The sequence below is a fragment of the Carcharhinus amblyrhynchos genome, chromosome 11 (genome assembly GCF_965287045.1).
Source record: "Carcharhinus amblyrhynchos chromosome 11, sCarAmb.v2.hapA, whole genome shotgun sequence".
NCBI lineage: Eukaryota > Metazoa > Chordata > Chondrichthyes > Carcharhiniformes > Carcharhinidae > Carcharhinus > Carcharhinus amblyrhynchos.
Genome location: NC_137334.1, coordinates 79272939 through 79330887, shown reverse-complemented (window position 1 = coordinate 79330887; position 57949 = coordinate 79272939). Strand labels below are relative to the sequence as shown.

Genomic DNA, 57949 nt, shown 5'->3' with positions numbered 1-57949 from the left:
CCCTTACATCAGAGGGCCTGATTATCTGATTATTTTATCTCATGTGCTATACTTTTCCATTGTTACTGGTGTAGTTAGGTTGCTGAATTTCATCATTGTATTGGGGATTGGTATCAAAATAAGAACAATTCTGTTTCCAAAATGGAGAATGTGGACTTGAGAATCTGGTCCAGTCCAATTGAACATGCACAAAATGAGCTTGTAAGGGTACACTTGGTTCATTTTCTGCTGAGCAGTGGTTTATGGGGGTGAGCAGGCTCTGGACAGCAAGTGGACACGCAATATAAATACAGGGCTCAATAAATTCACTGCATTGGGGATTACTTCCAACAAAAACAAGACAGCATATTATTAATGCGAACATCAGCTTCAAAAAACAAAACCCACAGGCTGAACTTCCTTCATCAACTTCAACTGTAAGGACTGAAGAACACCAAGGAAGTGAAGGTGTGAATAAAAAATGTGAAGCCACCATTAATCCTGAAACATGAAAAACTGGCATTCCAGTTTTATTTGTATGCATAAGCGTACATCTCCACTTACAGTGGAGGAATACCTCGACTTGACCTCAGTGTGCAACTTGTGCGTAAGTATTGTCCAAGGAATCTTGAAAGTCTTGCAAATTGCTGAGACGTTGGGCAGGATTTTCCTGTCCCACCCACCACAGGAATCACGTGTGTGGGACGTGGACCTCAGCCGAGATTTTCCGACCTTGGGGCGAGTGTGGCCGGAAAATCTCACCCGTCGTTTGCAAGGCATGAAATATATCTATAGGACAAGCAATATTGGTTTGTGGAGCAAAATGTGGAACTGTTTAGCAGTGAGGTAGTGACAACATCTATACCTACCACTAATAAATAGCTTTTTGTTTCATCTTTATCATGATGCAGTAAATTGCTAAAGCAAAAAAAAATGACATTGTATTGCTGAGGCATTAATCATGCATGTGTCGTAAATGCTTAGAGAACAGGAAACCAAGGAGCTGGGAAAAGAATAACGTGTCAAATGACAGTGTCAAACCACGATTGATTTAATGTCAGAAGACTTAGTTTTGCAGTATGTTGATCAACTGCTTGGAAGTTACAGCAAGACAACTTGACAAATCCAAAGATATTTCCAAAATGTCTTACTTAATTGCCTATGTACAGTATGTGTGGAAAAGGGAAACAAAAAGCCATTTTGCTTTGCAAATAACTCAAGACAATGACAGTTATGTGATATTTTTAACGTGGAGTATGATTTCCTGACCCTCAGTAGAAAACAGTCAATCAAGCTGCATTGAGGTCTCCTCCACCCAAGCTGCAACCTGCTGTTGTACAATTATAAAAACCACAGTTTCTCTTTCTGAGGCATTGTTACAGGAGGTATTGAACCAGATATTCATGATGTTTTCAACATAGCAACAACACTTGTTAATTTTACTACGTCGAGAGCAAGAAACTCCAGATCTTCCTCTCAGAGTTGTGAACTGCAAGTTGGGCCATTTTCCAACTTTGCGATCCAGACTCCATCATGTCCTCCCACTCCCACAGTGTTCTTATCACCATGTGATGTGGATTGGCCTGCTGCCTCCTTCGGCAGACGTGAGACAGTAATGCAGGTGGACAGCTAGCAAGGCAAAGAATAAAGAACAAGAGAATTACAGCACAGGAACAGGCCCTTCGGCCCTCCAAGCCTGCACTAACCATGCTGCCCATCTGAACTAAAACCTCCAATCCTTCCAGGGACCATATCCCTCCATTCCCATCCTATTCATGTATTTCTCCAGATGCCCCTTAAAACTCACTATCGTATCTGCTTCCACTACCTCCCACGGCAGCGAGTTCCAGGCACCCACCATCCTTTGTGTAAAAAAGCTTGCCTCGTACATCTCCTTTAAATGTTGCCCTCGCACCTTAAACCTGTGCCCCCTAGTAATTGACTCTTCCACCCTGGGAAAAACTTCTGGCTATCCACTCTGTCCATGCCCCTCATCATCTTGTAGACTTCTATCAGGTTGCCCCCCAACCTCCGTCGTTCCTGTAAGAACAAACCATGCTTCTCCAACCTCTCCTAATAGCTAATGCCCTCTATACCCGGCAACGTTCTGGTAAATTTTTTCTGTATCCTCTCCAAAGCTTCCACATCTTTCTGGTAGCATGAATTCTGGTAGAATTCAACACTATATTCCAAGTGCGGCCTAACTGAAGTTCCATAAAGCTGCAACTTGACTTGACAATTTTAAACCCAATGAAGGCAAGCATGCCAAATACCTTCTTGACTACCTTCTATTTGCTTGGCCACTTTCAGTGACCTGTGTACCTGTACATGCAGATCTCTTTGCCTATCAATACTCTTATGGGTTTTGCCATTTACTCTATATTCCCTATCTGTATCAGACCTTCCAAAATGCTTTAGCTCATATTTGTCCGGATTAAACTCCATCTGCCACCTCTCCGTCCAAGCCTCCAACTGATCTATATCCTGCTGTACCCTCTGATGGTCCTATCGTCATCCATAAATCCACCAACCTTTGTGTTGTTCGCAAACTTATTAATCAATCCAGTTACATTTTCCTCCAAATCATTTACATGTATTACAAACAACAAGGGTCATACACTGATTCCTGAGGAATGCCACTTGTCACTGGCTTCCATTCAGAATCGCACACAGCCACTGCTACTCTCTGGCTTCTATGACTGAGCCAGTTGTGAGTCCACCTTGCCAGCTCACTGCTGATCCCTTGCAACTTCACCTTCTGCACCAGTCTGCCATGAGGGACCTTGTCAAAGGCCTTACTGAAGTCCATGTAAACAACATCCACTGCCCTACTCTCATTGGTCATCTTCGTCACTTCCTCAAAAAACCCGATCATGTTAGTGAGATGGGACCTCCCCATCACAAAACCGTTTTGCTTCTCACTAATACATCCACTTATTTCCAAGAGGGAGTAAATCCTGTCTTGAAGAATCCTCTCCAATAATTTCCTTACTACTGATGTAAGGTTCACCGGCCTGTAATTACCTGGATTCTTTTTGTTATCCTGCTTAAACAAAGGAACAACATTGGCTATTCTCCAATCCTCTGGGACCTCCTCTGTAGCCAGTGAGGATACTAAGATTTCTCTCAAGGCCCCAGCAATTTTCTCCCTTGCCTTTCTCAGTATTTTGGGGTATAGCCCATCAGGCCCAGGGGACTTGTCTACCTTAATGTTTCTTAAGAACCCCAATACCTCCTCTTTTTTGATTTCAACATGGCTCAAACTATCTACAGGCTGGGTGGAAAGCCTACCTCCATTTCCTGGCTTTGGCCCAGTTCAGTTCAGGGTTGTTTGCTCTTCTAGTCATCACATCTCATCCCCTTACTCATCCATCCACCTTCCCATCCTATGCATACTCATGGTCCCTCAGAACCCCATGCCCCTTCAAATCTTCCATATTCCCTCCACATCCCTTCATAACCTCTCCACGCCCCCATACCGCTGCACCTTGGATTCCCTCTGTATTTTTTTGATTACGCCTGTGCACCCCACGCAGGCTCCATCCTACTCAGTTTCCACGATGTACAGAACCAATGATGCATTGGCATATCTTTGAAATGTTCCTGAAACTTACACAATAAGCAACAAAGCTTTGAAAATCCCCTATGAAAAAGAAACTGTTCATCTTACAACCTCGTAAATGTATCAACCAAGCACAGCCATTCATTGTTTCAATGGCAAAAGCTTCACACTTGACACCTAGTCCTTTAGTCGATTAACCATTCTTGAAGTTCAGTCAAGCATTCATAATAAAGCCAGCTGGAAATAGAGATGTCTGGCCATCTCTTCAATTTGCTTCAGTGGATACAGTTTTCACAATGGTTATTTCATCTTCCATAGTTTTCTCAGCTGCTTGCTAAAAAATTATGACCAGTGTTTACGATCTGAAATTGTTGTGTTCATTCTGGAAAGCTGCACAATGTCTAATTGAAAAATTGTACTTGATAAGACACAGTGAACTATACCAACAGCTCGCCTTTGTAAACCACTTGCATGTTCATGTCCTTTTCTTCCACTATGACATGTTGCCATTTCATAGTGTCACCTATTTTGATCATTAAACATATCAAGCTCCAATTATTAAATTGACATTGCATTGATGATACCTCCATCCTCAGTTCCTCTGGCTGTATTCTTTATGACTGGGAAGCCTATCTTCCAAATGGAGTTAACTTTCCCTGTAGCCATTTGCCCTATCAGGACAGAGCTTCTTCTTGGCTTGTCAACTGGATGGCGGAACAGCAAATTAGATATGCAGCTCAGAAAGATAATATTGAACTGTTCAAGGTCATGTGACATTCGTTCCTCACAACAACTTCAAAAGAAGATATTTACCTGATGTCTGGAATTGCGTTTGTTTTCAGGACTGATAATGTCTCAGCCATTATGTATGTAAAGGGTGCCATTTATGTTGAGAGTCTGGGAAATCATTGTCTCAACATACCTACGGACTCTGCTAGCAAGATCGGTTTATCAAAAGCAAAAGACCTTCCTGTGCAGCAGACAGTAAAAAAGGCAGATGGTATGTTAGCCTTCATAGCAAGAGGATTTGAGTATAGGAATAGGGATGTTACTGCAATTGTATAGGGCATTGGTGAGGCTACATCTAGAGTATTGTGTGCAGTTTTGGTCTCCTTAACTGAAGAAGGATGTCCTTGCTATAGAGGGAGTATAGCAGAGGGTTACCAGGCTGATTCCTGGGATAGCAGGTCAGTCATATGAGCAGAGATTAAGTCAGTTAGGATTATATTCATTGGAGTTTAGAAGGGTGAGAGGGGATCTCATGGAAACTTATAAAATTCTAATAGGATTAGAAAGGGTAGATTCAGGAATAATGTTTCCGATGGTGGGGGAGTCCAGAACTTGGGGTTGTAGTTTGTGGACAAGGGGTAACCTTTTAGGAGGTGAGGAGAAATTTCCTCACTCAGAGGGTGGTGAATCTTTGGAATTCACTATCACAGAAAAAACCTTGTGAGATTTTATGAAAAAATTAATTATAGCTTTTGGAACTAAAGGGATCAAGGGATATGGGGGGGAGGCGGGATCAAGATATTGAATTTGATGCACAATCATGATCATAATGAATGCTGGAGCAGGCTCAGAGGGCCGAATGGCCTACTCCTGCCATTATTTTTGAAGTTTCTGTAGCTCTCTTTGAAACTGGTCTGATCAGTTTCAGGTTGTCAGTTAACAAATCTCTTAGGCATAATGAATCTTTCTGAATCTGCACTTTCTAATCATGTTAGAATTTTATAAGTTTCCACGAGATCCCCTCTTATTCTTCTAAAGTCCGATGAATATAATCCTAACTGACTTAGTCCTTCCTCATGTGACAGTCTGCAGGTTCTCCCCATGGCTGCATGGATTTCCCCTGAGTGCTCCGGTTTCCTTCCACAGTCCGAAGGACATGCTGGCCAGGTGCATTGTCCATGCTAAATTCTCCCTCAGTGTACCCGAACAGGCGGTGGAATGTGGCGACTAGGGGATTTTCACAGTAACCTCATTGCAGTGTTAATATAAGCCTACTTGTGACAAATAAATAATCTTTAATGAGGTGTGATATTCCCGAAACTGAGAAGAGAATTATTTTGTTTTTGGAGACCATTGGTGGATAATTTCTAGACAGAGGGTCAATCATCTTATTTGTCTTTGTTCAACAGAAAAATACAGTTTAAAATAAGAAATAGTGATAAGGATAACATTTTAAAATATACACAGTGTTAGGGTTTCTGTTCTGTGTCAGCAGATCCCAGTAGGTGTCAATGTGCCCTGGGGAATTAAATCACTGCATTTGCTCAGATTGTGCTGAAGAATTGATTTAAGAATTGTGAACTCTGGACAAATATTCAAAAAGCTCCAAAAGACACAAAAGGAGAGTCAGTCAATAAATTATGTTATTGTAAAATAAGTATCAGTCTAAATCCTGGCGTCGGATATTTTTAAAAACTGTCAAAGGAAATACGGTGCTAAAAATTTATCAGAAAGTATTCTGAATGATTTGTAGAGGATAAATAAAATAGTGTCGCTGAGTGGCTGAAATTATAAACTGCCAGCTGTCAGGAGGCAGTTAGCATTTGATAAATCAAATAAAAAAATGTAGATCTGAGAATTTACTGTGACAGAAGTTGACATAAAAGTCTGAAGAAAAATGTGACAACTGGGAATAAGGTTTGTAAAGAAGAAATGTGCTCAGATGTCACATATTTACTAAGATATATATGTGTATTGTTAAAATCTCCAAAGAGGCTATTAATAGTTCAAACAGAAATTCAAACTTCCAGTTATTAACTGACAGGATGACACATAAAGATTACACACTTTAAAAGAAATCTTACTGTGTCAATGACTGAACACAAAACACTATTAACTAAACACTATTTTCTTTTGGGAGGGAATAACTTAAAACAGCTCTGATGTCTCCCTTCACCACCCATCCATGAGCAGAAGGCTGTTTTTGACTTTTGATTTCCCCATTTACAAGTCTTTTCCCCAACCCTTGATGGTTTGGAGCAATCCAGTCTGCTATTCATAACCCTACAGCAAACTCGAGATAGGGTAAAATCAGAGGATTAGTTTATTTTACACATACCCAAGTTGTGGGAAGGAGGTTCTTCCCCTTCACCCTTTTATGCATTCATATGATAAAAGAGAGATAAGGGAAAGAAAGGGGTTTAGGGCAAACAACACAGACAAAATAAGACTCATTGTTTCACACAAGTCCAGAATCAAAAGTCTAATCATGTATTGTTTCATGTTAGGAATGGGTTAACAGACCTTCTAATTAAGTCTTAATTTGATGTTAATTGTTCAATAGAAGTCACTGATATATAAAGGGGCCACAGGTGGCACTGTTGGAGAATTGTGTGGAGCTGGATGAAGGAAATAAAGGTATTTTATGAAGAAACAGAACCAGTGTCTCCTTTATGACAACTGAGAGGTTCAAAGACTTCAGAGAGGTAGCAGGCTGAAGCTGATGTGGGGTAACCCACTTTTCCAGTTGTGCTGATCTCCACAATAGGAGAAATACATAGAGATAAATTAGTCTTGTAGTAGGCACCGGTACAGAAGTTTAGACCTCCCAGTAGGAACAGTGTAGATGAGGACCAAGCAGTTTAAACCTGGACAGAGCTTGAGTTTGGCTGCTGTACTTTGATTTGAAATGGCAGACCACCATCTTTAGTTTTGTAAGACCTAGGAACAAAGTTCACTTTCAAGCAGTTGAAGTGCTGTGACGGAATGTTTTCTCTGATTAGTTTGCAACGGAAGAGGCAGCAGAAAGTTGCCAGTTCAAGGTGGCTACAGTACTGTGCTTAACTCTCCAGAGCTGGGGTTCAGATGTGCAGGAACAGTAATTATTTGCTGCAGTTGGAGAGACTGGGGCTCAGAGAAGTCTTGAGTGGTGTTGGTTCAGTGAAGCTGGCAGTTGGGGTCATGGAAAACCCATGAATAGTGATATTCTATTCCGAACAGCTCGGGAGCTGGGATTGTACCATTGATTAGATGCTTGATGTAGCCTTGTGACTCCATTGGGCAATCTGAGAAGAGATTGAGCAGTTGGGTGGTGAGCAGCACAACCCATCCTGACTTAGAATGGTATTGCCATTCCTTCACCCACAGTGTCAAAACACAAACTCCCTCCCTAATAGCCTGTACAGGGTGTATCGATAGCACATGAATTGCGGTAACATCTCTAGGGTATTTAGGGAAGGGCAACAAATCTTGCCCTTGCCAGTGACTCCCACTTGCCTAAAGTGGGATAAAGCTGAACTTTCAACCATTCCCCTTAAACATAAAAAAGATACACTTCGATATCAATTGCACTGTCATCGTCACGTTAGGATCAATGCAATGTGGGGGTGTGATGGATTGGGGTTCATGGGTGGTGTTGGAGCTGGGAGGTCACAGCATAGGCAAGGAATGTTATGCCTTGTTGAATTTCCTGGAGATGAATTTAATCAGACTGGGGAACTAGTCACCTTCCTACCTTTACCCTTATTGAGTGTGTGGCAGGAAGGCCCCATCATCAATTGAGGGCCTTAAGCAGCCCATTAAATCCCCACATAAGGGCCTCCTGCCACCATTAACCCATCTTCTGAATGCTGGACCTCTCCCACCTCACCATCACCTGCAAGTTCCCCTCACAAACCATTCTGACTTGGAACTATAGCGCTATTCATTCATTGTTGCTGGGTCAAAATCCTGCAATTCTGACAATGCTGTGGGTGTAACAATGCAATACAGGCTGCAGTGATTCAAGTGGCTCGCCATTATCTTCTCAAGGGCAATCAGGTATGAGCAACAAAGTTTGGTCTTGCCATTGATGCTCATTTCGCATGAGAATTTTTTTTGTGCATGAGATGAACTGCGAAAGCAATTCATTTGTTACTGAGAGTGGTCAATGGATCCAACTTGTGTAGCAAGTGGGTAATGAACTAAGTGATCAGTGATGAGCACTTTATTAGGGCAGACTTAATAGCCCAATTGAACCAAATCATATCTTAATTTACCAAGAGCACAATATGGCCTGGACGTATCAAGTCTGCTGTAGCTAGACCTACAGAGTATTTGATGGTACAAATGTAGCAAAAGGATATGTGATCTTCCATGTTGCTATGGAAACTAAATGCCAATTGCTGGTTGCAAAGAAGCAAACAAAGGTGTTGCCAGAGGCAATAGTTCCTGAGGCACAAATTTTATCTTTCTCGATATTAATTCTTGTGCCAGTTAAAGGGGATCCCTGGCATTCAGCAACTGTGATGTAATCAAGCAGGCTCTGCAGCCAATCACATTGACAAATTCTTATCAACAGTAAACCAGGAAGTATCAAAAAGTTTTATTTTGCAGTTCTTACAATTTTACAGAAAGCAGAATAAAGACTGAAAATATTTCATTTTCTACCTCAATCCCATGTATTAAAAAAACTTAATAAAATAGTATTTATCATTTTAAAAAGCTATATATATTTTTAATGTGTGATGGAGAAACCTGACAATTCACAAGTTTTTCAAGGCCAGAGAAGCTGTTCAGCAATAGTTATGACTTAGAACTGATTAAAAGCACCATTGCACCTCACTCAACAAGGTGTATCTGTATCAACAGTTTTTTACTTAAAAGTGGGAAGTTCACATCAAATCAATGATTTCTAATTGATTTCTATCTGTCAGGACTTCAACAGTTCAAGCTGTGGAGGAATGAGAAATCAGCGATAACAACTTCTGAATTTTCACATTTAAGTGTGCATAGGTGGGTGCCAAAAGTTTCATGAGACTAATGACAGTGAATATCTAAGTTTTGTTATCTTTGCTACCAAGAATTTTTTCTAAATTTACACATGCAATACTATGCAAACATGAAGAATTATGTATCACTGATTTAAATGGATTTGAAGTAAATGACAAGTGCTGAGTCCCAGCAATTAATTGGTCACAGTTTAGAAAATGTGTTATTTAATTTTTAATATGCAAGAAGTTAATTTATCAATAAGGCAGCTGAATCTTCCTCCAAAAAAGTTTCAACCATCATTATTAAAAGATATATTAAAATGCTTTATACTCTATATGACAACTGTTTTTGAAACTTAACACTAAAATATTGGGACGAGATTCTCTGGCCTCCTGGCCATGTGTTTCTTGCTGGTGTTATGTGATGCGTTGTTTGGTAGTGGTGGGATTCTCTGGCCTCCCAGTGTGAATTCCCATTGATGTCACCCCACGCCAGTGGGAAACCTGTGGATGGGGGGTGTGCTGCCAGTGGGACTGGGGAATCCCCTTGGCGTGAATGGCCGGAGAATTCTGGCCTTGTTCTTTATGATGTCTTGGGCTGCAATTCCCTATTTAGATTGATTGTGTAATTCTGGCAACACAACTGATTTTGGCAGGAGGTCTGCTGTGCATTAGGTCTCACGCCGATACCCAGAGATGTCAAAATATGTTAAGCAAGCTTATAAATCAATTTCTGATATAAGCATTTAGAATTCTGAATATTGCTGAAAAAAGAGACATGTTGCCAAAGCTTTTCATCCTGGACTCAACAGGGCAAATGCAAGAATTTCAAATTTCAAGCAATCAACTATTTTTACTACAGGAGGAAAGGTGCTGCTTGGTTGGCAAGTAGACTCAGATTGGTTGAGGCACTCTCACGGAGGAAGCAACAGGGAACTAAAACTTCTCCAAGCTCTTGGATAATTTTTTAAACGGCACAATTTTTGAATATAATCTTTTCGTTTTCATCAAAAGGGCTCCGGTTATATATATGACTTCTAGCAAGCATAAAAGAGCCACATTATAAATTTGACTAATTATCTTAAATTGGTTGTTAGTGGAGCTATTAGCATACTCAGGACTCTTCAGCAAGTGCTGTCTAATATTAAAATCACATCTAGACATTTTGGTTTTGGTGTTGCAAGTGTAGACTGAGTATCACGAGAATTTTTTTCTTTGTTGAAGCTTTTTGTCTTGAAACAATTCATCTTTCAAATAATAATTGGCAGTGAAGTATCTATCAACTTCTCCAAGGCAATGCCTCTACCAATCGGAGTCCAACTGCCCATCAATCAGTACTGTCTTCTCATACAGAATAAATTTGTTGATTTCCAATACATTGTATTTTTGAGAATGGTGATGAGTGTAAGGTGAAAAGCTTTGACAAAAAAGTCTCTCTTACAGCACTACCAAATGACTATAGGTGTAGACTGATTGATAGAATATGGCCTGTACTCAGCTTCTTACAATCAAAGGAAAATGCTGTTTGATTTGATCAACCAATTATTCAGATGTGTGGGCTGGAATTTTCCAGCCATTCACGCCCCCTGTCGCTCTCCCTTAAGGACTGCTAACCAAATGGATGGTCGGGAGTGCTGTAATCCCAGCGGTGCCAGGGATAGGAGCTGAGGCCACCATTGGAACTGCAAGCTGTACTGACAAAATTTGGCGCTCAGCCAAATCTCCATTCACCGCAGAAGGATCAGAGAATCCTGCTGATATGAACGGCCAGAAAATTTCGGCCATAGCCTTTATATCTTGTATTACACTGGCTTTGAAATTTATACACAATGTCGTTCGGGACGTCCATAGTTCCCTTTTGCTTTTTCTTTGGCAACATCTTAGCCAATCAGGATCAACTTGCCAACTAATCAGCACCCTTTTCTCCTGTAGTAAAAACTGTTGAGATTATTTGAAAAAAATGGTTTCCATGCAAATGGGAGCAGGGACGGAGGGTGGCAAGGAGGTCATTGATACAGTTTACTCTGGAATACATTTTCACCATTCAACTCCCCATTTTATATCCTAGATGACAATGTCTCATAGTTAAGAAGCAAGAAGAAAGCTTTTCTGTCCTCTAAGGCGATGCTGTTTTAACTCAGATTGGAATCAGTGTCCGCTGGCAGCCTATCGCTTGAAAACATTCCTGAGCAGATCATCAAAGATTGCAACGTGTAAGAATGCTAGAGTTATGCTAGAATATGAATGAAATTTGAACAGGTTGCAATTGGGATAAAGCTGTTTCTGACTCAAGCAATCCTGGTTTTAAAGGTTATTAAATATTCTGGATACGCTCCATCATCACAAAAAATAACAAAAATAAAAGGGTTTGTTACATCATCCACTGCACAGTCACAAAGGTCAGTTGGATCTATCTGTGCATTTACTGGTGCTGGTTCCAGCATATCCTGTTGTCCCCTGCACTTCTTTGCAGTAATCACTCGTGCCTGATAGATGTATCTGCATCCATCAGCGTCAGGGTTGGAATATTTGTTGTCACATGAATATGAGGCATTCAAAGCAAAGTAAGTTCCTTTTCCAAAGTAAGTAGCTGAAACATATGAAAAATATACCAAAATATATTATCAACTGAAATCATTGCTTCAACAGATAATCTGTTAACCTGCATCTCTATGAAAAAGATGTGAAACTTCTCAGAGACCACAATGAATAGAAAATGGATAAAAGTAAATTACTGCAGATGCTGGAATCTGAAACCAGAAGAGAAAGTACTAGAAAATCTCAGCAGGTCTGGCAGCATCTGTAAGAAGAGAGAAAAAGAACAGATATAGCCAGATCTGCTGAGATTTTCCAGCATTTCCTCTATGAATAGAAAATAACCTGGAAATTCCAACACAACTTTAGCTGTTTTTAACATGGTGGGTTCAGTTTGAGTTTTGATTGGAGGATATCAACACTGGTGGGCCAGTTCTCAGTGACTTTCCTCAGCTTCTATAGTTATTGAATTTTTCATGAGCACTGGAGCCTTGCTGTGGCATTGGGAAGTTGGGTTTCGCAGTGTGAACAAGGGGAAGATGAAAAATCGAGGATCTAAATTAAAATGGGGTCAGCAATAAAAAAAACGTCTAACACGTAAGGCACATACTTGGGATGGAGAGTGGGAACGCTGATACAGCTGAGAACGGAGTGTGTCCAGACATTCAGTTTCCTGGTGTTTTTGATCCTGATCTGAGGCCTGTGACTAATATGAGTAAATATCTGTCAAGGCCAAGTCTACAATGGGAGGGTCCACGTTGAAAATTAATTCATTCATAGTATTTGGGCATTAATGGCTGGGCCAGCATTTATTGCAGTTCCCTAATTGCTCTTGAACCCAGTGGCTTGGTAGGCCATTTCAGAGGGCATTCATGAATCAACAACATTGCTGTGGATCTGGAGTCATCACATGTAGGCCAGATCAGATAAAGAACATTAGTGTTTCATGGTCAGCAGTTGACTTCTAATTCAAGATTTATTTCTATTGAATTGAAATTTCACCATCTGCTATGCTGAAATTTGAACCTGGGTCCCCAGAGCATTACTGTGCATCTCTAAATTACCAGTCCAGTGACAATACCACTACACCGTTGCCTCCTCTAATCCCAAGCAGCATATCTCTGCCCATTGGAAGATGGAACCTCCTGGGTACATTCTGTGCATTTGTGAGTGCCAGTTCTTTCTTTGAGTGCTGACGCACAATGGAGATGTTTGCTGCACTTTCCATTGGTAGATCCAGGTCAATTTGCCTATTCTGTGGAGGTTCCATATTTAAAAAAAAGTGGGTGGGATTCTCTACCCCCTCACGGTGTGTTTCTCGGCAGTGAGAGTTGGTCCACCATTGGCTAGCGATGGGATCTTCCGGTCCTGCCACTGTCAATAGGATTTCCCATTGAATCCATCAGCACGCCCCCATTGCTGGGAAACTCATGATGGGAGTGTGAATGGCTCGGTGAATGGCTAGGTGATGTTGCCCTGTGTTTCACCACATTCTATCACTTTATATCACAGATAACAATACAATGGGCCTGAATTTTCTGCTGCAATGCCACCAGAAATGTAAAGGTAACCTTGTTTAGGAGTTTAAATTAGATTTCCTGCTGCCCTACCATTAAGTAGGCTTCAATCCATCTTCAATTCTGTTTCATTTTCGAAACAACTTCTTTAGTTTTCACACAGGATTAACCACCCTTGCACATTCATTTGGGTGAATATTTCAGACCTCTATTGTCCCCTCCATTCCGATGAATAGGTTGGTGATGGGCCTGCACTCTATCCCACCAGCTACCCACCAGTTATTTAATGCTGGGGACAGTGTTAGGTACTTCAAGCTGAGACCTCTGCTTCTATCTCAGGCAGATGTCCTGCCTTAAGGGCTGTTGGCAAAATGAATGGTGGGGAACGCTGTAAGGAGCGGTAGCCACCATTGGAACTGCAGGCTGGGGACTGACTAAGGAACACAGAGCCCAGAACTTTGGTCTAATTACTCTTGTACTTTCTCAGATTCTTACCATTTCTCCCATAAAAGCTTCGGTTGAAGCCAATTTTGATCACTTTGTCGGATATTTCCTTTGTCGTCCCGTGATAAAGGATCTGCTCCACATTTAGCCCAGGATTCTTTCTTTCTGTAGCTTCTTTCCTGACAGAATAACTTTGCCAAAGTTTACGATTCTGAATCCTATCGATCTAGATGAGAAATTTATAAGTTGTCAGCTTTTAAAGTTAAAATAAAGAGATTGGCAGTCGTGACTTAAATTATTTCCACAAAATCCGGTTGAAGTATTACAGCATCGTACTGGATCTGGGAGGCAATGGTGGAAAGGGCAGGGGTAACAGCTATGACTGGGCTAAGGGTGAGGTTGGTAGTCCTCTGGGAGGTGGGGGAGAGAGGGGCACCATCAGTTTGCCCGATAACAGTCTAATATCAGATCAGTGAATGTAAAACCAGGGAACAAGTGGAAAAAATCACTGTTCATTAAAATCCTTTCACTGGGTGTGGTCATCGCTGGCTGGGTCTTTTCCCCGATAACAGCTTAACAAACAGATCAGTGAATGTAAAACCAGGGGACAAGTGGAAAAAAGGGCTGTTAAAATTCTTTCATTGGGTGTGGCCATCGTTGGCTAGGTCTTTTTCCATTGCCCATCCCTATTTACCCATGGGAAGATGATGGTTAGCTGATTTCTTGAACTGCTGAAGTCTGTGGGGTGTAGGTACACCAGCTGTGTTGGTTGAAAGAGAATTTGACCCAGAAACAGTGAAGGAAAGGCGACATAGTTCCATATCAGGATGACATATGGCTTGGAGGGACAGTTGCAGGTAGTGGTCTTCCCATATATCTGCTGCTCTTGTCCATCTAGTTGGTAGAGGCTGCAGGTTTGCAAGGTGCTGCAGTGTATCGTGTAGTTGGTTCATGCCACTGTGCGTCAATGATGGAGAAAGTGAAAATTTGTGAATCCAGTGGGCTACTTTGTCCTGGATATTTCTTTGTTTTTTCAATGGGATGTGGATGTCAATGGCCAGCATTTAGCCCATCCTTAATTGCCCTTGAGCCGAAAAGCCTGGTACGCCATTTCAGAGGGCACATAAGAATCAATCAGTTTAATGCAGATCTGGATTCACAGGTAGGCCAGACCAGGTAAGGGGCAGTTAAGGGATGAGGGTAGATGGTGATTGGAATGAGATGGCTAGGGATGTGGGGGTGTTCAGAGGCCTTATGGGGTGGGGAATTAGAGGTAGAATGAAAGGGTTGGGTGAGGGGATGCTTCCAATCATAGGGGAGTTGTCCATGTGGACATGGTGAATCCAGGAGGTAAGTGGAAAGGCACTAAACTCCTGGTCCAGACATCCCTCTCCTCAATTTAACCAGCAAGTTTCTCGAGACTCAAAGCTGAGGAATTGAACATATAAAACTTGAGATGCTTTTGTGTTACCATTGGTAGGAGGGTTTAAATACAGGAAATGCTTGCTGAGGTAAGATTTCTAAAATATACTACAAATAGGGAAACAAAGGGGTATCAGATAAGTATTGTATCTGTTCCACAAACCTTATCAATCACCTTTAGTTTCATCTTCACATACATCATTAATTGAGATTGTAACAATTTACTACACGGGATAATGTTAAATAAAAAGCAAAAACATACACAATCACATTTTATTGACCATGCGTACCTTGACTATGTCAACAATTATCGTGCCACAAGAGATCCTGAACTTCTGTGCTACATCTTTGTATTCTGTGGTACTTGACTGAAGGGGAATTATTAAAACCTCCTGATTATTCATGTTCGTCCAATTTGTTGGAAGTTCAAACACAGCTGGAATGTGAAATAGATGCAAACCCAGTAAGAAGGCACATTTCAACTAATGATCTATCTTTGCAAATCAGTTTAATTTAGATGCCTGCTTCACTCTCATTTTCAAACATTAACTAAAGTGAAACTCAAGAAATGATTCAGTCTGAACTCCGCTTGCTGCAATGAAAACATTTGGGACATTACTTATAAAGGAACATAGGAGTAAGAGCAAAAGTAAGCAATTCAGCCCTTTGAGCCTGCTCCACCATTCAATCAGATCATGGCTGATCTCTTCCTGGTCTCAAATTCACTTCCTTACCTGTTCCCCATATTACTTTAACTCATTTTTTTATCAGTAATATATCTACTTCAATAGACATGTATGTATCTAAGCAAGCTGAAATTTCCTTTTGGCTACTGAAAATAATTGAACGAAAACCCCCAGATATCAGTCTGATATCGCAGTCTATTATTGAAGCCTGACTGCTTGCATTCCACTGAGTTCAAAGCTCCTAACATGGCAGCACCACAGGGCTTTCTACCATTTCCCCATCAGTACACAATCTCAGGCTTCTGTGCTGATCTTAAGTACATGGTTATGAAGTTAGTTTGGGATTCCAAGTAGTATAGTGAAAAAGAAGAAAACACTGCTGTGTGGTTGAAGGGAAATACTTACAAGTGACACAGTGGTTAGCACTGCTGCCTCACAGTGCCAGGAACCTGGGTTCCATTCCTGGCTTGGGTCACTGTCTGTGCGGAGTCTGCACATTCCCCCCACGTCTGCATGGGTTTCCTCCAGGTGCTCTGGTTTCCTCCCACAGTCCGAAAGACGTACATGTTAGATGCATTGGCCATGCTAAATTTTCCCTCACAGGCACTGGAATGTGACGACTAGAGGATTTTCATAGTAACTTCATTGCAGGGTTGCTATAAGCCTACTTATGATACTAAGAGGTGGTGGAGTGGGGTGGGGGGTTGGCGGTGGTAGGAAGGGTGCAACTTAGTCGGAAGCGAGGATATTAATCTGGGAGAAGAAACTGAGAGTCAAATAACGAAATTCTAAGTGAGCTCAATGGCCGACATTGCTTTATCTTTTGTGTGAATCACAGCTTCTGAATATTGGTTTGACTATTTTGAGCTTATGCCCATTACGCTGACTTTCGTAACTAATCTTCAAATATTTTGTGGTGGATTTCTGTTTGCTATTCAGGTTCAGTATTTTATATCCCTCTTCAGGATATCAAAGTTTATTTATTAGTTTCACAAGTGGACTTACATGAAGTTACTGTGAAAATCCCCTAGCCGCCACACTCCGGTGCCTATTTGGGTACATTGAGGGAGAATTTAGCACGGCCAATGCTTCTAATTGGCACCATCTTTTGGACTATGGAAGGAAATTGGAGCACCTGGAGAAAACCCACTCAGACATGAGAAAAACGTACAGATTCTGCACAAACAGTGACCCAAGTAGGGAATCGAACCCGGATTCATGGTGCTGTGAGGCAGTGCTAACCACTGTGCCACCATGCCACCCTCTTGGATTTCCGGTTTCAAGCGACTAGATTTGTTCAAATCTATCCCATTTAGCAAGGTAAAAACGTCACACAATGCGATAGTGGGTATCCTCAATGTGATATGCACTGATCACTCCTGCCGATGCATCTGCCATGGGTAGATGAGTGAGGGCAAGGTCAGTAGGATTTTCCCTCATGTTGGTTCCCTCACCATCGGTTGCGGATGCAGTCTAGCAGCTATGTCCTTCAGGATTTGGCCAGTTTGGTCAGTAGTGGTGCTATCGAGCCATACTTGGTGATAAGACATCACCAAGTACCTTTCCCCCCATCTCCCCCCCAAAGTAAATTTTCTGCCCCTGCTACCCTCAGCGCTTTCTCCATGTGGTCCGCAATATGGAGGGGTACTATTTCACCAGGTGAATCTTGAAAAATCAGCACAATCAGTTACCTGCACCCCCACCCCCCTCCTTGGTACCAATCCTCATCATACTTCTCTTAATTCGTTCCTTCTCTTACTAAGATGTTGACTGAAGCAAGGATACAATTCCACAAGGTCAAGCAGATCTCCATTACCTTCTCCTAATCTTCTTCAGTAAACTCAAATTACAGTGTATCTGCAAATCATTCAATACTATAGCCAAACCTAATCCAGTCCACACCCAAAATTCAATGTGTCATCACTTTCCATCGAGGATCACTTGACAGAGATCAGGGAAGACTCGCCAAATTAACCTCTGTTCTTTTATGCAACTAACCCTGTCCTCAGAATTTGGATGGGTCTTTGTTGGGGAAGACTGTTGGCCCTACCACACTTCCAGCAGTGCTGTTATTAATAAAATGATTTCTAGACTTCTAACCTTACTCTTGTTCAAAGAGAGCTAGGAAATTTCTATTAGTCACAAAGCAATCCAGATGAAAATTAATGAAGAAGCTAAAACGATTGAAGAACCTTCAAAATGATATATGCACGGGTTCCTATAATATCTTCTTAAAATGTAACTATTTGTTTTAACGTACATGCTTCAAGACGTCTTCTCTTGATTTCCACTATGTTTCCTGTTGTATCCATTTCTTGCAACTTGTCAAAGTCAAAAGTGCACAACTCCCCATTTTTTATGTAAGCTAAGGTTTTCTTTTTATCTTGGTAAGCTTTCTCAAGGGCGAAGTTTAAGGACTGGTCGTAAGACTGAGCTGTTTCATCGTTCACAAACTCCCACTGGACAGATTTCATCAACTGAGTTTCTTCCTCTCTTCCTCTGGCGGCCTGGAGCATAGAATTCACTGCTACAATGGATTCCAGAATATCAGCATTATGCCCATCTATTGTTATTTTCGTTTCCTCAATTTCAACTTTCAATTGATGTTTGTCGCAGAGATCTTCGATTTGTTGTCTTTCATCGTCTGAGAGGTAGGCTGCATATTCACTGCTTATTACCGTGCTTCCACAGTTCTCTTTAATTAATTCTTCAATATCCTTCTGCGTCTCACCAATGGCATTCTTTGAAATGCCATATATCTCAACTACTCCAATCAAATGCTTTGCTGCTCTCAGAATGATTGGATAAACAGGCAGGATTGCATAAACAGGTTTCAGCGGAAGAACTGTTTGCGCTGAAAAAGAAACAAAATTTATGCTACATTCACAAAGGTATATCTAAAATAGCTTTAGGTGCACACTTCCTGGCAAATTCTTCCATTATGGAATAAGGAATCCATACTGGAAATTTAAGAATAAGGATAGAACGTATAATTTTATACTAAGGGCACCCTGCTCCCTAATCCCTCATATCAAGTCTTGCTACTTTAGCCTCCTGGGAATGCTGAATTTCCACATTGGCTCTCCCTGTCAAATACCAAAATCTTGGCACAAGGATTACAGAAACTCTGGCAGAAATAACCCAAATCTCACTTGCAACATCTTTCTGCAATTTCGGTGGTTCTTCAGTTGAAGCTTCGGCCAATGAGTGGGAGAGGCAGTGTTGAAATTCAGCAGCTAAGAGCTCCTGTTAAGCAATGATTCTAAAACTCTCAACCTTGTTTTCAAATCTCTCCCTGGCCTCTCTCTTTCCTACCTCTGTAATCTCCTTCAGCCCTACAACCATACAATTCTGACCTCTTGGGCATCCCAGATTTTAATTGCTCTATCATTGGCTGCCATTCCAAGGTCTCTTCTGCTTCCCCACCTCTTTCCTTAACTCCACAAAATCTACTTCCCTGAGTAAGCCTTTCATCATTTGCCCTAATATCTCTCTCTGTGGCTCATGTCAAATTTTGCTTGATAATGCTCCAGTGAAGTACCTTAGAATGTTTTACAATGTTCAAAGTGCTATATAAATAGAAGTTATTCTTGTGGTAACAAGACTGGTCAATTGAGCAAATCAGCATTTCACACAGGTCCCATCACTGCTCCTCTGAGATTATGGCCCCCGATGGGAGTTGGAGTGGATGAAGCTGACTTGTAACAGCTTGATTCTAACAGTGCAAAGTAAGGGTAATTACTGAACTGGGTTGCACGATTATAGACGACACTTGCAGGAGTATCGTGCTGAAATAGTTCCTTACCCGCAGGTTGTGAAGTTCTGAAGCGCTGCTCCATACATTGATGAAATGGATTCATCAACATCGGATTGAACAAAATAATCCGAATCACAGAAAGCGAGGGTTGTAGAAAGTCAACCACGTAATCACTTATTGCATCCAGTAGCGCATTCGCAACATCAATAGGATTCCGTTTTCCTTTTCCTAAACAGAAAAATTTGTGCAGTTAGAGGGTAATGAGAAAGTTCAATGAAAGAAAGGCTGTAAGATAAGAAAACTAGCACTATCATCAACTGCTTTGCTATTAATTATTTATGTTACATTTTTATTTTCAATTCTTCCTTTAATTATTCCTCTCAGTTTAAAATATTGCCTCTTTACTGGGGTATAATTCCACTGACAGTAGTTAACCTGAGGCTGTTTTGCTCAAGTGACCATTCATTGCAGGAAAGAGAGTGAGCAATTTGACCACGACTGGATGGGATTTGGGAGACTGCTATCACATTGGGCCGTGGCTCAGTTAGTCACGTACTTGCCTCTAATTCAGAAGGTTTTAGGTTCAAATCTTACTCGAGGACTTGAACACAAAAATTAAGACTAGCATTCGAATACTAGATCAAAGGTGTGCTACCCTGATTGAGGTGCCATTTCTCAAATGGGATGTTACAGCAACGTGATACTATTGTGATGAAGAGTAGGGGAAGTATCCCTGGAGTTTTGGCTTATATATTTCCTTTGACTAACATCCTAAAACAAGTTATCTGATCCTTGTCACATAGGACGAGATTGCTGTATAAAAACTGGCTACACCTTACAAGTTATTCATTGGTGGTAAAACACTCTGGGACATAATTTGGTTATGGAGTGAACTACACAAATACAAATTGTTCTTAACATGCCAGACATCAAACTTAAAGACACTTTACACAGGTCTTGTTATGTCTATTTACAGTTATTGGACCATGTGACCAAAGGGGGGAGGTGATGGGGGGAGAAGGATCTGCTGGGAGGCATGAGTGTCAGCGATCAAGCTGGCCAGCAAACTGGAGGCTGACAGTTTGGGGCCACTGCGCAAGCACAGACGCATATTGCTTTCAGCCTGCCAGGTGGGAATAAATCCTGTCCCCTGACATCAAATGATATTCACACTGGTGGCCTCTGCATTGCACAGAGCGTTAGAATTCTAGTGTGAACTCCTAGTGAACAAACGAGTGTGAATTACTTCAGTTTTCCTGTGAATTCAACACATAGAATTTTTTGGGGAGAATTCCATCCAATACTTTCCATATTTCCAGATATTTTTGTTATCTTTTTTAAAAAGTAGAAGGGTAAATCTTTGAGTCTCGTCTGCTACAGGAATCATTGCTGGTGGAGAGGGGGAGGGAAATTTGATGGACCATTTGGGTGGACGTGATTGCAGTGGGAAGGGTTATGTTATAAATGACTTCTGGAATGAGAGAAACAAACTGACAATCAATAGGAATCTTGAATGTATTTATCAGCAAATTGTCATTCAAACTTGTGTTTTGCCGGGGTATGTGACAATCTCACCCTATAGTTATTGAACCTTCTTATACAATGGCCATAACTTTCTGGCTGTTCACGCCAGCAGGGTCTTCTGGTCCCGCCAACAGTACACCCCCACCACAAGTTTTCCAGCACCGAGGAACACGCCACGGGAAGGCCAGAGAATCTCCTCTATATGTTTCCTCTAATACATAAGGTACTCAATATGCCACATACATATTGTACTAAAACTTACCTGTTCCTAGTGCCGGGAAAGAAACTGAACTTATTTTTAGCTTTTCACATTCCTTCAGAACTTTGCCGATAGATCCTTTTGTATTTTTCATTTTCATCCAGCCAGCCAAATGTAGAATGTATTTTACTTGAAGATTTCCTGCTTTTGTGCTTGTAACACTATCACTGCTTTGGACTCCTGTGGTAAAAGAAAGGGAAGTCTGTGAAATGATCAGTTTATTCATACTCACTGCTTTTTAACCTGTCAATCAATTCTCAATCAATACTGGCATATTTTCCCCAATCCCATGTACTCTAATTGTATATACTAACCTCCTGCTGAAAATCCAAGTATGCTACATCCACTGATTCTGCTTTATCAATGCTGCAAGTAATAACCTCAAAAGAAACTCCATCAAGTTTGTCAAACATGATTTCCCTTTCATGAACCCATGTTGATTCTGCCCAATTTTACCACTCTTTTCCAATTGCCCAGTTATTACATGCTTTGTAATAGATTCCAACAATTCCCTACTACTTACATTAAAATATCAGGTTTGTAATTCTACATTCTCCCTCTTTCCGCCTTCCTAATTAGTGGGGTCACATTTGCTACATTCTAGCCCATGTGACCCCTTCCAGAATCTATGGATTTTTAACAGAAGGCACCAATGCACCCATTATATCTCTATCCACCTCCTTTAATTCTTTGGGATGAAGCTCATTTGTTCCAGGGGATTTATTAATCTTCAATCCAGTTAACTTTTTAAGTACTGTCCCTTAGCTATGCTACATTCTTTTAATTCCTCTGTTTCACAAGTTCTTTGGTTGTCTTGCATTTCTGGGAGATTTTCTGTATCTCCCACTGTGAAGATAGGTGCAAAGTAACTGTTTCTCTACCATTTCCCTGTTCTCCACTATAAATGGTCTTATTCCCTTCTGTAATGAGCCCTTATTTGTCCCAGCTAACCTTTTCCTTTTCATATACCTAAAGAAGCTTTTACAATCTGCCTTTATGTTCTTCCTTAGTCTCCATCATGTCTTTTCCCTTCATCTGTTTCTTGTTCATCATTTGCTGGGTTCTAAATTGCTCCAAATCCTCAGATTTACTACTTTTTTTGCATCTTTATAAACCACCTCCTTTGATCTTTGACTTGTTCAGATCTAGAACTCGAGAAATATCCTTGCCTGTACTCTATGTGTTTAGCTCCAAGTAATTAAAAAGGGCTTGCTAACCAACACAGGCTGCATTCTCCTGACAGAACAGTGAATGAGATATGGAAGGGTTATAAGACCTCCACCTCTAAATTCAGGGTCTTGGCATGGTGGTGATAATGATATTAATGCTGATACTGTAATAACAATAATGTTGGAATAGCATTAAGACAGTAAAATTAGGTAAATGCGTAAGACTAATACCAATGTTTAGCTTGAAGTCAACTAATGGAACTCTATCATCATGGGATTGAGACTTGGTAAGGGTTGGAGGCTGTGTCGACTAAGAGTCTGGTATAAACAGGATTAATGTGGGACTGCATACAGTCACTAATATAAGTCAGCACATTGACCTAGGGTCGATGTGATGTTGAATAGAGATGTGTTAAGATGTAGAAAGAGAAAGGTCCTTGCTTGCATACTGTACACGTAATTACAAAGATTTGCTATTAACATACAGAAGACGGTGGAGACTTATTTAACAGACACATTCCGTCACCAACATCATAAAACAATGGATGAGAGAGGCCATTCAACCCTCTAAATTCACCTATCCTGAATAACACCAATGACTCCTGAGTTCAGCATCCAACTCTTTCTGAAATAATTTGACTGTTTTCACCTTCACCTTCATCTGGCAATCTATTCCATGCATTGAGGACAATGGAGGCCTCACTTACTGCTGGGAAGCTGGCAAGAGCTCCACTGTGCCACATTTTAAGCACCACTCAGACACTTAACTGGATAGTGGCATTTCTTCCCTGAGACAGTAGGTTTCACCAACTGAATGCAACACCACCAGGACAGAATTGCAACAAGGACAGTGGTCGGCTTTCAGCAATCCCCCTGCCCTCACACTTTCTGATTCTCTGATGCCAGGTCCCTTGATCAGGACTACATATCATTTGAATGATTGACCCTGACCCTTTGAGAAGCTGAAACCGACTCCCTACTGGTTTGCTTGTCATGTTCTCCCCCTGGAGACTCCCTCATCTGATGTCACATTAATACCAGCAGCGGTGAGATGAAGCATGTAAATGGCCATTAACTGTCCACTTAAATGCCTCAATCGACAGTGAGGTGGGAAGTCCCTGTCATGGACTTAATTGGATGGAATTGGGAAAGCGATGGGATCTCCACCTGCAAATTTTGATTAAATCTCCTCCCCACCACCAAACACAACATGAAATTCCACCTTCTTTATGTGAAGGAGCATTTTCTGATCTAAGTCCTTAATGACCTCTTCTCATGTCTTATTCTTGTAAGTTTACTTTAAGTTATATTCCAGAACTGCTATTTCCATTTAACTTCATTATTCCTACTGTACTGATATCACTCAAATGCCTTATTTGAGGTGCTACAGCTCAGTGCAAAACCACTGAAATTAGCCTTGTGCCTCCTCTCTGAACTATCTCCAACTCTTGAACGCAACCCTGTGCATTAGCCAGGGCTGCCATCAGGGTGCTGTCTGATCAGAGTAGTGTATGGTTTGATCAGAGCTTCCTCTGCCTTACACACTGCTGATTTGTCTAATTGTGCATTGGTCACGTGTGTTCAGCAGAGAAACCCCAAGATTCTGAGATCTATTTCACATGCATCCTTAGATATTTCACCATAATTAATGGAGCACATGCCTTGTCGTTTTTCCCTCCCACGTGTGATAATGTTCATCAAATGTCATCCATCATTGTTTGGTCCATATAAAAATTTCAAACGGAAAATGCTTCATTAAGCAAACAAAAAAATTACACTGGAAAGACGTCAGTCACTGTTTCTGCTTCAGAATTGCTTTAGCTGCTGTTATGAAATGTATTAACTTTCATTTCAATTAATGTTTGAAGTATCAACCTATATTACATCAAAACTTTTAATTTTACCCAAGTTTTCTGTGTTTGAAGGAACAATTATTATGTTGATTATAGCTCATCTTAAAATAATTTAAGAATATCTTCTGAATTTTGAGCTGGTTATAATTTAACTTTGGATCCATTATCTTTTGACAAGTGATAGCCACAGCTATTATTGTTCCACAAAATGTTATTCTGAGTTTGTATTTGTCCACATGTAGGGTTACTCACCCAGTTGATTGCACTCATCCACAACTGACTGACCGGCAGCTTTCAAAATAGTGCCAGAAACCCCTGCAAAGTAGATAAATTAGTTACTGATATGGAAAGGCAACTCCCAATTTAACAAAGAACTGAATGTTTGTACTGAAGATCTGCAAATTTCAGCAGATCCTTAGGACCGAATAACGTACCTGAATACTGCCAAGCTGTTTAACCGCGTCAGTTATGCTATGTTGATATAATGGGCAGAATTTTCCCATCCCGCCTGCCATAGAATGGTAGCGGGCGGGACATGGACCATGCAAAAGGTCTGTAGACCTGAGGCAGGATTTTCTGGTCTTGGGTCAGAAAGTCCCACCTACCACTTTTTTAAATCTCATTGCACATCAGTTTCCAATGAGGGCATGCATCCAGTTGTTTTGCTGGAATACCTGCTGGAAGTGTGCTTGTGAGGACATTGGGTGAAGAGAGCTGCAAAGCCATCATGGTATAATAGCTTGTCAATACTCGTTGTCACAGATCACGAGCAATAAAGCTCACTTTGAACTAAACAGGAGGCTCCCTTGTGGCGTTGGGTGGGGGGGGGGGTGTCTTTCAGGTGGAGGTTCCCTTGGAACTGCAACCCAGCAAAGACACATGCCGGAAGGGAACACTTGAGGAGGGGAGAAAATTCATAAAGAAAAATACAGTTGACCATCTATGAAATCAATTAGCTCCATCATTCAATGTCTTCACAGTTCAACACAGTTGAAAACACCTTTCAAGATTCTGTCTTGCTGGTGAATTTTAAATGGGTTTCTGGAAACAAATCCTTTCGGACATTATTGCACATGATCAGGTTGAATCAGTTGGCAGCAATCTCATCGGACTTAGAGGGTTCTATACTCTCTGCAATGAATGAGGGATGTTTTGGGTAGGTTGAGAGAGTAAAAATTCAAGAAGGATAAAAAGTGATCTCATCCTGTTGTGTACATAGCTTTTCCAATTTCTCCATGGCTTCACTCCTCCCAACCCTATGAGAAATTTAGAGGAGATGTGCAAGGCATGCTTTATACACAGAGGGCGATGAAAGTCTAGAACATGCTGCCTGGGGAAGTGATGGGAGTACGTACGATAATGGCATTTAAGGGACAACTAGACAAAACCATGAAAAGGATGGGAATGGAAGGAAATGGGCTCCGTAAATGCTAAGGGTTTTAATTTAGGCAGGCATCATGATCAGCGCAGGCTTGGAGGGCCAAAAGGCCTTTTCATGTGCTGTACTATTCTTTGTTCTTTATTCTATCTCCTCCAGCACCACCACTCTCCCTGTCTCTTTTAAAATATGCGTGTGATTCACCCACACTGGGACTTCATTCCTTCTGAGCTTCTTTGTGTATTCAATATGTACCCTTGCTTCTTTTAAATATACATATTGTAGTGGGAATTGATTACAAAAGTAAGGAGGTTATGTTTCAGTGTACAAGACTTTGGTGAGATCACATCTGGAGTATTGTGTACAGTATTGGCCTCGTTATTTAAGGAAAGATGTAATTGCAGTAGAAGCAGTTCAGAGACGACTTATTAGATGAATACCAGGAACGAGCAAGTTGTCTTATGAGGAAAGGTTAGAGAACTAGGTTTGTATCCTTTGAGTTGAGCAAAGTAAGATACAGCTTGATTAAAATCTTTACGATCCTGAAGCGTGTTGACAGGATGGATCTAGAGAGGATGTTTCCTCTTTTCAGAGAATCTTGAACTAGGGGTCACTGTTTAAAATTAAGAGATCGCTCATTTAAGATAGAGAAGAATTTTTGTTCTCAGAGGATGGCGAGTCTCTGGGACTTCCTTCCTCAAAAGGCAGTGGAAGCAGAATCTTTGAATATTTTAAAGGCAGACCTTGATGGATTCCTGATTAACAAGGGGGTGAAAGGTTAGCGAGGGTAGACAGGAATATAGGGTTGAGGTTATAACCAGATCAACAGTGATCTTATTAAATAAGAACATAAGAACATAAGAAATAGGAGCAGGAGTAGGCCATCTAGCCCTTTGAGCCTGCCCCGCCATTCAATAAGATCATGGCTGATCTGTCGTGGCTCAGTTCCACATTCCCGCCCTCTCCTCATAACCCTTAATCCCCTCTCTTATCAAAATCCCATCAACCCGCGTCTTAAAAATATTTAGCGAGGTAGCCTCCACCACTTCAACGGGCAGAGAATTCCAGAGATTCACCACCCTTTGAGTAAAGAAGTTCCTCCTCAACTCCGTTCTAAACCAACCCCCCTTTATCTTGAGGCTGTGCCCCCTAGTCCTACTGTCCTTTCTGAGCGGGAAGAGTCTCTCCACCTCTATCCTATCCATCCCATTCATCATCTTATACATCTCAATGAGATCTCCCCTCATTCTTCTAAACTCTAATGAGTACAAGCCTAATTTATTCAGCCTCTCCTCATAGCTCAACCCCCTCAACTCCGGCATCAGCCTAGTAAACCTCCTCTGCACCCCCTCCAAGGCCAAAATATCCTTGCGTAAGTACGGCGACCAAAACTGCACACAGTACTCCAGCTGCGGCCTCACCAATGCCCTGTATAGCCGCAGCAAGACCTCCCTACTTTTATATTCAATCCCCCTCGCTATGAAGGCCAGCATCCCATTCGCCTTCCTGACCACCTGCTGCACCTGCAAGCTGGGTTTTTGCGACTCATGCACAAGGACCCCGAGGTCCCTCTGCACCGTCGCCTGCTGCAGTTTTTCGCCACGTAAGTAATAATCCTTCCTACCATTATTCCTACCAAAGTGGACCACCTCGCACTTGCCAACATTAAATTCCATTTGCCATTTCCTGGCCCATTCGCCCAGCCTATCTAGATCCTTCTGCAGACTCTCCACACCCTCTGCATAATTTGCCGTTCCACCAATCTTGGTGTCATCAGCAAATTTCAACACCCTACACTCGGTTCCCTCCTCCAGATCATATGGCGGAACAGAGTTGAGGGGCTGAGTGGTCTACTTCTAATTTGTAAATTCACATGCACATATGTTCATATCACATCATTCAATATCATATATAACTTCCTCTCTGGTAAATACCAAAGCACATAATGATTTAATATTGCTATCTACCCTTACCATTTGTGTTACTATAATGTCTATCCCTTAATCATGCCATTGCTATCCCAGCCTTCCTTTTTTTGATGTGCTTGTAAAGTATTTTATATAGTGTTTTGGTTTTTTGACAATTTAACATCATAATTTCTCTTTGCCTTCCTCATGTTCTTTTTACTTCTTTCCTAATCTCTTTTTTTCCTCACTGCTCTCCATATACTCAATAAATGCCTCTGTCCTAATCTTCAGTTATCCACTTCTTTAATTTAGCTTTGCTAGCTTTGGCACTTTTTCAGCCGAGCTTTTATTCCTCAAACAAAACCATATACTTTTGGAATTTTGATCTAATTATTTAAACGTTTCCTATTGTATTTCTGTGGTCATCAATTATCTATCTCAGCTTATTCATTCCCCACACTTCTACCATTGACTTTCGCTGGAAGTTTACCACCCGTCTGCCATGGAATTGGAGTGGGTGAGGGGCAGACAATGGAAATATCCACTGATCTCGGGTGGAATTTTCCGGTCTTGCTCAAGCAAATCCTGCATTATGTTTAAGTTTAAAACCCTAGTAGCAGATATAACTACATCATCCTTAAACTAATCATAGTATCACCAATCTTCTCCAGATGATCCTTTATTACCAGATGACAGTGTCATTTAAAAAAAAAAGCCTGTTTTCCTGTTGGCTCCTAGATATTTTATTCTAGAAAATTGTCTTGAATGTATTTTCTAAATACACCCTCTAAGCTACTCTTGTCAATTTTGTTTCTCCACATTTTATGAGGATTAAATTCCCCACTGGTTATTGCATTACTCTTACACGCTCCTTTACAGCAATATGCTTTCAATAGCGTCCTGTGGTTTCATTCCTCCCAGACCTGCAAAAGGTCTATGCTGTACCGTGCAGCTGAAGTGAAATTTCAGCCATGATCTTACTGAATGTGGAGAAAGCCAGAGGGGCCCCAGACCCACTGTTATTCCTAGTTGTCATGTTGTTATAATACTCCTGTGAAGTACCTTAGGATGTTTTAAGGATCATTAATAATGCAAGTAGTAGTTGAGAACTAATGAGTAGACAAACATTAGCACTCACCCTTGCCTCGGTTAAGGTTGGTGTTTGTGAGGTTTACAATCGCGTCCGTCTGTTCTTCTGTGATGTCACCTTGCACAGCTATCACCTTTACTTTGCCAATCTTTATTTCTATGGAGTTCGCTAGCTGAAAATAAAGATGTTGAGCATTAAGAATTTTAGGATTCTTTTCTCTCTTTCCATATGCACTTTGTTCTGGCCAAGGGACTAAGCATTCAGTCTGTTCCTGGGTTTCCACTCATAGAAGCACACAACTCAATTTTAACTCACTGATAACAAAGTGAACAACTGCTCCATCAGGAGGTGGTGGATCTAAATGGCTAGGCCTCATTAACTTCCTGACCAATATCACATGGCATGATGTTGTCACTGAGGGTCCCAAGGGAACTATTGCTGTCACAAGGAATAACCACTATGAAAGGAAATAAGGATGGGGAGAGTCAAAGTTTACTTTAAGACTTAGAGAAACACTTATCTTCTTCACCTACGATATAATTGGAAAATCTGTTAAAAATATAAGTTGCTAGCGCTCTTTCTGGCCCGGGCTCCTGTTCCCAGATGCTTTGGCTGATGTTGCTGAAGAAGCCATCAGTTCTTTTCCATTCAAGCCCAAGCTTGAAATAGGAGGTTGTGACTAAATGACCCATCTGGGCTGGGGCAGGTAGTCTTGCCAATTAAGTCTTTCCTGCCTGGGGCAGGAAAGGAATGTGTAAGTTTCCCAAATTTCATTTTAAAATGGCTCTCTGCCCGGTTCCATTATAGTGCTGTAAAATGGTGTGGCCCCTCCTACCTGTTGTGATTTTCGTTGGAAGACATCAAGAAAAACATCGTACACTTTACGTTCAAAGGCAACAATGTAAATGTGTCCAATAATTGATGGTTTGTTTTGTGATAAATGATTTCCAAATCCAGTCAACATGCTTTCAATGGTGTCCTGTGGTTTCATTCCACCCACACCTGCAAAAGGAGATTAAAATGAAACCAGGTGAGGATCTAGTTCACTGTTAGAAATTTCTTTGCTCAAATTACTGAGCAGGATTTTACGGCCTCACTCGGCCTGAAAACGTAAAATCCCACCTGAGGTCAACAGACCTTCCAATTGCCCACCCCTTGCCCGCTCCGATTCTCATATTGGGTGGGGTGGTAAAATTCCAGCCATTAACTTGTATTGCCAGTATCACATTCAACCAGATACTAAATTGGAAGCTTATTTGTTCATTTATTATTGTGATTTGCAAACTGTTGCATTTGAGTTTTTAACTAACTGTACTGTAACATAACTAACTGTAGTCATAATTTACTGATTTAATCTATATATGAACCTAGGGTCACTTGTCAAACTGTGTCCTCAATGATACTTATATTTATGACTTTGTGTGGGATGTGTCGCCCTGCTAACAAGTTGTAATGACTTCAGTCAGGCCATTGAGGTTGGCCTATTGGAGTATGAACTCCCTGAATAAGGAGTCCAACAAAAGATGTCCCTGGTTAAGGAGTCAATTGATGGGCCAATCAGGGAGTCTATTCCTTGTATTTAACCAGGAGCGTCAGTTCCTCTGGCTCTTGTGAAGGCAGGCTGCTGATGGATAGCACTCTGTGTACTACTGTTGGAATTGTGAATAAAGGGATTTTGGTGAAGGGACTTCAGCCTCTGCAGACTGATTACACAAGTCAAGATAGAGTCTACTAGCGGGATTACAAATGCTCAAGGGGTCAGGAGCTCAAGAGGGTGCAATTTCAAAATTGCAGTCTTCTCTGGATTCTGAATCCTCTGATACAGTTAGAAATTGCTGGCAGGAATGGGGATGGGTTCAGGGAACCAGCCTGCCACCAATTAATGGTTCATTAAGTTCCTTTTGAAGCTTGTTAAAGGGCTGGAGCATTCTGGAGTGTGATTTTGGCAAACTCGAACAATCTGATTTGTGTCAGTTAACAGGTGTCAGCTTCACCCCAAGCCCAAAGACAAGTGCCTCTAGTGTCAGTGAAAATTATTGAGCCTTTGGGTAATCTGTGCTAAAATGGGACTTATCTGTCCCTGTTGCCCTCATTACCAATCATTTATCTGCTGCGGTCTTCTGATATGATGCTTATTCTCTTCTGTAAGTTAGTCGCAGGATCTAATATGACTGATGTCTGCCTTTGCAACTGGGAGCAAACAGGCATCTCCCTTTTCCTGGAATCCTCAGTGCTGAGCTTGCTTCCTGCCAAGCTCAGGAAGCAACTTACATTGCATTTACATTGACAAATAGTTTTGCATGAGTGACGCAGGGGCAGGGAGAATCTGGTCTCAAACAGGCTAGGCATATTTAGATACTAATAGAAAAATGCTAATACGGTCTCTGCCCTCACTGGGCAGGAACCAGATGATGCCTGGGTGCAGTGGTTAGGAGGATTCCAATGGGGTTTCATGCCAGTGTTGAACACAGTAAACCTCTCATCTATGATTCACCGACCCCACACTATCCTAACGCGATTTGCACCGTGCGTGACACAGCCTACGACTCTATGAGATGAAAATCCTGCTACTCCAACAGCAGTTACCTGTTCCTAAGGCAGGGAATGATACTGAGGTAATGTGATTTTTTTCACATTCCTGCAATACTTTTTGTACTGAGGCTGTTATCAGAGCAGGATTAGTCTGACCGACCATATGAATGATGTAATCACAGGAGAGGTTCCCACTTCCGGTAACTACAACACCATCACTAGGCTGAGAACCTAAAGAGATGAGAGACGTATGGTTAAATAAAAGTTACATTTATTTTCTCTCCCTATGAAATTTTAATAACATAGATGCATTCATGCTTGGAAAATAATTATTATACTTTTAGCTTTACTTTAAGTATATAAAAACACAGCTGATTATAAACAAATGAAGTCACCAAACAGATCCAAATGCCAGGTTTAATTAAGGCTTATATATGGTGACACCACTGTATATGGAGCCCATACTGGTATAAATGACTGGGATTGATTTGACGCACATTACTTGCATGAAACTACCCCCCATTTACTGCATATTGCTGAATAAATCGCCCAGCTTTTATCCAGGTTCAGTCATGACTTATGGGCATTAGAAACAAGACTCGCATTTACATCACAATTTTAATAGTCCAGGATGTCCCAAAGGCAGTATTCTCACATCTACATTTATAACGTCAAATCTGGCCCATAGGCAAGAGCCACAAGTGATTTCATTGGTCAGAATTCCTATTTAATTCCAGCAAGACTGGGCAGGATTAAGAAACCTCCCCTGCTGCCCCCGCCCCCCCCCAATCTACCTTCCCGCAAAAGCTGTTTTGAAAGACATGCCTGCAAAAAAAAAGCTTTCAAAGGAATACATCTCACTGGTTTTCTATTTATCACTTTCATGACTGATTCAAAGCTGCTCTTCTATATGAATGAATAATAAATCTCAAAAATTCACAGAACGCCTACAATTCAGAAGGAGGCCATTCAGCCCATCAAATCTGCACCAACTCCCTGACAGAGAATCTGTCCATCTAACCAGGGTCTTTCCCCCACCCCATCCTCGTAACCCCACACACATTTATCATGGCTAATCCATCTAACCTACACATCTTAGGAACCAGTGGGCAATTTAGTCTGGCCAATCCACCTAACCTGCACATCTCTGAACTGTTAAAATGTTATCACTGTAAATGACTCGACCTATGGTGCAATTGCCTGGTAGTTTAATGTCCTATGAAAGGAGACTGTAGGACTGAAGTTAACCATCATTTGAAATGATGAGCGCACAGTGCAAATCACCCAGAAGCAAGAAATGAGCTCCTTGTGCTGTTGAACCATGCTATCCCAGTTTAACTTGTGCATTAGATATTGCTACAGTTCATGGGAATCTGAAACTTAACGACGGAAGCTGATTACTTTAATTGGGAATGAAAAAGCATTAATTGTTATAGATTTTCAGAGTATATTGCGATATTTCTTGAACACTGGGAGCAGCCAGAAGACAGCAATGGGAATAGTGGTCATTCCTGATAAAGTCCCACATCTTCGTGGATTATTCTCAATCTGCTTTAACTGGAATTAAATGCTTGGTAGCAAATGAAAACAAAATTCCTGAAACACCCAGCTGGTCAGGCAGCTTTTGTGCAGAGTCAGTTTGCATTCAGATTCTGAATCATGAACTTTAGTTTAATTCTCTATAGATGCTGCCTAAATTGCTCAATAACTGGTTTCAGTGATCCAAGTGTGAATCTTAGCTCCTGACGAAATCTGTGACTAATTCTATCTTGTTGGAGCACTCCAACCATCATTAGGTTCTCAAGACCAATGCCAGAGGATAAAACACAGCTCACCCTGCCTTCAATTAGATTTGTAACAGTAAAAATTGTAATCATTGGAGATTGTTGATATAAATTAATATGTCTCAAAACCATTCAAGTCTCCAATCCTCTGGAGCTTTTTTTTAATATAATGCACATCTATACATATATATATATATATCTGTAACTTGCCCAACTTCTTGCACTCATCTGTGACAGTGCTGCCAGCTGCTGTAAATATTGCCCCAGAGACACCTAAAAAACAATCACACAACAAAAATTCATTTCTAATTATAACAAGTAACTTTGGACAAGTTTTCTGCTTGATATCCAGCGTCAAATCTCACAACATGCAACCTTTTCACTTTCGCTTTTATTGAATGTGTTGTTGCTGCAAATAAATAAAAGTAAGACATTGGAATGATTTAACCTGGAAGTTCCACTGAGCTTCCAATTTTAACCTGAGGAAAGGTGGGGTCTTTCCCCAAAACATAGGAACTTTCCCAAAATGTGCAATAGAAAATTGAAGGAGTCATCTCCAGGACACATAAGAATGTGCTGTCATCCAGCTCATGGTGGTATCATCTCAGCCACAATGGATATGCTACATAGTAAGACAATGGTGAAGTGGCAAGATCACTGGACTAGTAATCCAGAGGCTGAGGCTAATGCTCTGGGGACACGGGTTCAAACACCAACAAATTCAAATAATAAAATCTGAAATTGAAAGCTAGTTGCACAAATGGTGGCCATGAAACTGCCATTGATTGTTATAGAAACTGATCTGGTTCACTAATGTCCTTCAGGGAAGGAAATCTACCATCCTTACCCAGTCTGGCCTACATGTGACTCCAGACCCGCAGCAATGTGGTTGACTCTGAAATGTTCAAGTGAGACTTTCAATTAGGGATGAGCAACAAATGCTGGCCTTGCCAGCTACGCCAACATCCCATGAAATAATTCTAAAAATCCTGAAATCATGAAAAATGTTGTAAAAAGAATAATAGAGATAAATCTTAAGAGCAAAAGTAAATGTAACAAATAGCTGGAGAGAACCTTTCATCAACTCCATATTAGCCAAAATTCTGATCAGAAATCTCTATATTTTTGTCCTATTTAAGTAAAATGTTCCATCACTCCAACCTTCCTCTCTATTTAATTTCTAAATCTTGATAATTTCATAAGTGCAGCTGCAGTAATTGCCAAAATAACTCTGTTAACATTCCAGGGAAGGGCCATCCATCTTAACTTAAAGAACAAATGCAACCATTAGTAACAGTTTCATACTGACAGCCACAGATTCTAGTGAAAAATAATATCTTTCTCATCGAATGTAGACAAGAGGATATCTGGCAATGGTTAAAAAAATTATGACCTATTCATTCCTAGTTAACAAGAAGCACTTTGCTGTTTATGAGAAGATCCCTCTAACTTTATTCCTAATTCTTTCACTGCTTGGGTTCAATGCCCCACAATACACATTTTAATGATATACACTCTGCCTCCTTGTGATCAATGTCAAGCTGAGGTTTCAAATATTTCAATGTCAGGAGTATAAAAAGAAACAGCTCTTATAGATTCAAATTAGAACATTACCCCATAGACAACTTTCAAAGTTGAAATACCAGTTTGCCAATTTCCCTTTCCTTTCTTTAAAAATTCCTTCAGATCCCATTTTGCTTAATGGAAGTGTTAAGTTCCATATGTGTTTGGATATTTCTTAACTGCCAAAATTCACCAAATCGACTTCATTACTTTAGGAACTTTCAAGCGGTTATTGGATAGGCACATGGAGCACACCAGAATGATAGGGAGGGGATAGCTTGATCTTGGGATTGGACATAGCTCGGCACAACATTGAGGGCTGAAGGGCCTGTGTACTGTGCTGTAATGTTCTATGTTCTATGTTCTACAGGACTGAATGTGTTATTCAAACGTTCAAAGATTTTACCCATTGAAATTTGAAGGACTAAGGGGTTAAATTCAAACAAAAGGTAACTTACCGGAATTAAGATCCAGTGTTGTATTTGTGGAATTCACTATTCCTTTCACACTTTCCAAGGTTATGTCTCCTTGTTTCACCTCCACAAGAACTTCATGGATTCTCAGTTGTGTAGGCAACAATCCTCCCTTTAGAGCTGGAGAGGGACACAGAGATTTGCTCTCACTTAGCATCATAAACACTGTCAGTTCATATCAGGAACTGCTAAACATATTATCACCCTCAGTCCATCAAATGCTAAAATCTCTTTCAAAGTACTGCCATACACTAGAACAGGGTGACGATTAGATTTCCCTGTTACATCAAGAAATCAATTTGACTGGTTATTCAATCCAAACTGTTGGGGTGCAGAATTTGGGTTGAGAATTATTGCCTACTTCAGTTACTTAGTAAAGTGAATACAATTTATAATATTGTGAAAAATGTAGGGTGGTCTGCAGCGTTCCTATTCTGTTGAGTAGTGCATGTCCATTACTGAGGCGGGACATTCAGTAAAATTACCAGCATTACAGATTACTAGGACTGTGCTTTTATTGTACTCATGTTCTTTAGTTACTTACTTAAGTGAATACAATTTATAGCACTCTTGTTAAAAATGTAGGCTGGACCTTACCCGCTGCTTGGATTCTCCGGTCCTGCTACAGTGAATGGAGTTTTGGCTGAGCACCAGATTCTCCATTCTCACTGCAAGAGGTGGCAGGGTGAACAAGATTGGAGAACCCCGGATGTAGCAGGGACTGCAGCATCCTTATTTTCTTGATTAGTGCATGTCCATTTTTGAAGAAGGACATTCAGTAACAGAAATATACATTGGAAATTTTCAGTGAGCATATATGTGTTTATACAATTCATGAAATATGCCTTTTTATCCTTTCATGGGTCATGGGCATCATTGACTGACCCTAATTGCCCTTGAGAAGGTGATAATAAGTCACCTTCTTCAATCGCTGCAGTCCATGTGGTACAGGTACACCAACAGTGTGGTTAGGAAAATATAAAGTTAAGTATGAAGTTTATGTTTGACCACTTTACAAAGTTACCTCAGAATCCAGGTACAGATGAATTGTGAGAGTGAAGAATTTTACAGGGAAGAGTGGAAGTGACCATTACCTGTTTGAGTGTAACTCTGTTGTGTTGTCTGTGCCGCTCCCTAAAATGTTCAAATTTGAAGAGAAGAAAGAGCTAATTTAAGTTAATTTCTTGGATGAATTAAAAAAATAGAAATCTTTAACTCACTCTGCTCTACTATATTGAGTAAATTCAGCATTTCAATAACTAAGTTTTGAGACGCCAATAATTCCAAAACCGTAACAGTTTCAGAGTGACTGAAATCTGTTTTGAATTAACAAACAATTTCTTGAGATAAAAAAGTGACTGGAACAGATTTGCACTCTCATTACCTCACTGTGACAAATGTTAATTTTATCAAACCTTTGAATTATTTCACTTCAGTATGAAATCAAAAACATTACACACTAAATTAGAATTGGTGCTTTCCATTGTCCAAATATTCTTTGCTTGGATTTTGCTCTTTAAGCAATCAGCAACACACATGATACCTTAAATAAAATTTGTATTCCTGGTAAGTAGGTTAGAAATTATTAGGCTTGGCATGCTATTGGTTTTATTTTGAGAATATTTATCACTCCACTCATGCTTCAGACTATCTGCCAGATTGGCCCTGATGCTTAATTCATGTTTTAGGCTGCCTCACAGCACCATGGACCCGGGTTCGATTCCCAGCATAGGTCACTGTCTGGGCGGAATCTGCACATTCTCCCCATGTCTGTGTGGGTTTTCACTGGGCGCTCTGGTTTCTTTCCACAGTCCAAAGATGTTTGGGTTCAGCGGATTGGCCTTGCTAAATTGCCGCTTAGTGTCAGGGGGACTAGCTAGTGTAAATACATGGGGTTGTGGGGATAGGGCCTGGATGGGATTATGGTTGGTGCAGACTCAATGGGCTGAATGGCCTCCTTCTGCACTGCAGGATTCATTGATTCTAGGAAATTGTGGACACTTTTCCTGAGGACTAAGGTCTGCTCGAGCCTGCAGAATAGCTTACAGGCGCCATAACAATGTTGGCACGGAAGAAGAGTAATGCAGTAATATTGGAGGACTTCCACTTTCATATTGACTGGGCAAATCGACTGTCAACAGTAGCTTTGGGATCAAGATCATAGGATGCTTTGAGATGGTTTCTAGAACAATATGTTGTGAACCATCCAGAGAACAGGCTAGAATTGTGTAATGAGATAGGGTTAATTGATAATCTTAGAGCAAAGAGTCCACTGGGGAACTTTTGATAGCATGATAAGTGGTTAAGTCAGAAGGTAGGACCAGGATTTCGGCAGGATCTGCTACAGGAGATTCAGCGCCTGAACCAGAAATCCAATGGCTGGACTGGGCAATCTGATGGGGCTTGAAAATCCTGCCCTGATTTGTGAGGGATGAGTTTGATGAGGTGGGTATAATGATGTGGCAGTGAAGAAATATAGCAACAAATCATTCAAAATTCTCAATCCATTTCCATTCCCCTGAAGAATAAAAAACTGAGAAAGTTGCAAAGCTGCAGCTAGCTACAGAAATTAAATAGAGATTCAGAGGAGCACATAAAGTTGCCAAAAAGAGGAGAGAGACTGAGTGGGATTTAAAAATCAGCAAAGATGACAAAGAAATTTATAAAGATTTTGAGATTAATCTAGCAAGAAATATAAAAGCAGATAATAAAAGCTTCTACAAGTAAATGCCAAAGAAGAAAACACAAGTCCCTTCAAGGGAGAGACAGAAGAAATTACAACGGGGGAGAAGGAATGGAAGAGATGTTAAATAAGTATTGTGTATATGAGAAGGCACAAATATACTGCAAGTAAGGAGCAAAGGGTCTAATGAAAATGAACTTAAGGTAATTAATATTATTAAAGAAAAATTATTAGAGAAAATTAATGAGATAAAAAGGTGACAAATGTACCAGATCTGATGGGGCTTCTTATAAAAGAGGTGGCTGCAGAGATAATGAAGGTATAGGTTTTGATATTCCAGTATTTCCTACATTCTGTGGATTGGAAGGTAACAAATGTAAACCATGTGTTCAAGAAAGGAAGGGAAAATACAATGGCCACCTCACCCACCATGGAATTGGAGTAGTCGAGGGTCAGATGACAGAAATCTCTGTTGATCTCAGGCAGGAATTTCCGGTCTTGCCTGAGTGAAGCCGTAAAATCCTGCCCAATTAGTCCAACATCAATAGTAGGGAAAGTGTGAGAATGTATTGTTAAGCACATGGTAACAGGGCACTTATAAGAACATAAGAACATAAGAAATAGGAGCAGGAGTAGGCCATCTAGCCCTTCGAGCCTGCCCCGCCATTCAATAAGATCATGGCTGATCTGTCGTGGCTCAGTTCCACTTTCCCGCCCTCTCCCCATAACCCTTAATCCCCTCGCTTATCAAAAACCCATCAACCTGCTTCTTAAAAATATTTAGCGAGGCAGCCTCCACCACTTCAACGGGCAGAGAATTCCAGAGATTCACCACCCTTTGAGTGAAGAAGTTCCTCCTCAACTCCGTTGCAAACCGCCCCCCCCCTTTATCTTGAGGCTGCGCCCCCTAGTCCTACTGTCCTTTCTGAGCAGGAAGAGTCTCTCCACCTTTATCCTATCCATCCCATTCATCATCTTATATGTCTCAATGAGATCTCCCCTCATTCTTCTAAACTCTAACGAGTACAAGCCTAGTTTATTCAGCCTCTCCTCATAGTTCAACCCCCTCAGCTCTGGCATCAGCCTAGTAAACCTCCTCTGCACTCCCTCCAAGGCCAAAATATCCTTGCGTAAGTACGGCGACCAAAACTGCACACAGTACTCCAGCTGCGGCCTTACCAGTGCCCTATACAGCTGCAGCAAGACCTCCCTACTTTTATATTCCACCCCCCTCGCTATGAAGGCCAGCATCCAATTAGCCTTCCTGACCACCTGCTGCACCTGCAGGCTGGGTTTTTGCGACTCATGCACAAGGACCCCGAGGTCCCTCTGCACCGTCGCCTGCTGCAGTTTTTCGCCACGTAAGTAATAGTCCTTTCTACCATTATTCCTACCAAAGTGGACCACCTCACACTTGCCAACATTAAATTCCATTTGCCAGTTCCTGGCCTATGTGCCCAGCCTATCTAGATCCTTCTGCAGACTCTCCACACCCTCTGCGCAATTTGCCGTTCCACCAATCTTGGTGTCATCAGCAAATTTTAACACCCTACACTCGGTTCCCTCCTCCAGATTATCTATATAAATGGTAAATAGCTGAGGCCCCAGCACCGACCCCTGGGGCACTCCACTAGTCACCAACCGCCAATCCGAATAGCACCCATTGACCCCCACGCTCTGCCTCCTATTTGACAGCCAATCCTCTATCCACGCTAACACCCTACCCCCAAATCCATGCCCCCTTACCTTCTGCAATAACCTCTTGTGAGGTACCTTGTCAAACGCCTTCTGAAAATCAAGAAAGACCACATCCACCGGCTCTCCTCTATCCACCGCCCTAGACACATCCTCATAGAACTCCAATAAATTTGTCAGACATGACTTCCCCTTAACGAAACCATGCTGCGTCTGCTCTATCAAGCAATTCCCCTCAAGATGCCTCGCTATTTCCTCCTTGATGACAGATTCTAACATTTTACCTACAACAGACGTTAAACTAACTGGCCTATAATTCCCTGCCTTTTGCCTGCCACCCTTCTTAAACAACGGCGTAACATTAGCCATTTTCCAATCTTCCGGCACTTCCCTGGAATCCAGCGACGTTTGGAAAATAACCACCAAGGCATCCACTATCACCTCCGCCATTTCTTTCAGAACCCTTGGATGCATTCCATCCGGTCCTGGGGACTTGTCCACAATCAGTCCCTCCAGTCTGTTGAGCACCGCCTCTCTAGTAACAATAATATCATCGAGACCCTCCTGTCCTACCATCTTTCCATCGCTAACACCCGGCAAATTATTCACGTCCTCCTCCGTGAAGACCGAAACAAAAAAGTTATTCAAGGCCTCAGTCATTTCCCCATCCCCTACCACTAAGTCCCCCCTCTCATCCTCTAAGGGTCCAACGTTCACCCTAGCCAGCCTCTTCCTTTTTATATATTTATAAAAACTCTTGCTATCCTTTTTTATATTAAGTGCTAGCCCAGATTCATAGTTTATCCTACCCTTCTTTATCAACTTCTTTGTCAATCTTTGTTGACTTTTAAACCTCTCCCAATCCTCTTCTTGCCCACTACTCTTAGCTACTCTAAACGGCTCCGCTTTTAATTTAACACTGTCCTTCAACTCCTTCGTTATCCACTTGGCGAACCATAATATGAGAAAGCAGACTCAACAGGGCTCATAAAAGGGAAATCAGGTCTGGAATTTCTATTAGAATTTTTTGAGGGTGCAGTCAGCAGAGTGGATAAGGAGTATCTAGTGGATATTGTACAGGTGGATTTTCACAAAGCATTCAATAAAATACCTCACTGGAGGTTGTCTCACAACATTAGTTCTCGTGGGTTTTGGGATAACATGTTAGCATTCATTCAGGATTGGTTAATGGACAGAAAATAAACAGCACAAATAAATGAATCATTTTCCAGATGTCAGGATGATCTTACTGAATGATGTAGTGAATTCTCTGGACAATATACTCTGCTCCTGCTCCTAGTTCTTATGTCCTTAGACATTTTAGTGAGGTGGGATGGGCTATGTCAGCCTAATTTCTTCTCTCAACTCCAAAGGAATGCTCAAATAGACCTGTGCCTAGCAACCTGAGGGATAAAGGGCAAGAAGAACGAGCATGGCAGAGGGTAAATACTCCTGATTTATGCCACTGGACATCTCCAGAGGCCTTTGTCTGCTGTTTCTAGCAGGTGCTTATTAGACTTCTGCTGCAGTAGTTGGATTTCTACCCCTTGTTTCCAGGTGAAGGGCACTAACAAGGTTTGGGGCTGCTTTGAATCTTACTTCACTAAATTCAGAAAACTAGGTTGGTTCAAGTCACATTAACTTGAGTGCACTTTAGTGCACTGAATAGTGCCCAAATGTAAGAGGGAAAAGCAATCCTTCTCATGATTTGGGTTTAAGACAAAAATCTTACCTAGTCATACTGGAATAAATAATTCCTCAAAGAAGTGTAACCCCATCTGAATTATAGTGTCTCTTTACAAACATTGCATTTTAAGAAGGATATGTCAGTCTTTGAAGAAGTGCAGTACAGAATTACCAGAATGTTACATTCTGCTCTGGCTCCTGCTCTGACCAAAACCACAACAAACTACAAAGGGTTGTGAATGTAGCCCAATCCATCATGTAAAACAGCCTCCCACCCAATGACTCCATCTACACTTCCTGCTGCCTCAGAAAAGCAGCCAGCATAATCAAGGACACCAGTGCATCCCGGTGCATACTCTCTTCCACCTTTTTCCATGAGGAAAAAGATATAAAGATCTAAGGACATGTACCAACTGACTCAATAACAGTTTCTTCCCTACTGCCATCAGACTTTTGAGTGGAGCTAACATACATTAAGCTGATCTTTCTCTACAGCTTAGTTATGAGTGCAACACCATATTCTGCATCCTCTCTGGAGTCACAGGGTGAAGGCGGAAAAAAGCCACAAAGATGGGTATGTGGCATAAAAGTAGCTGTCGGGCACATAAGGGGTTAAAAGGCATTAAACCTGCACTGACTTCCAACACAGACACTGACTTTCAAACACAGACAATCACTTAAAATTTAAACCACAGGACAGACAGTTAATTGAATTAAAACAGGGAGCAGACGCTTCAGGAAGCCAGACACCTTAAAAGAGATAAAGATAGTCCTGGGATAATGGGGGTCTTTTAGGGAGATTAAGAACAGGAATGCATAAACACAAAGGAACCACGTACTACAAGAATAGAATAAAAATTAAGTCACTGATAGAGAGGAAATGTACCCACTCACGGAACAATGTGACATTGAAATGATAATGGCTGTACCTGTCCATAATAATGAGCTAAGAAATGTTGTGCCCATTTGACTATAACAATGTGATAATCGTATCCGGTCCACCTATTGTGTAAAGGGTATAAAGGTGGACCGCTTCTGTTGTTTCACTGAGAGAAGGTAGCTGTCCAGTAGTGCGAGGTGCTGGTGCCTTTTCTCCATGAAGCTTCGTTAAAATAAAACTGTATTGTTGTTCCTCCAGTCTGACCCCGAAGTGGTAATATTTTTCCCACAACACAGGTGGACAGAATCATGAAGAAGGCATTCAGCATGTTGATTTCATTAGTCAGAACACTGAATATAGGAGTAAGGATGCCTTGTTGAAGTTGTTCAAGACAAGTTGTACGGTACGGCCACACTTGCAATACTGTGTACAGTTCTGGACATCCTATTATAGAAAGGTTATTATTGAACTAGAAAAAGTGCAGAAAAGATTTACTAGGATGCTACCGGGACTTGATGGTTTGAATTATAAGGAGAGGCTGGATAGACTGAGACTTTTTTCTCGGGGCAAAGGGGGCTTAGGGGTGATCTTAGTGAGGTCTATAAAATAATGAGGGACATACTTCAGCTAGATACTCAATATATTTTCCCAAAGGTAGGGAAGTCTAAAATTAGAGGGCATAGGTTTAAGGTGAGAGGGAGAGATACAAAAGGGTCCAGAGGGTGGTGAGTGCCTGGAATGTGCTGCCAGAGGTAGTAGCAGAGGTGCATACAATCTTATCTTTTAAAAAGCGTTTAGACAGTTACATGGGTAAGATGGGTATAGAGGGATATGGGCCAAATGCAGGCAATTGGGACTACTTAGGACTTAAGAAAGGGTGGCATGGACAAGTTAGGCTGAAGGGCCTGTTTCCATGCTGTAAATCTCTGATTCTATGACTCTATGACACTATGACTCTCTTTTCTGTCTCCCCTATGTACTCTATAAAGAGTATGTTTAGTCTCTATAGCATGCAAAAAAGAAAACTTTTCATTGTATCCCAATACATATCCTCTGTTCAAGAAAGGAAATAGGAATGACCCTGGTAATTATAGGCCGGTTAGTCTACTTCGGTGGTCGGTAAGTTAATGGAAAAGGTCCTGAGGGACAGGATTTATAACCATTGGGAAGGATGCAGCTTAATCCGGGATAGTGAGCACAGATTCATGAAGGGTAAGTCTTGCCTCACAAATTTAATTGAATTCTTTGAGGAGGTAACTCAGTGTGTCGATGAAGGTAGAGCAGTTTATGTTGTATACGTGGATTTTAGTAAGGCATTTGATAAGGTTCCCCATGGTAAGCTCATGAAGAAAGTAAGGAGGTGTGGGATAGAGGGAAATTTGGCCGATTGGATAAGTAACTGGCTTTCTGATAGAAGACAAAGGGTGATGGTGGATGGAAAATTTTCAGACTGGAGGCCAGTTACCAGCGATATACCACAGGAATCACTGCTGGGTCCTCTGCTATTTGTGATTTTTATCAATGACTTAGAGGAGGAGGCTGATCGGTGGGTTAGTAAATTTGCTGATGACACCAAGATTGGTGGAATAGTGGATGAGGTGGAAGGCTCTTGTAGGATGCATTGATAGGATGCAGAGCTGGGCCAAAAAATGGCAGTTGGAGTTTAACCCTGATAAGTGCGAGGTGATTCATTTTGGCAGGACAAATTTGAATGCGGATTACAGGGTCAATGCTAGGGTTCTGAGGAATGTGGAGGAACAAAGAGATCTTAGAGTTCATATCCACAGATCTCTGAATGTTGCCAATCAAGTGGATAGAGCCATGAAGAAGGCCTATAGTATGTTAGTGTTTATTAATAGGGGGTTTAAGAGCCATGGGGTTATGCTGCAACTGTGGAGGACCTTGGTGAGACCACATTTCGAATATTGTGTGCAGTTCTGGTCACTTCACTAAAAGAAGGATGTGGAAGCATTGGAGAGAGTGCAGAGGAGATTTACCAGGATGACGCCTGGTTTGCAGGGTAGGTCTTATGAGGAAAGGTTAAGGGAACTTAGACAAAGCTCAGCACAACATCGAGGGCCGAAGGGCCTGTACTATGCTGTATTGTTCTGTGTTCTATGTGACAATAATAAATCAAAATCAAATCAAAAAGATAAACAGTTAAGGAGCGATTTGACTGAAACGTTTAGGATATTGAAAGGAATTGACACGATAGGGAGTAAAAAAACTCTCTAGTCCGAGAATCTAGAAGAAGGACATGAAATTTCTATCAGAACCAGACAATTCAAGAGAAATGTTAGGAAAGGTGTCTTCATGTGAATGATTGTAGAAATGCAGAACCCTCTCCCATATCAAGTATCTGATGCAAACTCAGTTAGTAATTTTGAACCTGAGGTCAACAGATCTTTGCTAGCAAAGGGAGATAGAGTCAAGACAGGTGGATGAAGTTAGACGACAGGTAAGCCAAGATCTCACCAAATGGGACAGGCTCAAGAGACTGAATGTGTTACTCCTGTTTCTATGTTCCTGAAATAACCATATCGCATAGCTGAAATGTTAGGTTATTAGTTTTTATGTTGTAATATGTTCTACTCAAACAGAGAGCTAGTGAAAATGAATCCCTCCAGGATGCAAAGATTACCGTTGTGCTAGCACTGGAATTCAACTTCTTTGCATTAAAAGCATCAGCAAAACTGTCATAAACAAATGTCTCAAATGCAACAATGGAAATAGCTTTCATGTTGGACGATGTGATAGCCGAGAAATAATTCTCCATTCCGCTGAGGATTGCATTGATGGCAGTTGTGCAACTGATTTCACCTCTACCTGAATAAAATCCAAAAACACATTGGTAAATCTTGGAAAAATCAAAGCAAGGTAAAAACAAATCCAAGAATAAATTGACCGAGTGCTCATTTGGGGGAGAGGTACCTGTCCCAATGGCTGGGATTGCAACAGTAGTGATATTCCGCTTTTCACATTCCTCAAGGACCTTGTATACTGATGCTGTGATACCAGCTGCTGTTGTGGGTCCAACCATCTGCACTATATATTTACACTGAAGCTGGCCACCACTGGTGACCACGACACCATCAGTTGGCTGTTGACCTAGGAAAGAAATTCATCCTCATTAACCTGGAACTGCAGCATTGCCGAAAATACACTTATTATTTGCTCACATCCCAAAGTAGTTGATACAACACATTGGATGGGATTTTCCAACCACAGATGCCCCAAGACCAGAAATTCCTGCTCAAGCTCAACCAGGCCTTGTCAAATATCTTACTGAAATCCACACAGACATTATCCATTGCATCATCCTTATCAATCCTCCTTGCTAATTCCTCAAAAGATTTGCTGAAGTTATTAAGGTCTCATCTTCCCCTAATAAAACCATGCTGACTGTCCCTGATTGCCTCATGTCTTTCTAAGTGACAGTTCATCCTGTCTCTCAGAATTGTGTCCAATAATTTGCCCGCCACCAAAGTCAGACTGACCAGCCTTTAGGTTTCTGGCCTATCTCTCATGTTCTTTATAAATAATGGTACAAGGTTCGAGACCTCCAATTTTCTGGTACCTGTATCCAGTGAGGATTTGTAAATTATCCCCAGAGCATTCCTTATTTCCTCCTTGGCTCCCTTTCACAGCATGGGCTATAATCCATCTGACCCTGGTGATTTATCCATCTTTAAGGATGTCAGTCCCTCCAGTGCTCCTCTCCCACCATGCTTTATTGTATCTAATACTTCTCACTCTTCCTCTTTAACTGGAGTGTCTGAATTATCCTCTTCCTCGGTGAAGACAGAGCAAAAGAACTCATAGAGAACACTCTGACATCTTCTGCATCAACTTATAAGTTACCATGTACATCTCTTGATAAGACACTATCTTTTCCTTAGTGATTCTCTTGCTCTTAATGTGCTGGTAAAATATCTTAGGATTTTCTTTGATTTTACTTGCCAATATTTTTTCACATTCTCTCCTTATTTCCTGAATTCCTTTTTTACTTCACCCTATACTTTCTAAACTCCTCTAGGCTTTCTACAGTATCAAATCTTTTGTGACTGTCACAAGCTTCCTGTGTCTGCTTTATCTTGGCCTGTATGCTTCTGGATAGCCAGGTGCTGTAGTTATGGCAAGACCACTTTTTTCTTTGTAGGGACACATCTACACTGTGCCCGTAGAATCACGCCTTTGAATAACAAAATTCGCCTAGAGCGAATTTTTTTCTTTAGCTCTGATAGTAGCTGCCACCAGCAAGTTATTTTTAAGTACGGTGTTGCTTAACTTTTAGGACAGGCAAAATATGATATCAACTTCAACGGCATTCCATCTACCACACTACACAACTGAGAGAGAACCAAGACATTAGCTTTGAAATCCCAATGGAAGTTCTGCCCTCAGTGGTTATGCCAGAATATTATTAATCTTTTCCCAAGCCAGAGGCATTTGAATATTCAAAGTGGGCATTTGTGTTTGCAGTGGTGTTCCAAGGAGCCTTCATGGCTCCAGCATAATCTCAAAGCTATCCTCCGCAGCTAGGGAACTGACGCAAGTACAAAGATACCAAATTTTCAAGTAAATGCTCTCCGGTGATGTGAAGCCCCTTGGCCCGAGGACACTCACTGTCATTAACTCTGGCCAGTCCAAACTCAGCAGACCTGGGTGCCACTTGGTTAATCTGAGGGGGAGAAAAGCCCAGGATGACAACCCATTACTCAGGCAGTATCCCAAACTACTGTCAGGATGCTGGGGTAGAAATAACCTCCCAACTTTTCCCGTCTATTCAGTGCCATTCTTCTGAACGAGCTTCAGTGTTAAACGCCTTCACTTTGACAGTAACTAATATAAAGTTTTGATATTTGTCCAGTAATATAGATCCAACAAATTGGTACGTGCTTCACCACTTCTCTCATTTCCTTCAAAAGTTTCTGGTGAACTGATCTTTTCAACTTCAAGCTGCCCCTTTAATCTCTCTTGACCCTCTTCGGTGACTCCCACCCTCCCCTCCCCGATCGTTATGTACCGTGAGACTTGCTGTTAGACAATTGTAATTACTTTTTCAAACATACTTTCTAGAAAAACACAACTCTGATTGAGATTTACCAGTACCTAGGGCCTCGCACTCATCCTTAACAGAACTGCCAGCAGCTTTTAGTATGGCACCAGATACACCTACAGGTAAAATAAAAGAAACAGATATTCAGGGAGGAAAACAAGACCTTTGTTGTAGAAACCATAGAACCCCACAGTGCAGGAAAAGGCCCTTCAAGTCTGCATCGACCACAATCCCACCCAGGCCCTATCCCCATATCCCTACATATTTTACCCACTAATCCCTCCAACCTAAGCATCTCAGGACACTGAGGCAATTTTAGCACGGCCAATTAGCCTAACCCGCACATCTTTGGATTGTGGGAGGAAACCCTCGCAGACACGAGGAGAATGTGAAAACTCCACACAGACAGTGACCCCAAACCAGGAATCGAACCCAGGACCCTGGAGCTGTGAAGCAGCAGTGCTAACCACTGTGCTATCTTGCCGCCCAAATGTATGCTGAGACAGATTCATAAATCATACACTGCTTCTTTTTGTGAAATTTGGGTCAATGTTAAATTGGGATGTAAAATGGTCAGTGGTGTATTGACAGTCCATCACTGATTAACTTACCATGGGGGCTTGTGATGAGGTGGCTAAGCTGAGGCCTGAATGTTATTTGTGGACCTCAGATGAGCATCACTGCTTCTGCTGTCTTACAAGTGAAGTCAGCAAGAAGTAACACAACTTAGCTTCATGGGGGTTCCTCTGGCCCCAAATGTAACCTCATCCTCATGTGACAGCCTCACACACAAAAGCTTCCTCTTTTAAGGGTGGTAAGGTGGCACAATGGTTAGCATTGCTGCCTCACAGCGCCAGGGACCTCGGTAAGAATCCCAGCTTGGGTCAGAGTCTGTGTGGAGTTTGCATGTTCTCCCCGTGTCTGCATGGGTTTCTTCCAGGTGCTGCTGTTTCCATCAACAGTCCAAAGATGTGTGGGATAGGTTGGCTGGTTTTGTTAAATTGCCCCTTACCGTCAGGGGGACTAGCAGGGTAAATATGTGGGATTATGGGCATAAGGCCTGGGTGGGATTGTTATCAGTGCAAGCTCAAAATGCCAAATGGCCTCATTCAGTACTATTGGGGTTCTATGATTCTATTTCAGACCATTGGTTAAAATTACACAGAATGCCAGGTGGGCACTGTCAGGTGGACACTTCGAGATGGGCACTGGCCAGCCATGTCCTTGACCACCAGGGTGTTTCAATGGTTTCTAAGCCCCCGACCCTTCGCCATGGCCATTGTGCTTGGTTTCTGCCATTGGAGACCAGTCGTGATTCTGGCCGGTCACCTTGCCCGAAGTTGGAAGATCCTGGGAGCTGGAAGAATCTGGCATCAAACGAGCTGTGAATATTTAAATACTACTTTAAATATGCTAATTGGCCTCGTGTCCTTTCTGGATGTGATCCGGTTCATGCCAATAGTAAGGGAACGGGACGATTGCAAACTGTTTCGCGCTGGGCATGAAACCGATTTTTAGACCCACACATTACTCTTGGCACAATCTGCAACAAGCACAATGACATTGGAAAATCACCCCCATTCTCTCTTAAACTTACCAGAAGTCAAGTCCAATGTGATGTTGGTAGAATTTACTATGGCATCTGTGATTTCTTGGGTGATATCACCTTTCTTTAGTTTAATTGTTACGCCACCTATTAGTATCATTGGGTCTGTTGGTGCTGATTTCAACACTGCAGAGAGATCAAAGTTACTCTGAATCAAAATGATATATAGTTCATGTTATGTGGTTAAACTTTGGATATGAAATCTGAATGACAGTCAATTATATTTTATCTAGGATAGACATCATTTTTAAAAAAAATTAACATGTCTCATAGGTGCCGCCCTCATCTAAGTCTGGATTTTATGCGCCCCCACTGGCTGTGTTTTCAACTTGGGCAGGAGACATGTAAAATAGGACATGTGCCAACTATACCACCTTCCTGTCCACCCCGAGATCACTTTCATAACACAGTATTTAAACAAAATAGGAGCCAATTGTGTTTGTGAACACGCTATTCTTTTTTAAAATTCATTTCACGGGATGTGGGCATTGCTGGCATGGGCAGCATTTATTGTCCATCTCTAGTTGCCCATCAGAAGTTGGTGGTGAGCTGCCTTCTTGAACCTCTGCAGTCCCTGAGGTGTAGGTACAGGAGGAAGTTACAGGATCTTGACCCAGTGTCAATAAAGGAATGGCGATAAGTTTCCAAGTCACACTCTCATGGCAACGCAATATATTTTAGCCAAGTAAGGGGAGGTTAAAAAGGAATAAAAGACAGTTTTCCATTCTCTGCACAGAGTGTTGGCTGAGGTAAGGAAATCAACATGGAGCCCCCAGGCTGTACAGCCGCTTTTTCTGTCCAGATAATCGAGCACTCTGACACAGAACAAAAGTGAAGGTGTGGCCCCACCGTCACGCTGGCAAGGCAAGGCCGGAGAAAGCCAGCAGGGAATTCCGAGATTGGGGAATCTCTGATAGAAAAAACAGGAACCCCCGGCCTGCCGCATGAACATGGAAACCACCACCCTCTCCCATGCACATAGGAAACCCCCCACTGAACTCACAAGGGGAACCCTTCCCCACCCGCACCCAACCGATAAGGGGAACCGCCATCAGTGGAGTGCCAGAGGCACTTATTTGACAAAGAGTTGTCTGGGCTCAAAACGTCAGCTCTTTTCTCTCCTTACAGATGCTGCCAGAACTGCTGAGATTTTCCAGTGTTTTCTCTTTTGGTTTCAGGTTCCAGCACCCGCAGTAATTTGCTTTTATCCTGAGAATTATGTCAGTAGACAATACAGTTGGTACCCTGTGCATTTTGTTTAATTTGTTCATTCTAACATACCATTTTAAAATTGTACTCGTATTCTCTTACCTCGAGGCAAAGGTATTGGTGACCTGGGAGCTTGTTTCAGTTGTCTAATAACCTGAGCAGCAAAAAATAAATTGTTCAGGAGCAGACAGGTTTGAATATTTTACGAACAATGCTTTATTCCTGCAGCTTGTTGAATAGGTGCAGCCTATCTCAGATGCCAGTCTTCGGCCAGTTTGATTAATTCCACTGTCATGATAATGTGTTGTGTGGACGATTACTCTTTAATTTTATTGGCTGAACCTCTTGAAGAGGACTTTTCTCAAGTAAAGACACTGGCAGGAATTTTCCAACCATTCACGACAATAGGATTTTCCCATCCCGTTGGCTTGTTGCCAAAATCTCCATCTTCATTGTAATGGGAACGTGGCATGAACAGACAGTAGGATCACGCCCATTGACTTTAAAATGGTGGCAGAAGTCACCTGACCTACAAACTGACCAAGTTTGGAAGCTTCTGAACATGGAGGTGCCAGAACACATGGCTATAGGAGTTCCCCTGATGGATTTCATGACTTCCATAATATGGAGATGTCAGCATTGGACTGGGGTAAGCACAGTAAGAAATCTCACAACACCAGGTTAAATCCAATGGGTTTATTTGTTAGCACAAGCCACAAGCTTTTGGAGCGCTGCCCCTTCATCAGGTGAGTGGGAGTTCTGTTCACAAACAGGTATTTGGTAGCACAAGCAACAAGCTTGGTTGTGGCCTGTTTGTGAACAGAACTCCCACTCACCCGATGAAGGGGCAGCGTTCCAAAAGCTTGTGGCTTGTGTACCAAATAAACCTGTTGGACTTTAACCTGGTGTTCAGGGACTTCTTACTGGGATTTCATGACTGCCATTGTCTGAACTCTCTATAAACCATAAGGATAGTGGATCACTGGAGTTTCAACGACAGAAACCACCAGGATCAATGAAATACTAATGAATCTCATTGTGAAAGAAAGATGCTAATCATAGAATCTCCATGGTATAGAAGGAGGCCATTCAGCCTATCGAGCCTGTACTGGCCACAATTCCACCCAGACTCTATTCCCTTAACAGCATACATTTACCATGCTAATCCCCCACACACTAGGGTCAATTTAGCATGGCGAATCAACCTAACCCACACCTCTTTGGACAGTGGGAGGAAAACAGAGCACCCAAACTCATGCAGAAATGGGAAGAATGTGCCAACTTCATACAGACAGTGACTGAGGCCAGAATTGAACCTGGGTCCTTGGCACTGTGAGGCAGCAGTGCTAACCACTGTGCCATTGTGCCACCCCTATTTTTGTAAATCCCATTTTTCCCCTCTGGTTTCTTTGCTAATTACCTCTGCAAGCTTGCCAACCCCTCATACCCACTTTCCCTAATGTGCATCAATCTAATAATTGAACCTCCATCTGTTTCAATGGCATCTTAATTTTGACACTGTAAGAGCAAATTGTTTTCTTTAAATTAGGTCACCCAATTTCTTTAAATTGGAGAAACCTGGAGGGGCTAAATGGCTCAGTTCTGCTCCTAATTTTAATCTCTGTACAATTATATTTGTTGAGACATCTATGTCTCTGAACCCATTCCTCAGCCAATATTCCCCCATTTTCTTCCCCACTTCCCCCAGTAATAATCTCACCAGATTGCCATTCAATAAGATCATTCCTGAGTTGTTTGTATTTCAAATTCCACATTTATTTCCATTTACCCTGATAACCTTTGAATTCCCTTGCCTAACTAGAATCTAACTACCACCGCCTTTAAAATATTCAATGATCCCGCTTCTACCACCTTCTGAGTTCCAAAGTTGATGAATCCCCGAGAGAAAAGAATTTTCTTCATCGCTGATCTGAAGGGGCGATCCCTAATTTTAAATCAAAGCCCCTTCATTCTGGACTTACCTCACTGAGATTGCTCAAGATCTTGTATACTTCAGTCAAGTCACCCCTCACTTTTCTAAACTCCAGGGGAAATAAGCCCTGTCTGTACAACCTTTCCTCAGAAGACAACCTGCTGATTCCAGGTATCAATCTAGTAAACCTCCTCTCCAACATTTATAGCCTTCCTGAATGGGGCTAGATTTTACAAGGGCCTGGAGGGGTTGTTGGAAGTTCGGGGAGGTGGCAGGGAGGGGGGGAGCGTTCCTGAGTGTATTGCTCATCCCACTGACTAAACTATTGGTCAGAATCAGACCAATTAAAAAAAAAGGTCCACCCCGCAGAAATAGCATACTCCATGTTGCAATATAGCTCAATCTGATTAGCCAGCAGCTCATGCAGTCTCTGCAACAGTAGAGTTCAGTAGTGGGTGTTGCCATTGCCGGGACATCGGCAGGCCCAGGACGAGGGTGCCTGTGTATCCCGGTCTCAGCTGAATGAGCGATATTGGTGGGAAGGGATTATTGCTGGGGAAAGGGTGAACAATACACTTACCATGTCTCCTACTGCTACCACCCCACCCAACCCCCAGCAAAATCCAGCCCCAGGTAGACCTGTTGGTATTCTTCAGCCATTTTAGGCATCACTTGCACCTTTTCAATACCCCTATAAATATAGGGACATGAGTGTCTAAGCCTACTCACTTATAAACATGTAACAAAAGCTCATCTGACTTTCAGTCCAGTGTAATAGCTAGCCAGACTGATACGTTGCAGCCAATTGATTGTGTGCACTTACAGTTTTTGGGAGCCTTGATGAACTCTGATCTTCTTCCTTGGTTTTAATTAACAACAAACACCCATGTCCTTTAGCCATGACTTCCAGGATGCCCTTGTGCTTGGACAGAATTGTAGCCTCTCCTGGTTTATTGTAAGTGTAGGTTACTGATTGAATCATTAATAACTTATTTTCAATAGCAGAAACTGCCTCCTTTATATGCTCTGCTGCTCCAGATATTTTTAAACCTGTTGGATCTGTCCTGATATATGATAGGGTGACTTCTTTGTTCTTGATTTCAGACAGTTCTGTGAGGCTCGAGAAACTTTCCATATAGTCCACCTGCATCAATGTGGCAGGAATGAGTTGTGTGATCGCCATCTTATTATCACGATAACTAGTCATTATTTTTGCAGCATCAGAAACAATGTCTGAATATCCTATGATTATTATGGCAGCTTGATTTTTCTCCTCTATGACTCTGCAGCCCGCCTCTTTCGACTTCAATTCAAATTTCAAATCATCAAAGAATCTTTTCCATTTGTCACCTTCAGCGACTTTGGTTTGCTCCGGAGTGAAGTTAATCCTTACTTCCTCGAAAAGTTGCTTTATTTTGTCTTCTCCTGGGTCTCCCCCACTCTCAGGGCTAAAGTTCCAGCTTCCCACTCCTACCGATCTTCGGAAGGAGCTCAGCCTGTTTTTTGGGAATGTGGGACTTCGACTGGGAGTTCGGTCTTGCGAAGTCCCCCTTTATCGAAAGCTCAAAGTTTTGCTGTGAATATACTTCCGTGTGTGCTGCTGTCGAAAGTGAAAGATAACAAAGATAATCTTTTGTTCAGAAACAAAACGCTAAGAAACACCCTTGTTATTGATTTATTTCAAAATAATCCCCCCCCGACCTTCAGTCTGCTCCGGCTGCAGTTTACCTATTAGAGGAATTTTGGCTGCAGGTTAACTACATTGGGGAAAAGGGTCACCAAGAGTTACGAAATATGATTAAGCCAGAGCATCTATAATGGCTCTATAATGCAGTATTCTGTGGCTTTATGGTTGCTGGTCTGTGATGTATACAGCAAGTACATCGTGATTAACTATGAATAAATTGTTCAATACCTTTAATATAGTCACACATGTCAAAAACCACATCGTCCCTTGATTTAAAAACAGAAAACGCTGGAAGATCTCAGCAGGTCTGACAGTATCTATGGGGAGAGAATAGAGCCAACGTTTCGAGTCTAAATGGCCTTTCATCCAGACTCCAAACATTGATTCTATTCTCTCTCCACAGCTGCTGTCAGACCTGCTGAGATTTTACAGCATTTTCTGTTTTTGTTTCAGATTCCAGCATCCGCGGTCTTTTGTTTTTAACACAAATCTCATCTGTTTTTATATTGAAGAACGCATAAGATCATAAGATATAAAGGCAGAATTAGGCCATTTGGCCCATTGAGTCTGCTCCACTGTTCAATTGTGGTTGGTAAGTTTCTCAACCCCATTTTCCCCCCTTTTCCCATAACCTTTGATCCCCTTACCAATCAATAACCCATCTAGCACTGTTTTAAATATACGCAATGGTTGGAATTTTACCACCTTGCCTAACCTGGGGTGAGGGTTGGACAATGAAAAGATCCATTGACTTCAAGCGGGAATTTCCAGACTTGCTCGAGCAAGGCTGTAAAATCTCATCCGTGAACTGAATATGTGGCAGCCATTTGCTGCACTCAACGTCCTATCAGTTGTAGAACATCCTGCTTACCAATAACTTACTGGGGCAGTTTAGGAGCCGCTATAGACATCATGAGGCTCCTAAATTGCTCATGCACCATTTGGGATGACAAGCAATCCTTCTGTCTGCCTGCAGAAGAAAAATGTGCAGCAGACAAGTGGCTGTATTCCAGATATCTGAGAGCTTCTCAGTTGAAGAAGAACGTAGTGGTAGGCAATGAAAGATTAAGACGTTTTGGAGGCACATAGGTGACACAGGTGTATAACCATCACATTTAGTTTCTTGTAAATGTATCTTCACTTGCACTGTTCGGAAATGGTCTGAATTCTCACCTTATTGCTAATTGCTTCAAAGATTGTGGGCATTCAAGGACACAGAACTCGGTCTCCCATCAGAGTCAACTAACATCCTTCCATTAAGCCACTTCCCCATATTGTGATTACTGCATATCCAGACAGGATGATGCTTAAGCACTGGCTATCATTTGTAACTGCACAGCCTGGCCATGCATCATGTAATTCATTACTTGTATTACTTGTGGCTCACTATGTTCTGAGCTCTGAGAATGATGTCTACACAGAGTGTTCAGTGAGGTTATTGTACCCCCTGCTGTTGTTGCTGTCTCATGAGATGTAAGGTCAATGCAAGGAGTTACCAAGGTGAATTAAACAGGTTATGTGAGTGCAAGAAACACTAGGTGCAGTTTGAGGATTAAAAGAGTAAAGCTCGCCACTGTAGTCTGACGAATAGAAAACCCAAGGCTTACTTAGATGTTAGGAGAATGGTGAGGTGTGCACATTCAATTGTTCCTGGCGGTCCTTTGTCAGTTGTAATATTGAGTAACATGCAGGTGAAAATTGCAGCTTCAGAGGCAAGTTGGCCTTGACTGTAAGAGGGATTGAATGTAGGATTAAGTAGTGTGTATGCAGCTGACTGAAACCTTTTTGAGACCTCACATGGAAAAATGATGTGGTCTGTTTGTCTCCTTATCATGGTAGGAGCATAAAGGGATTGCAACCAAAGTGCACTGGATATTAAGGATTGGGATATTATCTCATGAGGGCCTGTGTGCTGAACCATGCAGAGGTGTGAGAGGTTACCTATGTGAGCATCAAGAACTCTTACAGGGCACTGCATGGTCCATGCAGGAAAAATGTTTGACACGGCTAGCATGTCCAGAATACAAAGACGATCGAGGACTGAGATTTGTAAGGTTCTCTGAAATTGGAGGGCTGTGAGTGATTGATTCTCAACACTCCATTGTGTAGTTGAGGCACTGTCATTGAGTCGACATCAGAGTTACTTCAATACTTTTCAGGATGATAAAGATGTTAAGGGATGTGGGGTTATTCTGGTCTGTGGCAGTCGGTGACCAGTTACAAAAACTTCTCTGGTCACTTGGAAAAGAAGTCCCAAGTGACCAGATGGTCTCCTCATGTTGTTCTTCCCTGTGCACACATGTTTCTAGTTTTACCTAAAAATGTTCTGGAATATACGTATGAATTAGGGGCAAGAGTAGAACATATGCCCCCTCAAGCCTGGCTCTGCTTGGATGATTGGATCATTGCTGAACTGGTTGCAGACTCTGCTTCCCTGTTTACCTCACCCCGTGTACACTTTGACTCCCTGTCAGTCAAGAATTGATCTAGTTCAGTCTTAGAAATATTCAATATTCCTTTCTCCACTGCTCTCTGGGGAAGATAGTTCCACAGATCGGGAAAGTTTGTGCAACATGTGAGATATGTAAAAGATATTAGAAAAAACCACCATGTCCCATTGTCAGCCTTCTATGGCTCATTTCTTTAATGACGTGGTTGCCATAGATCTAAAAGTATTGGACAGATGCAGAAAAAGAAATTAAATTTTGTATGCCAGGCAATCAGATTTAGTGCTTTTACAGTAAGGCACGGCAAGGGAAATATGTGGAATAGATAGGTGTTTCTGTGGCCGCAAATGAGGATGGTGTGTTGCTGCCCTGGTGGGGTCAAGGATGTCTCAGAGCGGTCACAGGACATTTTGCAGGCAGAGGGTGAACAGCCAGTGGTCAGGGTACACACTGGTACAAACGACAAATGTAAAATGTGATGAAGTCTTAAACAGAATACATGGAGTTAGGAAGTAAGCTGAAAAGTAGGACCTCAAGGGTAGTGATCTCAGGGTTACTACCAGTGCCACGTGCTAGTCAGAGTAGAAATAGCAGGATATTTCACCTGAATACGAGGCTGAAGAGAGGGTGTGAGAGGGAGCGTTTCAGATTCCCGGGGCATTGGGACCAGTTCTGGGGGAGGTGGGACCTCTACAAACTGGATGGGTTATACCTGGAACGGACCAGGACTGATGTCCCAGTGGGAGCATTTACTAAAGGGACTGGGGAGAGTTTAAACTAAATGAGTAATGAGAATCTATGCAAGGAATCAGAGGAGGGAGAAATCAAGGGCCAGAATCAAACAGGTCCATAGTGAAAAATAGTACAAATGGGACAAGTAATGTTAAAAAGAAAAGCCTTAAAGTTTTGTGCCTTAATGCGTGGAGCACTTGCAATAAGGTGGATGTATTAGTTGTGCAAAAGGTGTAAATGGGTATGGTATAGTTATGGAGACATGGCTGCAGGGTGACCAGGGATGAGAATTGATGAGCCAGGGGTATTCAGTATTTTGGAGGAACAGACAAAAAGGGAAAGGCGGTGGAGTTGTATTGCTGGTCAAATAGGAAATTAACATAAGCGTGGAAAGGTATTAACTTTGATGATGTGGAATCTATATGGGTAGAGCTAAGAAACACTTAGGAGCAAAATATGTTAGTGGGGATTACATATAGATCCCTGAATTGTAGAGTTGATACTGGGAATGGCATTAAACAGGAAATAAGTGACACATGCGATAATGCAATATCAGCAATTATCGGTGACTTTAATCTGTTTACAGATTGAGCAAATCAAATTAGTTACAGTACCATAGAGGAGGAATTCCTGGAGTGTATACGGGATGGTTTTCTGATCCAATATGTTGAAGAACCAATGAGAGAACAGGCAATCCCAGATTGGGTATTGTATAATGAAAAATGAATAATTGGCAATCTAGTTGTGTGAGACCCTTTGGGGATGACTGACCATCATATGATTGAAATTTTCATCAAAATAGAGTGACGTAGTTGATTCTGAGAGGAGGGTTTTGAATCTTAATAAAGGAGGCTATGATGGTATGCAACATGAGTTAGCTATGATAGATTGGGAAACCTTACTTAAGGAGATGACAATAACTAGGCAATGGCAAACATTCAAAGAGCCCGTGAGTGAACTGTAACAATTGTTTATTCCTGTCTGGTGCAAAAATCAGACAGGAAAGTTGGCCAAACCATGTCTTATAAGGGAAGTTGGAGACATTATTAGATACAAGGGAGAGGCATGCAAACTTATTAGGTAAAACGACTGATCTGAGGATTGGGAGCAGTTTAGAGTTCAGCAAAGGAGGACCAAGTGACTGATTAAGAAGTGGAAAATAGATACGAGAGTACGCTTATAGAAAACATAAAAACTGA

At 41.6% G+C, this 57949-nt stretch overlaps 1 protein-coding gene across 1 annotated transcript; it reads right to left on the bottom strand.

The window, feature by feature from the left end:
- Window positions 1-8916: 8916 nt before the first annotated feature.
- LOC145350217 (protein mono-ADP-ribosyltransferase PARP14-like) lies at window positions 8917-53170 on the bottom strand. The gene is made up of 19 exons (XM_080199279.1): window positions 52708-53170; window positions 50054-50105; window positions 48734-48868; window positions 47190-47252; window positions 45009-45185; window positions 44719-44903; window positions 36228-36267; window positions 35119-35253; window positions 33308-33370; window positions 31368-31544; window positions 29617-29783; window positions 28830-28953; window positions 24659-24721; window positions 21388-21564; window positions 19650-19829; window positions 18105-18698; window positions 15449-15594; window positions 13788-13962; window positions 8917-11830 (listed from the first exon to the last, which is right to left on the bottom strand). Exons 1-19 carry the CDS (start codon window positions 53089-53091, stop codon window positions 11529-11531), a joined length of 3339 nt encoding a protein of 1112 aa, XP_080055405.1. The 5' UTR covers window positions 53092-53170; the 3' UTR covers window positions 8917-11528.
- Window positions 53171-57949: the final 4779 nt, after the last annotated feature.

Excerpts from the sequence above, each read along its gene's own strand:
- LOC145350217 (XM_080199279.1), bottom strand. The coding sequence starts at position 53,091 with ATGACTAGTTATCGTGATAATAAGATGGCGATCACACAACTCATTCCT. Across the intron at positions 50,106-52,707 it reads CATCAAGGCTCCCAAAAACT|GTTATTAGACAACTGAAACA; the intron begins GTAAGTGCACAC and ends TTTGCTGCTCAG. Across the intron at positions 19,830-21,387 it reads TTTCCCGGCACTAGGAACAG|GAAAAGGAAAACGGAATCCT; the intron begins GTAAGTTTTAGT and ends TTTTCTGTTTAG.